This window comes from Cetorhinus maximus, chromosome 17 (genome assembly GCF_964194155.1).
Source record: "Cetorhinus maximus chromosome 17, sCetMax3.hap1.1, whole genome shotgun sequence".
Classification (NCBI taxonomy): Eukaryota; Metazoa; Chordata; class Chondrichthyes; order Lamniformes; family Cetorhinidae; genus Cetorhinus; species Cetorhinus maximus.
Window position 1 is genome coordinate 56,717,596 of NC_135895.1, and position 65,658 is coordinate 56,783,253.

Below are 65,658 nucleotides of genomic sequence, written 5' to 3' on the forward strand. Positions count from 1 at the left end.
AGAGGCTACATTTATTCACACACAGGGCCCTGTCCCTTGCAAACAGAAAGAACACACCCATGCATTGCGCCTTTTTCAACTAAGCAAAAGCTAGGGGGACAGCCATTCCTTTGTTTCATTCCCTATGGCAATGCCTTAACTAATCAGAGTCAGCCTGCCTGGATTGAATTTAAACAAAGCTTGGCAGTTAACTGTTCCTTGGTACATCTTCTATGGGAATGCCTCTACCAATCAGAATCCACTTGCCAACCAATCAGCACCCTCTTCCCATGCAGTATAAATTGTTGTTCCTCTTGAGATTTGGTATTCTTATGAATCTGTCCTGATGAGTACAAGACAAAAAGTTTTGACTGCATGTCTTTTTCTTCAGCACTAACCATTTCTTGATTAGAGATGGTTAACTGAGAGACTTAACACAGCTTTGAAGTGTGGTTATCTGTTGTTTCAGATATACCATGGCCTTGAGAATTCTGTTCCATGTCACAGTCCAATGGTTCTTGCTTACTCATGAAAAAGCAGCCCATAACGTTTTAAGTTTATTTTGAAAAGGTCTTTTGGCCTTGCAAGACATGCTGGTATAAAATTCAGTCAAACTTTTAAATTTGGTCAAGTTATATCAAACCTGTATTCTTACACTGCCTCCCCCCCATACTATCACTGCCACCCACCTACCACCACCACCTCCACCCCCGCAGCGTGCTCTCCTCACCTCTGAGTTAATATTAAGCTCATTGTTTGATGATGCTGTATCAGACTTGATGGATCACCTGGTCTTTTATATTTGTCATTTTCATATGTTCATGTCAGTGTTGGGTGGTTGAGGGATTCTCCACCTGTAACTTAGAAGATGTGTAGCCTGCTCACCTAACAACAATAAGTTCCTTCACTCCAACAGGTGCTACTGACCTATCTATCAGGGTAGATTTTCAACTTATTTTCAACTTTCAATTATAGAAACTGACCAATTTCCATCTTCATTCATTTGGAAATTAGAGTGGGCAATGTCTATAACTGGTGACAGTTCCACAACCTCAAATTCAACAGGTTAAAAATCTAATATAAGAGCAAAATGCTGCAGATGCTGGAAATCTGAAATAAATCAGAAAATGCTAGAAATACTCTGTGGGTTTGGCAACATCTGTGGAGGGGAAAACAGAGTTAACATTCAGGTCAATGACTTTTCCTCAGAAATGTTGAAAATCTACCCAATTAGCTGGGTGGAAGGGCTCTTACCTGATTCCATTCTTAACTATCTAATCATAGCCAGAGAATCATTTGCAATGGCTTCTCTTCCTGCTCCCGCACAGTTACCCCCAGGATCTATCCTTAGCCCCCTCCTATTTCTCATCTACCTGCTGCCCCTTGGTGACATCATCTGAAGGCACAGTGTTAGCTTTCACATGTGTACTGATGACACCCAACTCTATCTCACCATCACCTCTTTTAACTCCTCCACTGTTGATAAATTTCACTCTGTTTATCTATAGTACCTGATGAGCAGAATATTCTCCCAATTAAATAGCAGCTAGATTGCTGAAGCCATTGTTTTTGGACCCGCCCCAAACTTTGTTCCCTAGCTACCAACTCCATCCCTCTCCCTGGCGACTGTCTGAAATTAAGCCCGTCTGTTTGCGACTTTGATGTCGCATTTGATCCCTACATGAGCTTCCAATCTCATATTCAAGCCATTAAGGCCTTATATCCACCTCCATTACAATGTCTAACTTCATCCCTGTCTCAGCTCATCTGTTGATGAAATCCTTTTCCATGCCTTTGTTACCCCTAGACTTGATTATTCCAATGCACCCTGGTTGGTTTCCCACATTCTACCCTCCTTTAAACCTGAGTCATCAAAATCTCTGATGGCTTGTATTGCAACATGTCCCACTCACCTATTACCCCTGTACTTGCTAAACTACATTGGCTTTTTGTAAAGCAGTGTCTTGACTTTAAAATTCTCATTCTTGTTTTCAAATCCTTCTGTGGCTTTGCCCCTCTGTATATCTGTAATCTCCTCCAGCCCAAGAACCCTCCGAGATACCTGGGCTCCTTTGACCCTGGCCTCCTGTGCATCCCCAATTTTAACCATGCCATCACTGGTTGGCTATATTGCCTTCAGTTGCCTGGGCCTCAAGATCTGGAATTCCTTCCCTCCACTTCTCCACCTCTCTACCTCATTTTCCTCTTTTAAAACACTACTTAAAATCTACCACTGTGACCAAGTTTCTGTCCACCTGTCCTACATAGCTTGGTGTACTTCATTTTGTAATGCTCTTGTGAAGCGCCTTGGGATGATTCATTACATTAAAGGTGCTATATAAATGTAAGTTGTTGTTATGTCAGGTGGCTGATACCACTATCACTTTAACCTAATTAACTCAACATTGTTACAAGTGAAACTTATACAGACGGCCCAGGCAGAAGGCAGAGAGATATCGATATCAGACTTTTCCTGGGTCTAAGATGCCACCCTCATGAGCCATTTGGACCTGTTGATCAGCTCACCACCTATTGCAAAAGCAGCCATCAGGCTACAAACATGAGCAGCACTAGAATAAGAATGCTCTTATCTGTTTAATAGTCTCCCTTTATCATTATTGTTGTCATCCCATTTCACCAATTTTCAGACAAATAATACCTGCTTCAATGCAAAAGACATTAGAGAAACTCAGCACCTGAGATCTGTCTGCTCCTACCTAGTCTACAATCATAATCTCCATGAATATCTGAACATAAAATGTCCTTTTTTTATAATTACAGCTCCATGAATACTTGAGCATAAGTACAGCTTCTCTTTTATCACAGTTATTTCTAGAAGGAGCATTAGACTTCCTACTCCTTCCCACCATACTTTGCCTGGGTTATCTATCTGTAGTTATAAAAGAAAGAAGACACATGTTATGTTCATATTTTTGTGGAGATTATGATTGTAGACCAGGTAGGAGCAGACAGATCTGAGGTGCTGAGTTTCTCTAATGTCTTTTGCATTGAAGCAGTTGTTATTTGTCTGAAAATTGGTGAAATGAGATGACAATAATAACGACAAAGGAAGACTATTAAACAGATAAGAACATGCCATTAATAAGTTTATTTCAGATAGCCCTGAAAACTGTCATTGAGGAATCCTCCAAAACAGTGCAAGCAGCACTTTCATTTTTGTGGTGTGGGGTCCAGAACTCCACACAATACTACCGCGCTGTCACTTCTAAATAAATGTAACATAATCTCACTAATTTTGTATTCTATTCCTCTAGAAATGAACCCCTGTACTTTGTTCACACTCTATTTGGCCTTATAAACTTATGGTGCTAGAAACAGCAGTGAGGGGTTTAATTCTGCCATGTGAAATTTAGGATATATGACTTTTAAACAGAATGGGAGTTGTTGCATTAATCCTGCAGTTAAATTTATAAACATTCTCTAACAAAATGTGAAAAGAATAAGAAAAAAATAAATGGTTGAAAAGAATTATATTTTGTGACAATAAGCCAAAGTTTTATTGGAACAATCAACAGATAGTTTTTAGGGATATTTATTGTAAAAGATGTGTTTCAGCGGCAAACCAATTTTGCAGATGAGCTTTAGTATTGTTCTAGAATTTAGCTTGTACACAAGTAAGCAAACTTCTCCAGGGTTGACTGATTAAAGATACTTTAATACTCCCTTGAAAAAATATTTGAATAGCTTTCAAACACAGGCAAGACCAAGAAGTTCAAAGTCTTATGAACTTTGCATTCAACTTTCAAAAAAAAACTTTTTATTCGTATACGGAAAACATGTTGCCCATTTTGATAAATGCAAGGCTGAGCAGCTTCCTGTAAGAAACCCTGTCTCTTTGAACACTGGAGTTCAAGCTGGAGTGGCCTGTGGCTGGCCCAGCCAATCAAACCCTGGTAGCTGAGGTCTTCCAGTATCCCGGGAGGCTGTGCGGGCTGTAGACACTAGGCCCAGCTCAGTGCAGACGCTTGTGGAAGCTGAAAATCGGCGACTGTTTGTAACAAAAAAAAACACCGCGGCGCTAAAATCGGGGAGGACGGCGAGAGCAGTGTGGTGCTCGGACTCGGAGCTCCTGGAGGAAGTTGTTTTTTTGTCTTTGTCTGAGTGAGCAAGAAGGAGCCGTCCGCAGCTTCTCCCCACCGCCCCCCTCCTCTCGCTCTCTCTCTCCCTCCATCCCCAGCCTTTTCAATGGAAGCGGAAAAGATGTCGGCGAAAAGCTTTCGCGTCAGCGACGGGGACTGGATTTGTCCCGATAAAAAGTAAGAGAACTAAAGTAATGATAATGCTGATAAATGCCGAGGGCGCGGTGAGTGGGAGCCGAGCGCTTGTCTGGACTGAGCCACAGGCCGAGTGAAGAACGTGGACATCAGGCCCAGTCCAGTCAGTCAACACAATCATTCCCCGTCCAGCTGATGTGTTCGCATTTATTATAATCGATGATACAATTTTACAAGAACCTATATAATTTGTATTTTCAGCGCTATTTATTTTACATCTTGTGCCCGAAAGTATGCACCGATTCACGTCATTCTGACCCTTTGCCCTGCTATCCAGAGTGCTCCGATGTAATTGAGTTATTTTGTTTTTATTCTGCTGCTAGCCTTGGCGATGTCAGCAAATCCGAGCTGTGCTTTTTGCCCCAACCACGGCGTTGTTTCCATTCGTCGCGTTTGATATAGTTTGAACTGTGGCATTAATGCTGCGCCTGACTCTTGCACCTCATTTACAATTAGCTTACAATTTTACTGGGTCTTTAAAAGTTAGTGACGAGAGGTATAATTTTTACTCCTTTCTTGCTATGAATTGACGTCAAAATTGAAAGTAATAATAACAAAGGAAACGTTGGCACCAATGGCGTTTTGGACGTCTTGATGTAGCATATTTTTTTAGCGAAATCGTGTACATGAACACATGGCATCCATACAATACTTAATAGTTTTAGCCATTTTTCTTCTGGAAAAGTTGAATTCTTAAAGTACTACTGGTTTTGGCACCATGTAGTCCCCCCTCTATTTGTTTTGGCTTTGATAGTGAGTGTTTTAATCGGGGGGAATCACTACAAGTGAAATCAGTGTGATCTTCACTCAATGTCCACACACCTGCACCTTCTAGATTTCTAGCAGGACCCCCAACTTTCTAACCTAGTGATTTAAAGCTAATTGTAATGTCCCTGTCATTGGTCATGACTCAAATGGTAGCATTTGCTCCACTGAGTCAAAAGGTTATGGATTCAGGCCCCACTTTGGGACTTGAGCTCAAAAAATCCAGGCCAATACTCCAGTGCAGTACTGAACGACTGCACTGTTGGAGGTGCCAACTTTCAGGTGAGAGGTTAAATCGAGGCCCCATCTACCCCTTCAGGTGCTCTATTTCAGAGGAGAGCCAGGGAGCTTTCTGTAATGTCCTGTCAATCTTTATCCCTCAACCAACACAAAAACAGATTATTTAGTCATTTTCACGTTGCTGTTTTTGGGAGCTTGCTCTGTGCAAATTGGGTGCTGCATTCCAAAATAGTGTAATTGAACATGGACAAAAAATCAAAACTTGAGAGGTGAGGTGAGAGGGGCTGGCCTTGACATCAAGGCAGCATTTGACCAAGTGTGGTAGTAAGGAACTCTAGCAAAAATGAAGTCAATGAGAATCGGGGGACAAACTCTCCACTGGTCGGAGTGGTACCTAGGTCAAAGGAAATTGATTATGGTAGTTGGAGGTCACTCATCTCAATCCCAGGTCATCACTACACGGTAGTGTCCCAGACCCCAACCGTCTTCAGTTGCTTTATTAATGATATTTCTTCGAGCATAATATCAAAGTCAGAAGTGAGAATGGTAGCAGATGACCAAAAGCTTGGTCAAAGAGAGGTTTTCAGGGTGTCTTTTCAAAAGAAGAGCAGTGAGGTTTACAGAGGGAAGTCTAGAGATTTTGGCTTTGGCAGCCTGAAGGCCTGGTCTCCAGTGATTGCACAGCGTTCAGTACCATTCCTGACTCCTCAGATACTGAAGCAGTCCGTCCCTGCATGCAGCAAGACCTGGACAACATTCAGACTTGGACTGGAGTGGCAAGTAACATTCACACCACACAAGTGCCAGGTAATGACCATCTTCAACTAGAGAGAATCTAACTATCTCTCCTTGACATTCAACAGCATTACTGTCACTGAATCCCCAACCATCAACATCCTTGGGGTTACTATTGGCCAGAAACTTAACTGGACCAGCCATATAAATAATGTGGCTACAGGAGCAGATCAGAGGCTGGGAATTCTGCGGTGGGCAACTCGCCTGACTTCACAAAGCCTGTCTGCCTCATACAAGGCTCAAGTCAGGAGTCTGATGGAATACTCTCGATTGCCTGGGTGAGTGCAGTTCCAACAACACTCGAAGCTCAATCATCCAGGTGCTTGATTGGCACCTAGTCCGCCAACTTAAACATTCAGTTTCTCCACGACTGAAGCACAGTGGCAGCAGTGTGTGCTATCTAGAAGATGCACTGCAGCAACTCTTCAAGGGTCCTTCAACAGCACCGTCCAAACCTGTGACCCCTACCAGCTAGAACAACAAGGGCAGCAGATGCATGGAACGCAATCACCTTCAAGGTCCCCTCTAAGCCATGCATCATCCTGACTTGGGAATATACTGTTGTTTCTTCATTGTAGCTGGGTCAAATTCCTGGCTTAATACTACCTCGAGGGCAAATGGGAATGAACAATAAATGCTGGCCTTACCTCAAACTAAGATCGAATAAAAAAAGTGCTGAGTTTCAAAGTATGTATGAAGTTAACTATTCAAAATTTACTATCTGAACTTGTAATTTGGAGTTTGTGTGTATGTTTTATATGTATGTATGTGTGTGTGTGATAGTTGAGAAGCTCTGTTTTGTTACAGACTGATACTATAGCAAGAAGCTCTTATATAGTGCCTTTAATGTAAAAAAATGTCCCAAGATGCTTTGCAGTAGCAATATAAGAACAGAATTGAGATATTGGGGTAGATGACCAAAGGCTTGGTCAAAGAGAAGTTTTCAGGATGCCTTTCCAAAAGGGAGGCAGAGAGGGCTATGAAGGGAATTCTAGAACTTTTGGCTTTGGCATCCTGAAGGCGGGAGAGCCATTGTAATCAAGGATATTCAAAAGGCTAGAATTGGTGGAGCGCTTGGAGGGTTGTAAAGATGGAGGAGATTTGAGCTAGGGAGTGGCAAAGCAACGGAGGGGTCTGAATCCAAGGATGAGAACTTATTTAAAGTGAGGCATTGGCTCCCAGTTAACCAGTGTAGATCAATGCAGTACGGTGGTGGCAGGTGAACAGGACTTGGTGTGGATTAGAAAACGTGCAACAGATCTTTGGATGACCTCAAGTTTAGAGCGTAGAATGTAGGCCGGCTAGGGGTATGTTGCAGTAGGAAAATATAACGGTAACAAATGCATAGTTGAGGGTTTTAGCCGCAGATGAGCTGAGGCAGGACTGGGAGTAATTATATAGGTTTGGGAAGTGAGGAGTTGTTGGTGTGACTATGGGAAAGGAAAATATTTTTGGGAGATATTTGGGATAGTTGTAAAGGGAGGAAATTTAGTAATGAGGTAAGTAATAGGGTAATGAGCAGTTGGGTGAATTGAAACGAGAGTGGATACTAAGCATTTGTGTTGATGGGTGAAGGAAAAGGAATGTAATATTCATACATAGATTTGCCCTAATGTAGGACACTGAAGTAATATTTGTGTTTTTTTAAAATAAGTCAGCTTGTGTGTCAAAAATTAGAATAGAATAGCTTTTGCTTATGTCCTAACAATTGTAGAAAGCATATTAAGTTGAACACTGCATGGTCTGGAAGATTGTATGTCTGCAGTTAATGTTAAACTTTTTTTGAGAGAGAAATTACATTTTTGAAGGTAATCATCTCCATGTTTTGTTGACAGATTAATGTTAATTGTGTACACCTGTGAGAGACAGAAAAGACAGATTGGCAGACGCAGTTTATTTGGCTTAATTTGATTATTTAAGAATTTTTAAAGCAAGTAATGCCTCTGAGGCAAGGAGAGAAACCGGTTGAGGTTGAGAGGATCCTTCACCTTTTGGAATATTAAAGAGTAAATGGAAGTGAATACAGGGATTTGGTGAGGTGAGTGGAAGCTTAATGATGGGGAAAAGCAGACAGAGGTGAATAGAGGAAGAGGGAGGAAGAGTAGGGGGAATGCGAGGAAGTAGGGAAGCTTAATGGTATGTTGTAAGATGTGATGGGAGCCAGAGGGTTGTGGTTGCATTGCAGAGGGATGGGAGGTGGAGAATGGGAAGGAAAGACTGTTTCTTTCACCTAATCACCTAGCTCCAAATACCCTTCCCTCTAAAGGCCGCCTGCATTTGTTGGTGGCTCCATTCTTTGTTATGTGTCCCATTTTAGAACATGGGATTTTACCTAAAGTTACATGGCAGCTTGTTTTGCACAGCTGCTCCATCCCTCCAAAGTCATTTTGGAATTTTCAGGAATGACCACCTGAAACTTATTAAATGCATAAATATTGCATTTGCAGCCAGCAGTGGACTTGTTTTTTAATGGCCTGCCCTTTGTGTACCTTATTACACTGTGTAAGTTGATCTTTTGAGTTTGACTTCTAAAATTAGCAAGTACCTTTTCAGCATTTATTTCTGTTCATTTTGCCAAAAACCAACTACTCACCCAATTGACTTTCAACAATGGAATCGGCAACGAACCATGGAAAACAGACAGGTGTGCTAGCATGTTTCAATGCCCTGTGAAGAGAAGAATTAAGTAAATGCTTCATCTTACTGATGCATGAGCACAACTGTTCATCTGTATCCCAATAACTGTCACCTTTTAGCCGCCCCACCTTCATAAGAAGAAGCTAAGGCCCCGTCCACCCACCATGCGATGAGACTTGGCTCTCTTCACAACAGAGTAAAAAATGACCTCCCTAGGTTATTTTTCATTGCAGTTTTTTATTACTTTTTTTATGAAAACACACTTTTGTTCAAGCTGTAATGGTGAGGAGTGACCATGAGCTGTCTTAAAGGCTTGAGAACCTGAGGCTAACCAAGGGGTTAATAAGAGCGAGGAAATTAAGTAATTAAAATTAAAGAAATTTAAGTAATTAATATTAGCAGAGAAAAAAATAGAGAAACTTAAGGGACTAAAAGCTATCAAATCCCTAGTACCTGATGGCCTACATCCTAGGATTATAAAGCGGTAGCTGCAGAGACAGTGGATGTACTGGTTGTGATTTCCCAAAATTGCCCTGACCCTGGAACTGTCCCAGAAGATTGGTGTTAGCAAATGTAATACTTCTATTCAGGAAAGAAGGGAGATGGAAAACTAAGAACTACAAGCTAGTTAGTCTGACATCAGTTGCTGGCAAAATGCTAGAATCTATTATTAAGGAAGACTTAACAATGCACTTAGGAAATCACAGTATGATCAGGCAGAGTCAGCATGGTTTTACAAAAGGGCAGTTATGTTTGATAAATCAAAATTATCTGAGACTATAATTAGTAAGGCGGATAAAAGAGAGCTAGTAAATGTGGTATACTTGAATTTCCAAAAGGCATTTGATAATGTACCACATTAAAGATTAATGCACAAGAGAAGGGCTCATAGAGTTGGGGGTAATATATTAGCATGGATTAAGGATTGATTAATAGCCAGGAAGTGCAGAGTAGGGATAAATGGGGCATTTTCAAATTGCAGTCTATAACTAGTGGAGTGCCATAAAGATCAGAACTGGGACCTCAGCTATTTACAATCCTAATAGGGGTTTTTTGTCTGGCCTCGCTGTTCTGATTGATTGGCAGACTGATTGATATGTGGAGGACTGGATTGCAGCACGCACATAACAGCTGTCAAGGGTTGGTGGAGACAATGGTGTTGGGGCGGGACAGCAGTTACTGCAAAGAAAAACAGAAGGCAAAGGGAGCATAACAACGAAGTTACTCTAGCTGGAGGGATTAGGGATGGGGCAGCATGGGAGGGGATGGCAGACAGCAGCAAGCGGAGTATGTGGACCCGCAAGAATGGCAGTGGAAGAATTTTAGTTATGAGGAAAGATTGGGTCGGCTAGGGTTGTTTTCTTCGGAACAGAGGAGGCTGAGGGAAGACTGAATTGAGGGGTCTAGATAGAGTGAATAGGAAGGCCTTATTTCCCTCGATTAAGGGGTCCATAATCGGGGGGACATAGATAAGAGGTAGGAGGTTTAGGGGGGATTCGAGGGATTTTATACTCAGGGTGGTGGAGATTTGGAACTCTCAGAATAGGTGGTAGAAGCAGAAACCTTCATAATATTTTTTTTTCAAAGTACTTGGTAGATCTCACAAGGCAGAGCTGGAAAGTGGGATGGCTACTTCTCAGCTGGTGTGTACACGATGGACCAAAAAGCCTCTACCGTGCTGTAAATTTCCATGGTGGTTCTTATCTCTTGGTTTCTTATGATTCAGCATTTATTAAGGCCGTCCCTGCTTAACTGTGTTACAATCTCAGAAGGGATTGATAACTGGAAGTTCAAATCTCTTTTAAAATGTTACTAGCTGAAAGAATGACCTGACAACATTTCATGTTTTAAAACTTTTACGGTAACAAATGACTGAACACAAGTGACTAAACACTTCTTTTTGTAGGTGAGTCATACTTTAACTGCAGAAAGTGACAGTTCCGTTGTATACTTTTCACCCATTGCACTCTCCTTTTAGTAAACAGGCCACATCTACTCCCAGCTTCCCGTGGGTTCCCGTATCTCCATTTTGCCGAGTGGTAACTTTGAATGACCGTCTCAGGCACTGTCCTCAATTTTTGGAGAGTTTCTTATAACCACCAGCAGCAGGAAAGTTTGTTTCGATGATTCTTGCCCCAGCCATGCCAGAACAAGTCTTCCAGAATCCATAAAATGCTGCAGGATGCACCTCTTCAACTAGAGACGTCTCCCTTCCACATACAGCTGTGATAGCTTGCAAAGTCAAGCAGCCCTTTCTCTCTGCTGACTACGTGGAGCCTCTGCTGTCTGTCTGATAGTTATTGATTTGTAGGGAAGCCTGTAACCTGATCTCAAAAATGGCTTCCTCTGTCCTCTTCCATATGGCATTACATTAAGCTTGCATCCAGGTAGAAATGTTAATTAGCTATCCTTGATCCCAATTCCCTTTCATCCTAGAAGTAAATGGTCAGTTTACAGCACAACTCTTTGCAACCTGATAACTATAACCCCTTTCTGGGATTTTGGGAGAGTCAGAATCTACTCATTGTAAATGCTGAGACTGCTGCCATTGTTTCCATGCATAAGTACTTTGTACCTTCTCAGTATAACAATCTAAACCTTCCTTTGATCTGTAACAATGAAACCACTCAGTCTTACTGTCAGGCAGATTTCAGAGCAAGTCACATAACCACCTTCATTGAGCCTAAATTTAAAGCTACAGTCCCAAACTATAATAATCTTGTAGACCTCGATTGTAACAGCTGGAACTTTGGGCACAAGGAAACGTGTAGCTTGAGAGAGAAAACTAAGTGGAGAAAAGCAGGGGAGAAGATCACATTCTGACAATCATGTTCATTCATTAGAATGAGCCTAAAGTCACCCCTTCCAGTAAAGTGCAGAATCCAGTTGATTCTTAAATCATTCTGTGGGATTTTACCTTAAGTACTCTATTGATCACTGACGAATAACTGATACCTGTCCAAAATTTACCTTTTTACTTGTTTCGAATGTGTGGCCCTTTGGTTCTACTCTTTCAGGTGGTGCTTCCATTTGCATTTTCTATATTGTTTACTGTCTTGCATGCTTCTGTACGATCACCACTTAGACACCTCTTTCAAAGCTGATAAGTTCTTCTGCCGTTCCTAGTTCAGAGCTCTAACAATAGAAATTAGCCTTGTGACTTTTTTCTGCACTGCTTCCATTAATGCAGTGCCTTGGCACCCAGAACTGAATGCAGTATCAAAGATTGTGACGTCTTTTGAGTTGTATTCTACTGTTTCGACTGTGCAGTTTAACATTTCCTTTTTTTAACATCCTCTGCATGGTTGCACACATTGAATGTCCTAGATTTCTTTCAGCTTCATATATATATATATATATATATATATATATAACTTGTACTAAGTTTTGTCTGTCATTGTTCTGCCCACTTGTGTTTTATCCAACTCTGCTGTAATTTTTTTGACCTGCCTTCTCTGATTTCACTGTCCTCCTAGTTTAATATATCTGCAAACCTGAGCAATTTGCTTTTGATTTCTGTGCCTTAAGTTATAATGCATTAATGGTCTCAAAATCTGGGGCACCTTACTCGATATGATCTAGATGAAGGAACTGAGGGCATCCTGGCTAAGTTTGCAGATGATACAAAGATAGATGGAGGGACAGGTAGTATTGAGGAGGTGGGGAGGCTGCAGAAGGATTTGGACAGGTTAGGAGAATGGGCAAAGAAGTGGCAGATGGAATACAACGTGGGGAAGTGTGAGGTCATGCACTTTGGTAGGAAGATTAGAGGCATAGACTATTTTCTAAATGGGGAGAGAATTCAGAAATCTGGAGTGCAAAGGGACTTGGGAGTCCTGGTCCAGGATTCTCTTAAGGTTAACTTGCAGGTTGAGTCAGTAGTTAGGAAGGCAAATGCAATGTTGGCATTTATTTCGAGAGGACTAGAATATAAAAGCAGGGATGTGCTGCTGAGGCTTTATAAGGCTCTGGTCAGACCACATTTAGAATATTGTGAGCAATTTTGGTCCCCGTATCTCAGGAAGGATGCGCTGGCCCTGGAGAGGGTCCAGAGGAGGTTCACGAGAACGATCCCAGGAATGAAAGGCTTAACATATGAGGAACGTTTGAGGACTCTGGGTCTATACTCGATGGAGTTTAGAAGGATGATTGAAACTTACAGAATACTGAAAGGCCTGGATAGAGTGGACGTGGGGAAGATGTTTCCATTAGTAGGAGAGACTAGGACCCGAGGGCACAGCCTCAGAGTAAAGGGAAGACCTTTTAGAAAAGAGATGAGGAGAAACTTCTTTAGCCAGAGAGTGGTGAATCTATGGAATTCATTGCCACAGAAGGCTGTGGAGGCCAAGTCATTGAGTGTATCTAAGACCGAGATAGATAGGTTCTTGATTGGTAAGGGGATCAAAGGTTACGGGGAGAGGACGGGAGAATGGGGTTGAGAAACTTATCAGCCATGATTGAATGGCGGAGCAGACTCGATGGGCCAAATGGCCTAATTTCTGCTCCTATGTCTTATGGTCTCATGATACCAACCCCTCCCCCGGCACACAGAGGTGCAATCCCTCCAATGAGTATCCATCATTTTCTGTCCATACCCAACATTTGTCCTGAATTGTCACAGCTTTGAGGTTAACTAGAATGACAAACTCCATTTGTATGATGCCTTTAATGTTTAGAAAAAAATCCTGAAATGCTTCACAGGTACATAAGAAAGATAGAAGTGGATACAGAAGAGGAGTGGTGCAAAGTGTGGTCGGAGGTGGATTTTAAGGAGGCAGAGAGGGGTTTGAAGAGGGGATTCCAGAGCTTGCAGCTGAGACAGCTGAAAGCACAGCTGCCAATGGTGAAACGAAGAGAGTAGCGAATGCACAAAAAGTCAAAGTTGGGAGCTGAGAGTTTTAAGATATTGTAGCACTAGGGATGTTAGAGATGGGGTAGGATGAGGCTATAGAGAGAATTAAGCATGATTTAAACTATCGTCCTGTTACTGTGGAAGTACAGAAAGAGTTTGGCTTCTGTTGCTGTGTATTTTTAACTCCTCTGATCGCTGTTTTAATGTGTTTTTGTAAGTTCTGTTCTTTCAAGTCAACCCCCTTTCTCCTTGCAAAATCTGTGGAAGTAATTTTTGAATGGTTTGCTAATCAATTTAGGATCCTGCCATGATTAATTTGTTTGCTGGTATTATGTATGTATTTATCTTTGTGTTTTTAAATGCGTTCCCCTTTCCTCTAGTGTTATACAATGTTACCCTCTCCTCCTGCCAATCAATTTGTTTCCTATTCTCTCATTTTTCACATTAGCCCTTTTTTAAGTTCTATACTCAGTTCCTGTTCTTCAATTTTTCTTAAAATACCCACATTCCAAAAATAATTGTTTGAAAATTGACTAATTCGGAATAATGATGTTTCTTACTAATATTGCATTGCTGCAGTGTGACTGAGCCAGGGAGATTTATTCAACTGCTTCAGCACCAGTACAAAATAAAATTTTTAACTGTTCTATATATATTAAATGCTCCTGGATTGGAGATCAATTGCTGTTTTATATGCTGCTGAGTGCTATAGGAGATTTTTATTTATTACGGTTGAATAATGTACAGACATTAATAATTGGAAATATTAAAGGTAGTAAGTTGGATTGATTTACTTTTAGTGAGCATTTATTTACTTTTTTAAAAAATAAATCTTCATATTTCTGTCAGCAGGGTTGTCCTGAAATATATTTATTAATTGTTTAGTTATGTTACCTTTTACCTAAAAAAAATATATTTGCTCTTTATACATGGAGTTACAGTTCCACAAACTTTTTAATCACACTGTTTATCAATATTAAAATACTGTCAATTCCAGCACTAGTTCATTTGAGTTTATCTGCACAGTAAAATGAATGAAAATGCATGTGTTATTTGTTTAGAGTCACTGTTGTGGAGAGACAAATAATGTCTTTTTCAAAGACAGTGTCATTGGGAATTAATGGCTTTAATTTCAAAATGTAAAACTCTTGTTTACTGGAGGAAGTAGTTAATTGTTGCCACTTATCATTTCCTTGCATATTAAGAGAAAATACTGTAACCATAGCCCATAAGTTCCAAGCTCCTCAGCATCAATGAGGATGCTCGGGGGAATCCCCCAAAGATGCTCGGGGGAATCCCCCAGGAAGTTCCCAAGTGAGGGTTTGCACAGCGATTACCCAGAAGTGCAAAACTTCCCCTGGACAATTATGCTGCGTTGGGAACCAATAGTTACTCAGAAAAAGTTAGAAGAATTAAAACTTTCTCTAACTTCTGAGTAACTATTGCAAAGACCCAGACTGACCCCACGGGACTCTTTTTCTCTCTCTTCTACCCGCCCCCCCTCCGAACTACAACACCTCCGGACGTCCAACTCTCACCTCAACTCTCCCAACCTCTGCCCCCGACATCAGACTTCCCCTGACCTCAGAACCAGCCCCCCCCCCCCCCCAAACAATACCCTTGGACCCCACGCGGACCGCCCCTGGATACCCCCAAATCATATGCACTTACCTTAGACAGTTACCTTCTCCCAGCCTGTCAATTTCCCTGGCCCTTTAAACTTAGCTGCTTTGCAGCAATAAGTGCCATAAAAAAAGAGGGCATGGCCTCCTTGAGTCCTCTGGAGCAAGACTTGGCTGGGACCTGCGAGGAGCCTTTCGATGCAGGCCCCAAGCAGCTCCAGCGAATGGAATTGGCATGTACTTTTCAAGACGAGGTAAGTAGGTATTTATTGTTTCTAATTTCTGCGGGCCAGCGCTTTCCAATGCTAGTCAGAAGCTACGGCCTATTATAATGCAAAACTGCTTACCGTATCTCCAGATCATTGCATGTTACTGGAAAATATGTACTTTTAAACATTTTTTTTTTGTGCAGCTGAAACCATCAAAAATAGATATGGAGCAGTATTCTGCTTACTGCTCATGAGCAGTCTGTGGAAGAAATGTAATAAGGTACTTCCAAAAAAAATAGTGACTTCTAAATAGAAACCACCTAAAGTCTGATTGAAATGAATAGTATTGACATCTGAATTAACATATATCTTTGGGAGCAAGCTGTTCATCCATAGTTTTTACATTTCTTCCTTTAGATGCGGAAATGTTAACTTTGCAAGAAGGACAAATTGTAACAGATGTGGAAAAGGTAAATGTTGTTGGATTTTATTCAGGCGACTGCCTTAAATCCAGTCATATTATCATATCTTGTACATTTTTTTGGACAGATTTTCGTGTGATAGTTTAGGTAAAATATTCTTTGCAAATTTCTTCCCTCCCCTTCTTAAAGTATTGATTGCTTTTCAGGACACAGTACCTTGGGCACCTTGCAGTGCTTTGCTTAGGTGGTCAGTATTGATGTAGGGCCTTAATGGCAAGTTTCAGCTGGCTATTCTCCAATGGGACGTGATGGCCAAACTTGATTCCATACTTGCAAGGAAAGAGCATTTTCAGACTTCATGAGCATAAGTGTTCTATCATAGCAGTCCATGTCCAAATGCAGCAAGACCTGGACAAGATCCAGGCTTGGGTTGACAAGTGGCAAGTGACATACGCGCCATACAAGTGTCAGGCAATAACCGTCTCCAACAAGAGAAAATCCAACCATTGCCCATTGACATTCAATGGCATTACCATCACTGAATCCCCCACTATCAACATCCATGGGGATTACCATTGACCAGAAACTGAACTGGACTAGCCATATAAATACTGTGGCTACAAGAGCAGGTCAGAGGCTAGGAACCCTGTGACAAATAACTCACCCCCTGATTCCCCAAAGCTTGTCCACCATCTACAAGGCACAAGTCAGGAGTGTGCTGGAATACACCCCACTTGTCTGGATGAGTGCAGCTCCCACAACACTCAAGAAGCTTGATACCATCCAGGATAAAGCAGCCCACTTGATTGGCACCACATCCACCAACATTCACTCCCTCCACCACCGACACGCAGCAGCAGTGTGTACCATCGACGAGATGCACTGTGGGAATTCACCAGTGCTCCTGAGACAGCACCTTCCAAATCCACGACTACTGCCATCTAGAAGGACAAGGGCAGCAAATAGATGGAAACACCACCACCTGGAATTTCCCCTCCAAGTCACTCACCATCCTGACTTGGAAATATATCGCTGTTCCTTCACTGTTGCTGGGTCAAAATCCTGGAACTCCCTTCCTTACAGCACTGTGGGTGTACTGACACCACATGGACTGCAGCAGTTCAAGAAGGCAGCTCAACATCACCTTCTCAAGGGCAACTAGGGATGGGCAATAAATGCTGGTCCAATCAGCGATGCGCATATCCTGTGAATGAATAATAAAAAAAAAAATCTCTCCCATCCTAATTTTGATCCCCTGATTTAGGTAATGCTAACACCCATGGAAATACGTAAGTTAAGGTGAGCGAAATTAAATGGTGCTATTTTGTTACAAACCTCAATCCTGCTTCTCAACTTTTTAAAGGTGCAAGTTGGATTTAAGTCATTTATCTTTGGGACCCTGTTCCCCATGTCCATTATCTAGTGACATTTTCTAACTGCTTTAGCGTGGACATTTTGTAAATGTGATCTCTAGTTCCTTGCTCATTCTTCCGGTAAATAGTTTGTTCATCTAAACCTTTTCATTATTTAGGCCTCTGATCAGTTTTTATGTATAATGAAAATAGGTTTAGTTATTTCAGTTTTTCTTGACTCTATCTACAAGTGTACAGTTCTAGCAAAGATAACAATTCTTTTCTATCTAACATGGGAATGATGAGTTTAGAAAGAAGGAAGGTATTAAAACCTTTATAAAACACTGACTAAGCCTCAGCTGGTATATTCTGTTCATTTCTGGACACCACATTTTAAGAAAGATGTCAAAGACAGAGAGAGTGCAAACAAGATTTACGAGAATAATGCCAAGGTTGAGCGATTTATGTTAGATAGAGAAGCTGGGGTTGTTCTCCTTAAGAGCAGAGATGGTTAAGAGAAGATTTGATACGAGCTTTTCAAGATTTTGAACAACTATGATAGAATAAATAAAGAACAACTGTTTCCTGTGACTGAAAGTTTGGTAACCACAGGACACCGATTTAAGATGATGGGAGACACAGATTTAAGTTAAGTATTTGAAAGGAACAAATCTACAGGGACATGGGGAAGGAGCAGTGGACGGGAAATTAATTGGATATCTCTACCGAAGAGCCGATATAAGCATGAAGGGCTGAATGGCCTCCATCTGTGCTATAAAGTGCTTTGGAATCTGAATCCATTGCGACAAGAGCCCTGAATCAGGTGTTAACTTTTGCAGCTAGGTGAGCCAATTTTCAAAAGGGAACTGAGTTCAAATGTTAGCCTTTTTCTTCTCTCCAGAGACTAAGTCTAGAACATTCTGTGCCTGGAGCAGCCAGGCACAATGCCCCTTTCTCCATTGAGTGAGAGAGGCTACAAGGAAGTTGCAGCGTGAATGCATGTAGCCTGTGAGGAGGAAAAAGGATGCTGATGATTAGTTTAGGAACTACTAACTTGTAAAGTGAGTTCCTTCCATAATGACAAAAGTGTGTATTTTATTCTGCAAGTAGTAAAGAATGGGTTATTGTATTGTAAAACTGTTCTCTTCAGATAGATTATATGTGAAATAAGTTAGTTTGGTTTACAAATAACCTCGCCTTGCTAGAGTGCATATCAGCTCTTCTGAAAAGGTGATTGCATACCAATACATGTGTGATCGTAGTATTCTGTGCACACATTGAGAAAGCTCATTGTTACAAGCACCAGTTCATACTGTTGTTCAACTAGAAAGTGATAGCTGGACCCTGAGCTCGAGAGATGATTTACTACAGGTATGTAAATTTGTAACTCCAACCCAGCTGAGAATCAGTTAACCTGATCGTACCTTTACATGGCTCATCATCTCTGGGTACTTGCCGTTGGGAGAATCCATATTTTTCTCTTCACCCTTATCCAGCAGATGTAAATGGTACAAATTGTAAATTTGTAAATAAATTATACAAATGGCCCTGATTAAACGTCAAATCATACTTACATTTTGTCTAATTTAATTTTCCAAGCACATCTCTTGTCACAGCATGTGACAGAATGCTAGACTGGAAATCATCGTTAAAACTTGATTTTAAAACATGAGAATGTCACAATTTTATGAGAATTTTGATTGTAGTATTTTTGTACTTTTTTTTTAGAAAGAACATGTGAAGCAAAACTCATGAAGGCTGGAGGAACAGAAATTGGAAAGACTCTTGCAGAAAAGAGCCGTGGCCTTTTCAGTGCCAATGACTGGCAATGTAAAACGTAAGGTTATCATCTGTAATACAGTATTAAATCTTGTATTGACAGTGTGTATCTTAAATAGTAAGTTAGTCAAAGTAAACTGAGAAGACTGCAGTATTTCTAATTATGTGTAAATATGTTGGACGGCCAGGGTAAGTTAGAGCACAAGACCATAAAGAACTTTGCAGGCCTTGCTTAAGCATTCAATTTAACTGTAAAAGATAAGTTCTGTATTGAAACTTAAATTCAGGTTTAGGAAAAAGCTTGTATTCTTAGTTGTGTGCTAGGTTTTTTCCTATTCAAATTCACTTTGTGAAAATAGTCATAGAATCCAGGGTTGTTTATATATTTTGATATAACTGATACTAATGATTTAAGTTTTAATTTTTAGCTGTGGTAATGTGAATTGGGCGCGAAGATCAGAATGCAACATGTGCAACACTCCAAAGTATGCCAAATTAGAAGAAAGGACTGGTAAGATTCGAAAATACAGTATTAGAATGCACTGTTATTAAAAGCCACTTTAAGGATCTTTCAGTTGATATGACTATTTTCAAAAATATAAATGAGTTCAATTGATATCTCCATGTTCAGTCTGACTTTTTTTTTAAATTGTAAATCGGTCTAACTTGCAATGGCAAAAGTCATTTTTTAAAAAATAGTCCAATATCTAGATTTAACCACAAAAGAAATCTTGGAGACCTTGTTCTGAATACTGCTGGCCACGCAGATTTTCCACACCCTTCCACAAAGCCAAGCAGGGCTGATTCATTGATGCTAAAATCTGTGTTTCAACAAAGGGTTCATTTCTAGAGGAGTAGAATTCAAAAGCAGAGAATTTGTGTCCAGGATTTTCTAGTCCCACTCACCGCTAGGATCTTCCGGTCCCACTGTAAGCCAATGGACTTTTGGCTAGCCCACCGTATTCCCTGCGGCGGGTCCTGCCACGGCAGGGCTGGAAAATCCTGGCCTATGTTAAAGTGGCATAGATTTTTGGTTAAATTCTACTCAGAAAATTGTGCACAGTTCTGTCTCCATATTACAAGAGGGATATAGGAGCACTGAAGAAAGTACAAAAATGATTTGCGACAATGATGCCAGAACATGTACTGGGAAATATTAAGTAAGCTGTCGCCTTCTCCAGAAGAAAAAACTGAGAAGAGGCCTGATCAAAATCTTTAAAGCTGTAAAGAGGTTTGATAGAACAGGGATGGAGAAGATATTTCCACTTGTAGGCCAGTCAAACTAGAGGTCATAAATAGAAAATGGTCACTAATAGATCCAAAAGGAATTCAGGAGAAACTTCTTTATGGAGAGATTGATGAGAATGTGCAACTCACTATCTGAGTTGATGAGACAAATAACATAGATGCATTCAAGAGGAAGCTTGATAAATGCATGAGGGAGAAAGAAATAGAAGGATATGTTGATAAGATGAGATGAAGTAAGGTGGGAGGCGGCTTGCATGGAGCATAAATCAGTTGGACCACATGGCTTGTTTCTGTGTTAATTCTATGTAACTTCTGCACTATGTAGAATATTTCACATGCAGTGTAGCAATGTGTGAAGCCCTGTTGATATTCTTTGTGGATGTGTAGAATGTGGATCTTGTGTTTCCAGTGCGAATGTGGAAGTTTGGCTTAAGTGCTATTGACTTGATTTGCTTCTGATGTTGTGATGCTGCAGAAAGTGTCTAAATAGCCTACAGTGCAGATGTGATCATCTAGTCTGTGATGACCTAGTGGCATATTTTCTCATGTTTTATAAGCTGTTAACTTATCCTTATGAATTTAGTAGGCCTTATGGTTTGGAAAGGGTTTGAGTGCTGCTTTCTTATTAAAAATAAGTGAACAGCACTGACAAGATTTTTTCTCCAGTTTACTGGTTGAAAAACAGAAGAACGAGGTAATAACAGAGTAAGAAATACAAATTAGTGCAAATTGGGAAGAGCAGGAGCAAGAGTAGTTTATGGGGAATGAATCAGGACAGAAGGAATGGTGCATTGAAGAACAGATCAGAGGGGGACTTTTGTTGGAGTGAATGTAGTAAGAGCAGGTGGGAACAGTCCAAGCAGAAAAAGAGAACAGATATGGGGCTAGTGAGAGAAAACACATGCACGTTATGTGCTTGGTTTTGGTGTGGAGGGAGGGAACAAGAGACGGACTGTCCTGGTATGTTTCAGTCTTGTACAACCAGCGTTAACTTGTATTTGGAAAATTTTTGCACTGATCAGTATTTTGGTACTTGGGTCTGGAATACTCTCTCCTGTAGGTACTGTGTTTCAATACTGGATATTCCATTAAGATGCATAGCACTGCCAGGGTGCAGAGTTAAGCTCCCTGTCCTGCTCTAACATCAGAAAAGCTCTCCTTACTAGATTGGTGCAAACCTTTTTCTTTTTCTCATCAAATTCATTTTAACTGTCCTTAACCCTGACTGTGAATTCAGTGTTTTGCTTTGGGTATGTACTTATTGAGAACTGGGTTGAACTCCTCGAAATTAGTTTCAAGTAGGATGCTTACAGATACAGAAAAAGGAAACTTCCATTCCCATCAGTCCTTTATTGCATTGGAACCTACTGTGCTGTGTAGTGCTCCTTCCTAATCGAAGACACTATACAAAGGCACTTAAGTGCACAAGTCCTGCAGTGGGGCTTAAATGTTTTGTTGGATGTGAGCGGCCTTATGGCCACTGATGTTAAGGAGGCCTGGATGGGAGGGGTGAAAGGGACTTTTTAAAAATAAAATTCAAATATTTTCATCCCTGGACAATTAGATCCACCTCTGTCCACTAGGGGTAATTTATGCAATATTGATGTCAAATGTTGGTGTGTGGTGTAATACTTCTAATTCTGGGCCAGTTAGCATGTTTGCTTTGTAGCAGCTATGCCTTTGTTTACTTCGCAATGGCTGTAATTAGTTACTAAGTATTGTAAGTATTATTGAAAATGCAATGTAAAAGTAATCAAAATTAGATTTACACTGAAAAATTTTATCTTGTAACTTGATCTGTATTTGTCACATGATTTTATATAGAAACATATGACCTAGGAGCAGGAGTAGGCCATTCAGCCCTTCGAGCCTGCTCCACCATTCAATAAGATCATAACTGATCTGGCTGTGGCCTCGACTCGACTTTGCCGTCTGAAAATTTAAACAATTTAGAATTTGATTCTTGTGTTAACGCATAGTTGATTCATAAATTTCATGGTTACATTTTCTAAAAATAGGCAGGATATGCATAATCTAATAAACCACGCAATATTTGGAGTGCAGTTCTTGTGATATTTTCTTAATCCGTGAACTACATTGATCAGAATTTTTTTAAATGATTGCATTATCATTTCACTTCTGGCAGGATATGGAGGTGGATTTAATGAAAGAGAAAATGTAGAATACATTGAGCGTGAAGAATCTGATGATGAATATGATGAGGTAAGATTTTAAAAGTTTAAATAAGGGAGACATTTAGGAAACAATATTATGTAAAACATAAATTGATGTAATGCCCTTGTTCTTGTGCAGTAATGTTGCTTGCAGACCAAGAGTGGGCCTCTTTCTAAAGGAAAATCTTGTTTAGAATTAGCAATAGGGTGCCTTTATTTTAATATGAGACAGTGATAGTCGATTTGGAGGAATTTTGCATGTTTATATATCAGAAGTTTTGAGCTCTATTAAGAATCGCCGTTCTGCTTTAACGGAGCAATCCGCAAACTAGTGGGGCTGAGGTTGTCTGCGTGGGGGTACAGTTGTGCGGGAGGATACTGGCCCATGATGAGAGCCACTGGTGCAGCCTTGAATAGCTTTGAGGTGGTGAATTATGGAAGTAACCTCAGCACAGATTTTCCCACTCCCAGAAATGGGTGGGGGACTTATTGGAGCTGTTTCTGATGCATAGTATATGATTAGTGTTTAATCAGAAAGAATCCTTAAGTCCAAATCGCTGCTTAGGCCTCAGTTGAAGTATTGTGGAGAATTCTGGACAGCTCGCTTAAGGAATGATGTAAAGGCCTTGGGTGCAGAGCAGATTTACCAGGATTTTACCAAGTGAGGAGAGAGTGAAAAAATTAGGACTGTTTTCCTTTGAGCAGAGAAGGTTAAAAAGTGACTGAATGCAGATTTTCAAGATAATGAGAGGTTTTGATAGGATAATTAGAGGAAAATTATCCCTCCTGGCAAGTGGGTCAATAAGTAGAGGTCATAGATCTAATAAACTATTAGCAAAATACCTAGAAGATAACTGAGTGGAAAAAAAATTATCAGGATGGGAAGCAGTGTATCTGAAAAGGTGGTGGTAGTTGATTCCATAAATTTTAAACGGGATTTGAACAGGTATTTGAGGATGAGGAACTTAAAGGGTTAATGCAAAAAAAAATGAGGATGTGAAACTAAGGACTACCTTTCAAAGAGCCAGCGCAGTCACAGCAGGCTGAATCGTTGTCTGCTGTGCAGTGAGTTCCCACACCTTCTAATGCATCTCCATCTAGTTATGCAAGGCCGATCAGTTAGTTAAAAGCATTTATATTGCCATCTGATTTAATTAACAAAAGTCAAGATCTTTGAGGCATGCAATTCATACATGACTGAAGGCATGTTGACCATTTTGAACTTCTGTCAATTTCTTTTCCCCAGTTTGTGAAACCAATGGAATTTAACACTTCTAATCTACTGGGGTTTACAGAAGACTGCTCCATTTTTAAAAAAAAGGGGGATCTGAATGGAATTAAATCTCCAATGGGGGACTTGGCAAAAAAAATTTGGTAACCTCTGCACTAATGCAAGAGTTCGCAGCTATAGTGGTGTTTAACCACTGAGCTGTTTCTGAAGACACTGCAGACAAATTGAAGCATTGTCAATATACTCTTCAATTTTGCTTAAATGTAAATATATTGGTTTATAACATTTGAAAGAAGTTTTACAAGAAAAGTGCACCCTGTAGTACCCAATAATGCTGCCTGTGAATAAATTTATATTGATGTATGTTGCTGTTCCTTAAGAATGGTTTTGATCCAAACAGTACCATCTTATTTGTGACTGGACAATATTGTACAAATATGTTTTCAATCTGCTTGTTTTTAAAAAGGAAGAAAAATGATGAATTCATAATATAAATAGCCAGCTCCTTCATCCCTGTTCCCCCTTAATTTCCCTATCTCCTGGCCTTATTGTCTCTGATGGCTCAAGCACTGAATTAGCTACTTCAATCTTTTACTCATCTCACTTGCGACCGATATCACTCTGCCTTTCTCCAACCTCATTGTTAAGTTTGAAAGCATTATACTCCAGCCCCAAACAAGAATCTTAAAAGCCAGTTACATAGGTATGAGGGAGAGCTGGCTAAGGTTGATTAGGTAAATAAAATGTATGGCAATAATTAAACTGTGGGAAACATTTAAAGAAACAATTCAAATTGGTCAACAGAAATATATTCCATTAAAAAAACAAAAACTCAGCAAGTATGATCCATTCCTGGCTTACTAAGGAATTAAGGATAGCATTGTATGTAAGAAGAGACATGTAATGATCCAAAGAATAGTAGTAAGCCTGAAAATTGGGAGTGCTATAGAAATTAGCAAAGGGCCACCAAAATGTCGATTAAAAAGGGAAAGACGGAATAGGAGAGTAAGGTAGACAGGGATATGAAAACAAATCGTAAAAGTTTTTACAAGCATAGAAAATAGACAGTAGCAAAAATAATTTTGTCTCTTAGCTTTAGAAGTAAAGACAGGAGAAATTATCATGGGGGAAATGAGGAAATGGTGGAGACATTGAAAAATTATGTGTCCGCCTTCACAGTAGAAGATACAAATTACATACCGCTAATAAGAGTGAGGAAACTGAGGTAATTAATATCAGTGGAGAAAAACTATTGGAGAAAACCGAGGGACTAAAATTCAAAGAAATCCCCAGGACATGGTGGCCTACCTCCCAGATAGTAGATGCATTGGTTATGATTTTCCAAAATTCCCCCTTCTAGAATAGACCAGCATATTGGAATCCAGTAAATGTAACAGTTATTCAAGAAAGGATGGGGAGGATTTGCAGGCCAATTAGCCTGCCAGAGGTCTTTGGGGAAAATGCTGAAATCTATTAGGGACGTCTTAATGCACTTCGCAGATCATACTATGATCAAACAAAGTCAATACGAAAGAGGAATCATTTTTGGCAAATTTATTAGTTTTTTTTTGAGGATGTAACTAGTGGGACAGATAAAAGGATCCAAAAGGCATTCAAAATATGCCACACAAAAGCTTAATATGCAAGAAAAGGGCTTATGGAGTCTGGGTAATATATTAGCAAGGATAGAGAATTGATTAATAGACAGGAAGTAAATTGTAAGGATAAATGGAACATTATGAATTCGGCATGCTGTAACTGGTGGAGTGTTGCAAGGATCTGTGCTGAGGCCTTAGCTATTTATAATCTACATTAATAACTGAGACGAAGAGACAGGTAACTGTGAAAGCTGGTTAACTATCATGACAACCAACTGGTTCATACCTGCATCTCTAAGAAAGAGAACCTGCCACTATCACTCAGTCTGGGCTACGTGCAAGTAGCCTAGACTGCGTGGTTGACTCTGCAGACTCTCTAAAGTAATCCAGTAGCTATAAACAATATGTTCAGGGCAAACAAGGATCGTCAATCAAAGTTGCCTTGCCAGTGTACTCATCCAAAAATAATTTAAAAGAATATTGCTTGCCTGACAATGTAATCAATTTGGGAGAGGCCATTGGCAAGGTGAGCTTTGAGTTTGGATATTACATACCCTAAAGACCTATTGCAAGGGAGTCATTAACAATGTCAAAAAGTATTGAAGCCAGGAAGATAATTGAATCGTTGGAAGGATCAAGGAGGCAGGATGAAAAAAAAACAGAAAATGCTGGAAAAACTCAGGTCTAACAGCATCTGTGGAGAGAAAAACAGCGTTAACATTCCGAGTCCGGATGACGACACTTCAGAGCTAAAGAGAAGTAAAAATGTGATGAAATTTATACTGTTTAAGGCGGGGTGGAGCAGGTGAAGCTGGATAGAAGGCCAGCGATAGGTGGGGGCAAAGGAGAGATTACCAGAGATGTCATGGACAAAAGGGTTGTGGTACAGGCTGAAAGAGGTGCTGATAGTGACATTAAGGTCAGAAAGCAGAATGTGATAATAGCAGGACAAGGGTAATCACTCTGGAAAGAACAACATGAACAAGTGACAGATGGCCCTTGTGGGGGTGGGGTGGGGGGGAGGGGACGGTAGTGGGGAAAAAAGATTGAAAATAGGATAAAAGGTGGGGATAAAACAATGAATAAAAATAAGTGGATAAAAAATAAAAATTTAAAAATGAAAATGAATATTCAAAAAGGTGGTTAAAAAAGGGGTGAGGATGGTCTGAAGTTGTTGAACTCAATGTTAGGTCCGGATGGCTGTAAAGTGCCTAATCGTAAGATGAGGTGTTCTTCCAGTTTGTGTTGGGCTTCATTGGAACATTGTAGCAGGCCAAGGACGGACGTGTGGACATGAGAGCAGGATGGTGTGTTGAAATAGCAAGCAACAGGCAGGTCCGGATCAAGCTTGCGGACAGACTGAAGGTGTTCCAAAAAGCAGTCACCCAGTTTGCATTTGGTGTCTCCAATGTAGAGGAGACCGCATTGCGAGCAGCGAATGCAGTAGATCAAATTGAGGGAAGTGCAAGTGAAGTGCTGCTTCACCTGAAAGGAGTGTTTGGACCCTTGGACGGTGAGGAGGGAGGAGGTAAAGGGGCAGGTGTTGCACCTCCTGCAATTGCATGAGAAGGTGCCGTGGGAGGGGGATGAGGTGTTGGGAGTGACGGAGGAGTGGACCAGGGTGTCCTGGAGGGAATGGTCCCTGCGGAATGCTGACGGGAGGTGAAGGGAAGACGTGTTTGGTGGTGGCATCATGCTGGAGTTGGTGGAAACAGTGGAGGACGATCCTTTGAATGCAGAAGCTTGGTGGGGTGAAAAGTGAGAACAAGAATGAAGGAGGCATGATGTTGGTCTCAGAAGAGCTGTCAGGAGGTGGGGAGGGGGTGTTGTAGGGAAGAAAGATTAAAGAGAAGTTGCAGTGACATGAAGGACAGGTGGAGGCAGTGCTTAAAGAAGCACCAGAGATCTTTTGAGATGAATAAACCCCTGAGTTTCATACGTTTGCTATTTGAAACAAGATGGGAAGAAAGTGTTGGAAAAGGGAGTTTAAGGGGATGTGTATCATAGAAGAAAAAATGGATTTTCTTGCATTCTAAAATGACATTGAAATTAGAGAAGGATTTGGCTATGGAGAGTAAAGTGGCAACTTTAAGCCTCTTCCTTTGATCCAATACAATCTTTAACTTCTCTTGTTATTCATGGTTGGATCACCTTTCCTGTTGGGGTTTTATGCCTCAAAAGAATGTAAATTAGCTGTAAACTATGAATTCTTTAAATACTAGCCATTGCCTAGACACTGTCATACCCTTTAATGTACTTTCCCAATCTACCCAGCCAATTTGCCTTTCATACCGTCATAGTTTCTGTTCAGACTTAAGACCCTAGTTTTGGTTTGAACTACATCACTTTCAAACTTAATGTAAAATTCCATCATATTATGGTCATTCTTCTCTAGAGGCTCCTTTACAAGATTAGTAATTGGCCCATTCTCATTGCACAATACCAGATCTAAAATAGCCTGTCCTCTAGATTGTTACTCAACCTATTGTTCTAGAAAAACATTTTATAAGCATTCCAGGAATTTGTTCTCCACAGCATTAGTGCTAATTAGGTTTACCCAGTCTATATGTGGATTGAAGTTCGCCATGATTACTGTATTACTCTTGTTATATTTCCTTGTTATATTTCTTGTTATAATTTCCTGATTTATACTGCGCCCTACATTACCATTACTGTTTAGTGTCATATAAACAACAACTACCAATGTTTATTATTTCTTAGCTCCACCCAAACTGATTCTACATCCTGATCTTCTGGCCTAAGATCCTCTCTCAGTAATGCACTGATCACATCCTTTATTAACAGTGCAACCCCACCTCCTGTTCCTTTCTGTCTATCCTTCCTAAATGTCGAATACCCTTGAACATTCAGTTCCTAACCGTGCTCACTCTGCAGCCACATCTCCATAATGGCAATTAAATCATACCTGTTTACTTGTGCCGTCAATTCATCTATCTTGTTGGGAATGTTGTTTGCATTCAGATAGTGCCTTTTTTATTTAATTTCACAACCTCTAGCCTTATCCGCTGGCGTAGTCTTAAGTTTGTATGCTTGGCCCCTTCCTGCCTCACTCAAGTTACCAATTCCCTTATTGCTATCTTGCTGTCTTGCCTTGTCCTCTCTCTTAATTTATCGCATCTTTTCTTGCCTGATCCGTCACTTCCACTATTTCGTTTAAAGCCCTCTATACTGCCCCAGTTTTACGACTCACCAGAACACTGGTCCCAGCACGGTTTAGGTGATGACCATCCCATTGGTACAGCTCCCACTTTCCCCAGTACTGGCCACACTACCCCATGAATCAAAACCCATTTTTCACTCACCAATCTTTGAGATATGCATTTAACTCTCATCTTATTTACCCTATTCCAATTTTCTCATGGCTCAGCTAATAATCCGGAGGTGATTACCTTTGAGGTTGCTTTTTAATTTAACCCCTAGCTACTCATATTCTCCAAGCAAAATTTTGCACACTCTGCACAGTTTCAAAATAGTTTTTAATTGATCCAGTTGTAATGTACTGGAAAATTCAAATTAAATGCCACGTTTGGAAAAGTTAAAAATATTATCCTTTTTTTTCAAAACTAGTTTGGAAGGAAAAAGAAAAAATTCCGTGGAAAGCCAGTTGGACCCAAAACTATCCTACAAGAAGAGATTGAAAGTGAAAAAGATGAAGAGGATGATGATGAGGATGGAGATCTCTCCAAATACAAACTGGACGTGAGCCCTATTCTGTTTTTAAGCTAATAACTGTACATATTTCTCATTGCATAACAGTTGCATTAAGAAAATGGTTTTTGCTTTGACAATGTCCTTAATCTTGAGTATTAGTGCAAAAAAGATACTGCTACATTTAAACTTTAAGGTAGGGCTGAATCTTACCTATGTTGGGCAGGCTGGGTGGGGGCGGGCACAGGACCGATCGCCGTCCACGATCGGCTGGGCGCCGCCATTTTACGCGGGCGGGCCAATTAAGGCCCGCCCAGCGTAACGTGTGGCTGGTGCTACCTGTGCAGGTTGGGGGAGGAGGGAGAGCCGGGGCCTGCGCTCTTTTACGCATGCGCGCGAAAGAGTGCAGCAACCTCCCTGAGGCACGGAGCTGCCTTGGAGATTAAGGTGGTGATAAAACATTTTAATAAAGGACGTGAAAAATTATTTAATTATGCCCCATCATGTGACAGTGTCACAGGAACTGCGACATGTTTGTGAATTTTGCAAAATTTAATTAATTATTTTATAAAACCTTCAGGAAACCTCATCCGTGGATGAGGTTTCCTGAAAAATGCAAAGGCCTCTTGGGCTCTTGGCTTGCCCGATAACCTTAAGGTTAGATGAGCAGCGTTGTTAACAGCTATAATTGCTTTTTCAATGGCCTTAATAGGCCGTTGACAGTTTGGTGGGTGCGCAGCCCGCCTCCAGCGCGCGCCTGCCAATCAAAATATCGAAATGACACCCGGTGACGTTGGGGCACACGCCTGACATCATCGCGCATAATTTTACAAATCAGTGTCTTGAGCCTGCCCCCGCACGTTGACGGCAATATTCTGCCCATAGTTATAATCTTATAAACATTGCTGGCCTTTTTGTCTGAAACAGTTTGGGATGAAGGGGGAAGGGAGAAGATCTGAGGTTTGATGAATGTTCATCTTTGGAAATATAATAAAAGTCAGTATTTCAGTCAGGGTAATAAAGTTGCAATAAGTTAAAAGGGAACTTTTGGGATCAGGAAAAAAGTCATGGTGGATATTAACTACTGCATTTTTAGTTTTATTCCTGTTGGTCTTCTAAAACTCATTTGGCAGCTACATAAGGAACCATATGTTCAATGCACTGGAGTTATGTAAGGCAAAGGATATTTTCATGTCATGTTCATTCCATGGATAACCCTTGATCCATAATGTTTGGTCTGCAACAGATTAATTCCAGGCTGTTCAGCCCGTTCTAAGTATTCTGTTTTTGCAAATGTTAGTCAGTCTGCAGAGTTGTTTTCTTTCTCCTATGTTATGCTTTCAGGCCTGTTTCTTTCAAATGGATGTACTTAATACTGCTTATAAATATCACTTTAGAGTTTGAGGGGAAAAAAATAAATGAATTGTATAGGGTTTTATATTTGAACAGAGGCACTGTTCCTTGTACTCGCATTTAAATTCCTCTTAGAGAATCGCTTACAGTGACTTCTCTTCCTGCTCTTGAGCTCTTGCCCTCTGCTGTCCCTCTCCTATTTCTCATCTACATGCATTCCTTTGGCAGCATCATTGGAAAGCTCAGTGTTAGATAACCCAACTCTACCTCATCACCACCTCTCTCAATTTCTCCAATGTTGCTAAATTATCAGACTGCTTATCCAACATCCAGTGCTGGATGAATAGGAATTTCCTTCAGTTAAATATTGTAAAGCCTGAAGCCATTGTTTTCAGTTCCTTCTGCAAACTGTTCCCCAACTACTGGCTCCATCCCTCTCCCTGGCAGTACTTTGAGATTAAGCCAGTCTGTTTGCAATTTTGGTGTTGCAATTGATCCTGAGATGAACTTCCGACCTCATACTCATACAAAAGACCGCCTATTTCCACCTCTGAAACATCATTCGACCTCGCCCGTCTTAGCTCATTTGTTGTTCATCTACACCTTTGTTACCTCTAGACTCCACTATTCCAATGCATTCCTGACTGGATTCCCACATTTTAGCCTCTGTAAATTTGAGGTCATCCAAAATTCTATTGCCCATGTCTGCAAGTTCCATTCCACTATCGCCCCTATGCTCGCTGGCCTATATTACCTCCCAGTCAAGCAATGTCTTGACTTTAAAATCCTATCCTTATTTTCAAATCCCTCCATGACCTTGCCCCTCCCTATCTCTCTCATCTCCTCCAGCCCTACAACCCTCCAAGATATTTACACTCCTCTAATTCTGGCCTTTTGTGCATTCCCAATTATAATTGCTCCACAATCGGCAGTCATGCCTTCAGTTGCCTAAGCCCCAAGCTCCAGAGTTCCCTCCCTGCACCTCTATACCTCACTGTCCTCCTTTAAAACACTTAAAACCAAGCTTTCGGTCATCTGACCTCATATCTCCTTATGTGACTCGACACAATGCTTTGATTTATAATGCTCCTGTGAAGTGCCTTGGGACATTTCATTACATTAAAGGTGCCATATAAATATGAGTTGTTGTTAAAGTGGAAGTTTTGTTCAGTTAGTGTCTGGAAAGCCAAGATAATGAAAATTTCCCTTGATGCAGCACTGATGCTGTAGTAATAGGGATCTAGAGCTAAAATGGGTCATGCCCCATTTTCAGGTATATGGGTCATGGTTCGTGCTTGCAGTGCCCGCAGTTGAGGTAGGTAGCATGCAAACTTAATGGCGCCTTATCATTCAGATACTCTACCTTACCCTCATATACAATCAATAATGCAAACTTCGGTCCCACCTAATGCTGCTTCCACACACCTCCAGCTATCCAGCTATGGCTGGCACATTACCCAAATACAGTGCAACAGAATCTAACATTCTGAGCGCTCTCATGTAAAGATTGCACATAATAGAAGGGAGCAGAACAGACCTGGTGGGGTACAAGGATGCCTACACCTCCTGGGCTGTATGGAGGTGATGGTACTTTGCATCCTGGGATGGCAGTATGTTTGTGCCTTATCCTTTCTCAACTCTCTCTCTCTCTCTCTCTCTCTCTCCCTCTCCCCCCCCACCAACCCCCACCTGATCACCCTCCTATTGCTATCTGGCATGATGTTCAAGTTGCTGATGCTGTGACCATCACCCCACCGCACCCTGACCTACCCAATTCTGATTCTGTGCTTTTAGACTTCCCAGAACAGCTGCCTGCTGAGCCCTGTCACTCCCAGGAGGAAGAGTGAGAGAGAGACCAACCCCACAGCACTGAAGAAGCACCATCACTTGATTTAATATGCACAGCCACCATCTCAGATACTGGCACTACACATATCTTAAGAATCTGGTATAGAATTAGGACCTACACAAGTTGAATAATGGGGCACAAGTGGGCTGCAACAGTCCAAGGGGCGAGGATGTTCTGTGTGCCAGCTTCCGAGAGGATGACGTCATAGACAGCTTCTGCTACAAGGGGTACAAATGATGACTTTTATGGGACAGCATACAGGAGAATATTTATGAGGATACTTGATACATTGGGTGGCCTACCAGACAGCCGTCTGTCACTGTCAGAGAGCATTGAGGAGTCTGGCTGCAACTTGGTAGAGTGCATCATGCAACGTTCCCTCTCTCCACGTCCTTTGCTCATTGTGCATTCTGGGCTGAGACCCCAGAAATCCATTAGTGTACTGAAGCATCTTAACCCCAGGGAAAATATTGTTTGATCGACAGCTCTGGCTCTCTGATCTTTTCTGTCAATTGCACAATGTTTATTTATGCAAGATGAGGAGGTTTTAAATGCTTGCAGTTTCAGCTATTGATACTTTAAAGGGTCTGGATGATACTTTTATTGGCCTGTAGTTTTTTTTAAAAAAAAGTTTTTTTTAAGTAAGTGGCAATTTATCAATGAATGACTGGTGTTATGCATCCTATTGTCACTATAGGTTTCATTGGTTCTATTTAGTGTGTAATGGGTGAATAACTTCCTTGCCCATAGCTTGACATGAGGGTGACCATAGGGGGTGGGTGGGGGGCATAATTTGGCATGAGGAGCCACAGAGGGCGAATGGGGGCATACCTTGGCATGGATGAGGCATATGGGGTTAGAGGGCCTTACTTTTTTCATTATAACTGGGACCAAGTTGGGCCTTTTAAATAGCCTGCTTTAGCAACTGGCAGCCCTTGGCTGCCTCCAGGCCCTTTCCCAAGCCAGCTGACCCGAATGCAGCCTGCACCCACGCCCCCACAATGCAAATCCTGTCCTTGTGGACACTTTCCCTCAAGGCAGCCAGCCCGAGTGGGGAATTTTCCCGATTCCCGTTACCCGCCTCAAAGATAAAAATCCAGCCCACCATTTGGGAATGTCCCTGTGTATAAAGATTGAGATGAGAGGGGCATTTCATTCATGAAGTAAACCCTGAAATTAAGTTTTTAAAAAACCACAACTACTGTTAATAATTTGGCATGTGCTATCCTTTGTGACCTTTTTTTAAAAAATCTTACTTTACCACAGAGGTTCTGCTTTTTACATGGTATCTTCACACAGTCAAAGTTAAGTTTGCATAGTAGTTGTAAACTAAATGTTTTTTGTGTTTTTACTCTAGCTGTTGTTTTGGGGTTTTACTTCCTGAGATCACTCAAGTTAGTCTTACTCCTTATGACCAAGACCTACCTAGTTTCTTGGTAATTTGCAGGGAGTTCAGGAATCTAACAAAACTTTGTTACTGTATTTTAGCTGTTGTTTACAACACATGTCCTAGACTTCCCCTCACCCTATTTTTTTTTCTTTGTTGGCAAATTCATTAAAACAAGGCATAATTGCATGGTTGTACATAAATATTATTACATTGCCAGGAAGGTGGACATAATATAGTTAAATTTAGAGATCGAAACGGTTATTGGGCCCGACTTGCCATTTATTATTAGAAGTTGGGGGTCAATTCTGCTGTACTAAACAATATCAACTGAGGTCCCTGAATGTTAACATTTATCTACCTTTCTGTCTGGCTTCAGGCAGACTTCTAAATTTGACAACTGGCTGAGAAATGTGTAGCAAAATTGACTAGCACAATTTAGTCTGAATTTAAATGTGCCTCTTAAACTCAGCAGTTAATCAATTCTAATCAAATATTTGGGTGTTTTAAAGCACATCTGGGCATTTTACTACAGTAAAGGCATAATATAGTACAAGTTGTTACACATTATGTAAACCACAATTATTTGAATTAAATGGATGCTCCCTCAGGCACGTGGTCAGATGCGTCTATATCCTGACAACAAAAGAGTTAGTGTTTCAACAAAAGTAGTTAGTAACATTAGTTACTGGTGCTTTAAGGGCTCCTGAGTGTAAAAGATGTTACAAAATTCAAAGATAAAAGCAAAATACTGCATGCTGGAAATCTGAAACAAAAACAGAAAATGCTGGAAAAAGTCAGGTCTAGCAGCATCTGTGGAGAGAGAAACAGAGTTAACGTTTCGAGTCCATATGACCCTCCTTCAGAGCTCTGTTTCTCTGTTTCTCTCTCCACAGATGCTGCCAGACCTGCAAAGCTTCTCCATCATTTTCTGTTTTTGTTGCAAAATTCAAGCTCTTTTCCATTTTAGATCAAAACAAATAGAACCAATTTTCTGTCATGATTCCTGAATTACTACAGAAGACATCTGGGAGTAAACCATGTTTTAAATCTCACCTGCAGCGGAAAAAGACAATGCCACCATGCTTTAAACAAACAAGATTAATTTGTCACACTGATATATTGTGTTGCTTTCAAAATAACTTACTCAACCCAGTTTGTGAATTTTGTCTCCTGAAACTAACCACTGAACCAGTTGGTTTCCAGTTTGGGTCATGCCAAGAAAAGCTGATTCTCCTTGATTGAGTCTCAAATATTGGCTGACCATGATGCTACACTGATTATCAGAAGCCTGTCCCAGGCTAATGTGCCCAGGGAGCTGCTTTTTTGGGAGGAGAAACTAAGAAAAAACCTGATGTCCTGAACATGTAATAGGCCTATATGTGTTTCTTCATTGCAACTTCTGTTAAATTGAGAGGTGAAGAACATCCAACTCTGTGCTAGATGTAACTTTACAACACTTTCCAGGATGATGATGATGATGAAGATGATGAAGAAGAAGAAGATGGGGATCTCTCAAAGTACAATCTGGATGCAAGTGAAGATGAAAAGAAACCTCCCAAAAGCAGGAGTCGCTCCAAGTCACGCTCATCTCGATCTTCATCTTCTTCCACTGCTCATTCCAGTTCAAGGTCCAGGTAAACGGGTACAGGTCAAGGGTGACACCGGGCAAAATGTCAGTATCAGTTTAACTTCTTTCTTTTAAATGTTTATTCATGTGATATGAAGTTTTGAGTCAAGTTTGCACCTGAAGTTACATTCCTTCCTTTAGGAGATGACTTTTAGATGGCTTCTATTGAATCATCTAAAACATTGCAATATCAAATGTATTCTGTAGTTGTCTTAAGGTCAAAAATTATAATCATAAGATCTTTAATCATTTGGCTTTAACAATTTATTGTTTTTAGGTACCAAAATGTATATTTGTTTCCAAATTTCAGAGACTTATTTTATACAGTCAGTCCTCACTTAAAATTATGGTTGCATTCCTGAAAATCATGACTTTGAGGGAAACAATAAGTGAATCATGGGTTCCCATAGGAATCAATGTTAAAGCCAGAGTTAGGTTCCTTTGGTTTTTCCAGGTGAGAAATGTCTGATGTACAGTTGAAATACTGTACCATGCATGCGCAGACTGTGCATTCCTTGCAAAATAAAATGCATCAATAAATATAAAACAAATACGATAATGGTATTAAATTTAAAAAATACACTCCCCAAACAGGTACCTGTATAGATAAAAACAAAAAACTGCGGATGCTGGAAATCCAAAACAGAAACAGAAATACCTGGAAAAACTCAACAGGTCTGGCAGCATCGGCGGAGAAGAGCACAGTTGATGTTTCGAGTCCTCATGACCCCCCAACAGAACAGTCATGAGGACTCGAAACGTCAACTGTGCTCTTCTCCGCCGATGCTGCCAGACCTGCTGAGTTTTTCCAGGTATTTCTGTTTCTGTTTTTGTTTTTGTTTAGGTACCTGTATAGTATTTTTAGATTTACCAGTCTCCAACTAGTGACAGAAGTTGGTCAGTGCAGTTATCAGCTGAAGCCCCAGAACCGCTTGTACTGACCAGCATCTGCCACTAGATGGAGCACAGGACTTTAATGGGAGTTCAGCACCAGGGGAGGCAACAGCAGAGTAAGCAGCCAGAATAGACATTGGGGCCTAAGGCAGAACAGAAGGTGGGAGGCAAGGCCGGCAGCAGGAAGGAAAGAGACATTGAGGTTAGGGGCAGAAGTGTTGGGGGGAAGGTTTTAGAAGTAGGCAGGCTACAGAAGAGGAAATCTGTGGCAAATGACATTAAAGTGAAACTGGCAAAGTTAAATGGGACATACTGACCACTTCAGTTACAGCATTAAAGCGAAATGATATTAAGTGAGGCAATGTTAAGCGAGGACTTACTGTATTTTAGAAATTGTTGGGTGTGGGGACATGGAGGTATGGGAAGGCCCTAAGAAACAGTCCTCTTCTAACATAATCACAGCCTTTGTCATATTCCTCAATCATTGTTTCTCTTTAGGCTTATAGAAGGAAGACTTCCTCTGCATATTTTATCAAGAACCTGTTAATAATTGTTAAAAATAGGAAAGTGAGCAAATGTGACCCATTGGTTTTGAATCTATTTATATTCATTTCAGTGGCCCTCTTTTTTGTTAACTTATTCTTTGTTATCTTTACTCAATTTTAAAGTTATGCCCACTTTTTTTGAAATCTTTTGACTGGATCAGCAATGTTAAACTCTCCATTCATTGAGAACTTCAGCAGGATCACTTGAAAGTTTCCCCTTTTTCATAATACATAAGTGCAACTTTTTTTCCATTGTTATTTAAATTTTTGACATTTGAATTATCTTCTTTGCTTGCCTGTGTATTCTTGGGTAATAATTCCCCACTTTAATTAGGGATCAGAACTGTGTACCTGTGCAGTATCCTTGGATGCCTCGCATCCAGTCTTGGTGCCTAATCAACTTTTTAAGTACAGGCAGCTTATCTAGTACCATCTCCGTATCAATTTTAAATCCTTCAAGGGTATTAATTACCTCCCCTTTCACTATGACTTGGGCAGCAGCACCTTCCTTGGTAAAGACAGATGCAAAGTATTCATTTAATACCTCAGCTATGCCCTCTTCCTCCATGTGTGAAACCCCTTTTTGGCCCCTAGTCACATATAAAATTATCCAGAAAAATAAAGATATAATCTTGAAGTTTGGCCATATAAATATTAATGTGAAACTGGCAATTTTAATGTTAATTTTGTTGTTAAAGCTTAAATCCAGAAATAATTTGTACTGGGACCAATGTAAGTTGGTGGGAACAGTGGTGGATGAGAAATTAAAGTCAATGTTGCCTGTTTCTTCTTCATATATTTTTCTAAACTCATGAACAAATTGTTCTTGGTTGAGTATGCATGTCCCCATATGGTTGAAGAAATGACTTCTGTTTTCCTTTTCTTTGAAAAGCAAGCAAGTTTTAATTGATGAATTTAACTATGCTTCCGGTTTATAGGAAGTATTGCATTAAGAATAGTTTTCTAAATAACCATTCTAGAATTGTTCATGTAGTATAGACCTTTAGATGGATGTTCATCTCATGTTTTATAGTGACCCTTGGTTTAACATTGTTTATTTTTTTTAAATTCTATATTCACTAACTACCCATAATAAAAGAATACAAATGGTCTTCTGCGACCAGTGATCCAAAAATGGGAAGTGATGAGGCTTTTTTGTGATGAATCTGAGGGTTTGTTTTACCTAGACTTTGATTATGTAAAGAGCCACAAGGAATTCTGACTTAATTTGCATTGTTGTGTCAGCTTGGCTACTAGGCTGATTTGTTTTCTTTTGTGCATGGTAGTTAGTAAACAACGATAAGTAGTTTTGTGGATTTTTGTGAAATTGCAGAAGTGCTTCTAGTTTCTGTTTTTATGCAGTTTAAAATGTAAACTTAGTATTGGAAAATATTTGCCATTTTATTGCAGGTCCCGGACCAGAAGTTCTACCACTTCCAGATCCAGGTCACGTTCCAGCTCCAGAGGTCAATCTAGATCACCCCGGTCGAAGTCAAGGTGAATGGGGTAACATTCTCTCCTTCTAGGAGAGCTTAAAAAGTACTTCTAGGGCAAGGACACCTAAGCTCCTTTTGATATTGACATTTTCATTCCATCACTATTACCATTGCCATTCAAATAGGACCACAGTTGACTTCATTCCTGGATTTGCATCAACCTGAAAGGATATTTTATAACCTGAAAGGGTCAGTGTATTATTCAATCATTTTAGTTTCCTGCCTGCAGTAATGCCTCAAGCTTAATAACAATTTGGGATAAAAAATTCTGCTTCTGCATTCACCAACATATGATTTTTCTGCCCAGTTACTTTAATATAAAACTGGCCTGGTGAGCACAGAAGTGAAATAATCACCTCATTATCTTTGGTTGTCCACATTTATTGTTAATTGTCTGTGATAGATTTAGCATAGACTTAAAAATTAAACTTAATAGGTATGTGTATTGGACCATGTGAAACTGTGTTTATATTAGCGTAGATGGCCTTTGGTTTAATCCACGTACTATATAATCTTCGATAAATAATCTTGACCAGCCTGGCAATAGGGTTGCTAAAATTGATTTTGGTCACTAAGTTAAGAGGGAAAAGAAATGCACCAATGTAACTAATTACTGTGTATTCATCCCCTGCTGTAAAGTGTGTGGGTTTCTCAGGTGTGTAAGTGCACTGCACTCAGTGAAGTCTCTCTCCTTGGACACCTGAGCTCCATGTTGAATTAGCTAAGAATCACTTCTTGGGCAAGTTTTCAGAGAACAGCTGACACCTTCAGTACCATAGTCTCAGTGAGTAGTCTTTTAGAGGGAAATTGAGACAAAATTACAGAATCTCTCTTTACATGAATGGGCAGAACATTCTCAAATCTAATCTTTGTGTTGCTAGGATACTAGGAAGCTATAATATAATTGTTGAAGGGTTGGGGTGCAGTTAATTTTCTTCAATATTCAGTGTTTGGCAGTGGAGTAAAGTGACAAGAGATGCCTGACAACAATTGATAACCTTCAACACCAGTATGAAAGATTCTGCTGTTTGAAGCAAAAAGTATTATGCAATGTAATCTTGTTCTGACCCAGATCATTTGCATGTTTAAATTATTATTTTTTTCTAAGTTTTAATAATTGACTGAAGTCTGCGAATTTTACCTCCTGTTGAGAACAAACATCCTCTATCTGTATAGCAAAATAATATTAATTGTTGTTTGGAACATTATAATGTATTACAGGACCAAGCCTGCTCTGTGCAATGTTGAGTAGATTTGCATTAATAAGAGTACTAGCACTAAAATGGCAATTACATTGTAACAAATGAACAGGTCAGTCAATAAATTTCAGCAATCCAGAAGATTTGTTTGATTTCAGGTGCCAATTACAATATGCATTTACATATTCAGTAATTAGTAATTGAGGATAGATTTAAACACTAATATAGCATAATGGAACAATATAGGAACAAGAATAAGCAATTCAGTGTACCCCCCACCCTCCTGAGCCTTTTCTGTCATTCAGTGAGACCATGACGGGTGGGTAAACAAACTCCATCCACCTGCTTTGGTTCCATATTCCTCAATTATCTTGGCTAACAAAAATCTGTCAATCTCTGATTTAAAATTGAGCTCACATCTTCAGCTTTTAGTGGGATAGAGTTCCACACTTCTTCCACCCTTTGTGTGAAGAAGTGTTTCCTAACCCCTCTCTCCTGAATGACCCGGCTCTGATTTTAAGGTTATGTCCCCTGTCTTATACTCCCCATCAGCAGAAAAGGTTTCTTTGTATCTACGCTATCAATTCCTTTTGAAGTTCTAAAAACCTTGGTTCAAATCATCCCATAGCCTTTTATATTCTAAGAAATATATGTCCAATTGAAGTAACCTCTCCTCATAACTTAACTCTTGGAGCCCTGTTAACATTCCACTGAATCTGTGCTGCACTCCTTTTGAGGCCACTATAGCCTCACTAGGATTCGTTGCCTGGAACAGTGTTATGACCACAGCACACATTAATTGCTGCGCAAACCAAATCCCAGAGAGAAACCTGGCTTACGGGCCATGCCATTTTTTTGTATTCTGAAAATGAGAAGATGATGTCCTGATCTCAGCAGCAAGAAGTCGGGTAACACTTTTGGGATTTTAAAAATTAAAAGTTTAATTAGCAAGAATAAAAAACTTAAGCACACAAGATTACAGTTACATAGTTAAACCTAATCTTACTATACATTCCCCCAAAAAGATTCTCTACTTGGTCAGACCCACAAGTAAACACTTTCCAGGCAGCACTCCCTTATAGATGTTTAACTATAAAAAATACAGTAATATTATCCAAGACAAACTGCTGTAGCTTTATTAGAGGCATACCACTTGACCTGTAACTCTCTTCCACTCTGCTGTGAAAAATCCAAACTTCAGAATGAAACTGCTTTTTGCAGTCCAAGATTTTCCTGGCTTAACTGGATGGCTGATTTAAACTGCATCTTCTCCCAGCCGAGCCACAGCCCAGCAGCTACATCTCACAGCTCCTTTAAGCTCTTCCCCTTTCATCTCAGGTTCCATTGTTTTCACACCTCTTTGAAACTCAAATCCTTCCAAATATAAGATCTTTTATGTTTCCATCTTGTCTTTGCTTTTGGGCCAATAAAATATAATACCCCCACTTCTGTTTACCTGTGGAACTCCTGCAAGATGCAGACATGTTTCTTGGCACCTCTGACTTCCCTTTGATATTCAGACAAACCCTCAACCTATCTAAAAATGCAAATGTTAGATTCACTTGTACCTCAAACCTAACACCTCTATCCTTTACATGTTTTAAACCCCCAAGACAACTTGTCTCCTATTGATCTCTGCCCAGCTTAATTAAATCTCTCTCACCCTCACCCACACAGTCTTCTTCACAGAGTAACATAATATTCCCCAAAAATATTTTTTAAAAAACACCCATTTCTCACAAACAGTACCCTCAAGTATAGTCTGACCGGGGCTTTATATAGCTTTTGAAAAGCTTCCTCCCCTTTATGTCCCAGCCCTCTAAATGTGAAAGTTAACATTCCATTGGTCTCTTAAACAATCTTTTGTATCTGACTGCTGCATTTTAATGATCTGTGAACGTGACCCCTAAATTTCTTTGGATCCCCACTAGCTTTCAACATTAAAAAAAATACTCTGATCCTATGATCCAAAACAGATGATCTCGCATTTAATTATCTTAAAGAAATGATTAACAAACTGTTCCTGTATATAGAATCCAAGATTATGAAAGCCTTTGTGATGGAAGGCTGCCTTCCTTTAACTTTGCTCTCATGCGCTATAATTTACTTTGCTTTAAAGTCAATTTACCCTCGGCCAACTTTCCACCAGTTTGTAGCTTATCAAGTAGTTTCCCCAGCATTTTTTCTCTATTAGCATATCTTTCTCAGAATTATTTAAATACTTTGTAAAATTATTCAAATTCTGTACTTTACCTCTTCCTTTGCTTATAGAGGACTTGTTCTCCATGAAATAAGACCAAATACATGTGGCCATCTTTGAGTCTAATTAGTTGAGTCTCAACCTTACATGAGTCAGTTCTGCAGTGGTCTTTCATACTTGATTATTAAACTAGGCAGGGGTTTGCTTGATCTCCAACACTTGATAAAGTAAACTACCAGGTAATTGTTAAATATCTTGTACCTTTTCAGTGAACTTCTGAACATCACTCCATTCCCTTCCAAACATTTATAAGTTGTGGCCAGAACATGATAACTGGGGTAATAATACAAGGAATGTAATTTCTCTTTTAATGCGAGAAAATTTATACTTTATCTCGGTTTTTAACATAATAGCTCTGTATCTATATACATTTATTGGCAACCTGCTATGCAGCCTTTAATGAATTAGCTTGTTTGAACGTTTTTCATTTTATTAAAAGTGCAAAATTCAACTTCAAATGTGGAAATAATATTTTTCACAAGTGACATACAAGTTTGTATATTTTAAATCTGGATCAGTTTAGTTTTTGAACATTTGGAACAGCAGTTAGCGTATATTCAGAAACTTTGCCAGTTTCCAAACATTGCAAGTTATATTGTTGTTTTGCAAGTTTTGTTTAATTAAATATGCAATGTGGAGAACTGTTTTGGTTTGTACATATGTTCATACCTCAGGATATTCTCAACTACACAAGGGATCAAGCTGAATTGAATTGTGTATGTAACATTGGACCTAGACAAAACGGTGTTTAAAATCAAGAAAAAAACATGTTTTGGCTAGTCATGATTATGCACACAATATTCTGCAATACCTGACCTAAGGAGAATGCAGTCATGTTAACAAAGTGAAAATTAAAGCTGTTGTAGTGCATTCCAGAGTATGTGCTTTTTTTTTGCTAAAAGTATGGAGTCATTTTTAAAGTTTTGAAATGTGAAAATATCTCACATTTTGTTATGTCTTTTGATGTATAATGTGATTTATTTACATTATTCCAACCTGATACAGACTGTTCTTCATTTGTTATCCTACACAAACGCTAGCATTTCCCAGTATTGAAGGACATTTTTTTCAATCTACAGCAAGAAAATGTGCTTTTTCTAAATCTCTCAATTGTTTTCCATTCCTTTCTATTGGTATCAGTTTCTGTTCAGTTGAACTGGTGAGCTGCATGTGCCAAACGGTCATACTGATATAGCTCACCATTCTGACCCACTTCAAACAACTAGCTGATTTACAGTTAGATTTTGAAAGGGGGAGTGGGACTAGCTAGTATTTTGAAAAGCTGAGAGGAGCGGTACTGTTCCTTCTGGCTCCAAGTTTTTTTTGTGTCACTGATTTTTGAATGGGCTCTAGTGGTCTCTTAATGATTGTTGGTTAGGCCATTCAAGATCAGGTACAATTAGTGTAACTTGTGCAGTGTGAGCTCTACCCATTTGTGCCTGGGTTTTCTATTGGGGTTTTACAACTAGCACACGACTGAATTTGCATATGCCTGTTTCAGGGAAGAAGTCTACTTGGCGATTTACGGGCCTTTCTGAATATAGGATCGAGGGTCATCAAGCTACCATTTTTGAAGTGCAAAATAGATGCCTGAGAGAGTTGAATTTCTTGCTCCAGGAATAAAAAATCCACTTTGTTTCAGAAGAACAACAGATTAGAGTGATTGAGATTGGGTGTGGGGTTGGTGAAGTTGTGATTTGGAGGTGGAGATTTTCACAGGGTGGGGTGGGAACTGAGACAAAGACTGGGTTTGAGAATGGGGAGAGAGGAGTTTTAAGGATTGGAGGATGGGAGATTTAAGCTTGTTTGGGGAGGAAAAGAACTAGAGAATGTAGTGTGGTTGTGTGGGAATGGTACCCAGTGGAAGCAACAGCAACATGATGAGTGAGTGGTGCCAAAAGAGAAGCAGCCAGTGACTAGTGAGTGAAACCTGGGAACTTTATGTGCATAAATAGTGGAATTTTTTACCACTGGTATGTGAATGGGGAACAAGGGAACAGAGATTGAGTTCTCACTGTGCTGAAGAAATTGTGTGCCCTCATTTTTATATATCACGAGCTCCATGTGTCACTGTTCACAGAGGGCTAGGGATAGAGGGGTTCAGTGTTTGGCACTGCTCGAAGATAACACCACCTCCCCCAGCTCCTCGTTGGCAGCAACCAGAGGCTGACTCCCCATCTCAACTTTTGGTTCCTCACTCAATCTCATCGCTGTTCAGCCTACAGTGGAACTGAAAAATTTATTTGGAGCTTGGTCAGCAAGTGCTCTGCCTAGGTTTTCAAAGGTTTTACAAAATAGTCATGAAACAGCCACTAAACCCTCTGCATATTTAAATTAAACAGATACTGATTTCAGGCAACTGTCAGGATTGCCTCAAAGCAGTGAGGGCCGATATGGATGGAACCATGCTGCCTCTGCAGATTAGGTTGAAGACCTCGTGCCCTTGAAATAGTACACACTAAACTCAGTTTAGATCTAAGAAACAGCAAATGCATACTATCCCAGTGTCTTCAAAGAACTTTTGCTGAGTGCCTCAGCCAGTTTGCCAGGATGTCACATCAGGCCTGCCGCGTAAATTGAGTTTGATCCTGTCTTAACTCCTAGATCATTTCCCTTTTTTCTGATTTTAGTGTCCAAGTTGTATTACATTTTGCATTTCGTGTCTTCCTAATTTTAAAGCACGCTCTGCATGTGAGAAGAACAATAAAGATGCATGTTATGTATGTGCCTGCTGCTGACTTTGAATAGTTTTTATAAGGACCTGGTTGGAGTCGAGTACAGGCTGTGTAAGTAGCTTGTGGCCCTCTGTACCATTCTGAACACAGTATGTCAAGATATAGCAGAAGACTACTGTGCTAACTTTTGCTAGAAATGGTGCCTGAGCAGTTCTGGCACTTCAGCTCTAGTGAAAGAATTTGTACAATGATGATTAGGATGATTATTATTAGATCAATTAGTGCATCTTTCGACCACTAAACCATTGAGAGAAGAGCTAATCAGGTACCCCTGAAGCCAAACAAACTGAAAAGAAAGATGGTCTAACAGAGGGAAGTGACTATAAATGGGACAGTGTGAAATTGAAACAAGGAAGACGCTGAAAGAGAAGTTGGAGAAAAGTATTTTAAGAAAAAGCCATCACGTATCTTGCATTGCACCTTGAACATAGTAAAATATCTCAAGAAGTGTATTCAGACAAAATCTGTTATATATTCCCTAATGCATACACGCTGTACCCCATATACCTTCCCAGTTTAAAAGAAAGCCAATTAATTTGCTTAACTATTTGGCTGTGCTGCTTGCAGCTAGAATAACTTATGATTGGCTCATTCTCTCTCCATTGTGAGGAGCAGAGTTTTGTTTGCCTGTCCAAATTTAAGATTACAAACTTTTGAAAGATGATATTTAGTTTCTTACTGAATGATGAACAATAGGTCAGAATGGAATTTCACTTTGGCAATATAAAAGTAAATACCAGATTTAATCTGTTACTGTATTATGAGCAAGTGGAGAGAAAAACAGGGTTGGTGTTTCAGGTGACCTTTCAAACAGAATAGTGCTATTGTATACTTCAAAAACAAATTTGATTACCCTGTTCTTAAAATCCACTGTGAAACATGATCTTAAAGCCTGGCTGAACAAGGTACTTTAAAAGACCGAAGGAAGGAAAGATAAAACCCATTCAGAAGCATATGGTACTCCTTTTTATATTGTATGCTCAAAACTTGATGTGCTGTTGTTTCCCTGATTACCTAAAACATATGTTCAGTAGGGGGGCTCTGCTGGGCTTCCTGTGACGGTGACTAATTCAGTATCTGTTTCAAAGACTTTTGAAATTTCTATACTGTTCCATTTTATTCATTGTGTCAGTAAATGAGTTGTCGCAAAGGTTGATATCATTAGTTTTTAAAATAGTTTTAAGTATTTAAAACCTTGTTCTTATAGTTGCTGGTGTAACTGCTACTACCTGAAATCAGTCATTATGTAACCACTGGATGTTTACTGTGTTGATATGCTATATCAAAAGGCCGAAATTTCCAAAATACTGTATAACTCTCATTTATATTCTGGGTAGTAGAGTGGATTAGAACAGGGTTGTCCAACATTTTGCCTTCATAAACAATGTAAGTATGCACCATGAAAGCTCAGCGTTAAAGTTCAAGTTCCATTAATTAGTTTGCATGTATCTCCAATTATTGACACTAACATATCTTGGTTATTCCTGATTTAGTTCTTCCAGAAATGAGGCATCAGTGCTAAAAGCAGGCCTCCCAGACTTGTAAAGTTCACCAAAAGGAGAAAGCAGCAAATCGGGGAGGAAAAAAAGCCTATGTGGAAATTGGGTTTTGAGTGCTGAGTTACGAAGGGAAATAGGTTGGGCATCTCTGGATTAGAAAGCACTTGTGTTTTTTATGATTTGAGCACTCATTTATTGTACCCCCATCCTGTAACCTAACTGATCACTCTTGCTATTTAAATGAAAGTTGATGTATTAATAGCTTTATTAGTCACAGTGGCATCTCTGCAGATATACTTCTGAGTTTCTAAGACAATTTTTGGGTCTCTAGAATAAGAATCTATAAATATTTGGCTTTCAGTACTGCAGGTATCTTAATGAAGTTAAAGTATTTGCTTGTTGAGATATCCTCATGCTGCAGTGATCACCTTGCACTTAACCATCAAGTTAAAATTGAACCAACTAAAAACAGTCAAATGTAACCTTGAATCTGTTGGAATTGTAATTAGCATAAATCTAATTTTCTCCCAATCAATCAAAATCCAGCTCCAGATCACACCGGGGGTCTTCATCTCCAAGGAAGAGGTCTCGCTCAAGTTCTCGATCATCATCTTCCTCTGAAAGAGGCAAAAAACGAAGCCGTTCCAGGTCATCATCCTCAAGTGGCCGCAAAAAAACTAGACGTTCTGACTCAAGATCTTGGTCTGCAGAAAGGTTTGGGCTTCTGTAGAATAAGATTAATAATTTAACAGGACTGCAGAAACCGTCCCATTTAAAATGAAACTTGCTTTTTTAGTTAATGAGATTATTGGAATTAAAAAGCCAGAGATGCTTCTTTACAAAGGTTGTGGGCTTTATAATAGAAGCAATGCAATTTTCCATATCTTAATTTAGAACAGTTACTTATAAGATGTAACTGCAGTTTCCCAAATTTCAGCTTTGCACACCTTGTTGATTTTTTTTGTCTTTTGCAGGCGCAGTGGATCGTCCTCTGGATCCTCTCACTCGGGCTCCCGTTCAAGTTCTAAACAGAAATAGCCTTTTAACAACTGCAGTTTTTAAAAGTTCAGTAATTTCTGGAAAAATGCATGAAACTTATTTTGAAGTTATTAGTGTCTTGAGCAAATCCACCTGAGATGTTGTGAAAACATTTTTAAAAATTGGGCATATGTTGTGATGAAATCTTGCTGATGTAATCTTAAACCTATTGTTGCTTTAAGAGTGTGTTAGAATTGTACTCCAGTCTATTAAATTAGTATATTAAGCCATAATAGTTTTTTCCTCATGGGAAACTGATGCATTTTTGTTACAAGAGCTATAAAGACTAGTGAGTTTCAAAATGTACATTATGTATGCATCTGTACGTCTACAGCATTGTAGTGCAGAGGGTCTGTATAAGCACAGGTGGTCTTTAAAGGAAGAGAAACTTTAAAGAGATAGTAAATTCTAGGTGAGTATTTGTTCAAATTACTTTGCCATATCATGAATCAGGATACAGTATTGGACACAACAGAGTTATGTTTGACATTTCTGTTAAATATCAGTTTTTCTTGCAAGAATTCAGGCCCTCAAGTCAGGACTCCCTCTGTGTTGTGTTTTTTTTTTAAGTGATTGTTGTGCTTTCCATAGGAAACTGAAGAGGAAGCAACTTCAAACCAGTCTGGGAGGTGCACACTAGATTTCCAGCACCCTGGAAAACCATGCTTTTTTAGGAAATTTGCATCTTGGTGTGGTTTTCCAGAGACCTAGAGCTCTAGCCAGTTAGAGTTGCTGTTCCCTAGAGAAAAACTGATATTCCATTCTTAGAATGCTTTGAATGAAAATTAAGATTTGTTTGCCCTCCCCGAATTTCTCCTATAAATATTTCCACTCCTTTCACCTTTATGATGTGCCTCGTGCTGATTTCAAAGTAGCTTTGCAGCTCCTTATTTATATTGTGGATGGGGAAATTGCAGAAATCTACATCCTTATGACCCTTCATTTTTAGGTTGTGTTCAGTTATTTTTTTTTAATGTGCTTGGAAATAGAAATTTTGATTTAAATTTTCAGAAGTTGAAAGAAAATTGTATGGAATAGCATTGAATGGTTCACTTTTACATAGGCATCCCTGAGTCCAGGGGGTTGTTTTTCAGCCTGTCCTGGACTGGATTTAAACATAGGTGCCAAAGTGAAAAGAGCTTGAGCAGTTTTGATGCAGTTTTTTGTGGGTACCACAGCAAAAATTACCTACTCGTGATCAGTCTGCCACAGAAGCCACAACAACTGGTGTTCAGAAATGGATATAATACATTGGTATTAGAGGAAGAGTTTTCTAAGACAAAATTTCAGATTTGCTTTTGGGACTAAATGGAGATAGCTAACAGCTTTACGTGTTCCAGGGCTGCTGACACTAATATAAAAATGGGAAATGTTCCACATTTGAGCATTAATCGATTAAGGGGAAAATGTGAAGAAAAATATGGAATATTTACAACACTTTGACCATTCTCTTTTTTGAATGGCATTTCAATCTGCAACCCTTTTTAAATATTTAAAACATTGGGTATACCAATTACAAATTGTGGACTTTTTTTATCTTCAAAATAAATAATTCATTAATTGCCTTCCATCTTGATGACTTGTTATGGCTTAATATACCCCTCTAATCTTAAACTTGGTTAGAAGGAAAATAGTATTTGTATCATCAAACAGAAGCTCTGATTTTCAGAACTCCAAAGGTGGTTTCAGGTACATTAAATGGTAGAGGAAGGTAAGTATACAGCAAAAATTTTAACTTTGTAAATTGAACTTGGCAGTGCTAATTGCATACTTGGTGCAAATGTGGACATTGTTTTTAATGGGTCTTTTTTTCTTCAGTTTTTGTTTTCTTTGATTATCATACAGGCACCAAAAGTGTTAGGAAGTAAGGGTTGGCTTTTTTTTATTTCAGAGCACACACCTTATTGCTTAAGTGGTCTAGTTTCTTGTGATTTTACAGTTTTAATCTCTTTAACACCTTCTTTCAGAACCAACAAGTCTACACGTCCATTTGTATTTGTAGCTCGTATAAAATCAACTTGAGGAGCATGTGACCAATATCTATTGCAGTGTTTTGGGATTCAGCTCTGGAAATATTGGAAGATCTGATTTGTGCAGGATTCCTCTGAGCGTAGACTTTCAGTGTAACTTTCATGCGTTACAAGGTTTTCACAGTGACATTCATGTGCGTAATAGTTAAATTTACAGGATTACATGAAGTAAGGAGTGTGAATTAATAATGTGACTTTCATTTGCATTTTCAAGACTAGTTTTATCAAAACCAGTTATATTCAAAATTCTACAGAATTTTGTCTGCCTTTAAACTTTGCCTATAATCTCTTTCTGTATTTAAAGAAAAAAATAGTTAAGGCCACTTAATTAGATTGCTAATAAATGGGTGGGGTTTTGGTAATTTCATCAGTCATAAGTTTTGGATATTTGTAAATGGTAAAAGTGGCAATTAACTTGCTTAAGGTCATCAGCTTGTTCATCTAGCCCTGCGTAACAGTTTTCATCAGAAAAAAAAACAATTTGTAGACCATGTGTGTGTACATAAATCTTCCAATGGTATGTTATCCAATGTCATGTTCAAGCACCAATAAAGAAAAAAAATAAGTGGTTTGAATTACGTTTGTCTAATTGTATTTGTTCTGATTTGAGCTAAGTGATTTGATTTGACAAAAATGTTTTGGGGAGTGGGTTCTATGTGATTTAATAAAGTATGTTCCCTCACTGCTGTCTTGAAGAAACTTAGTGTGCTTCAGATATGCACTCAGTTTGATCAATATGCTTCTATATTTGCAAAGTATTTTTAAAAATAGTTAAATTACATCAAACACGGTTGATAGTGGCAGTTGTCAGCTCAAACAGCCTGAGCCCCAACCAATGTGTGCTGTGGACCCTGTAGGTGACATTTTTAAATGGTTTTAAGAAAACAAGTCCCGGGGACCTTGTTACCAGTAGAAGTGAGGGTGGGGAAAATCGATGGCTTGTGGTTAAACTTGTTGCTCAGCGTTGACTCTCCTCTCTGACAGCAGGAGAGAGGGGAGCAGGCCAAGGGCAGAGCCTGGTGCCACCTGGACTTAGGTAGTAATGTGGAGTACACAAACCCATTTGCTGTTTCAGCAACCCCAATTTGGCTTGTGACCTGCAGTTTGAGAACCGCTGGACTATAAGTTCCCAGATATCACAATTCAGTCTGTGTTGCAAATAGATGATTGCCAAAGGGCTGGAGGAAATTTTCCATCTGTGGAAGGGTCTATCCATGGTGCCCTTTAGAGTGGGAGGCCTGTTGTACAGCGGGCCATTGCCTGGTTGTAATCATCGAGCAAGCCAGCATTAATTGTGGACAAGGCCCTGCTGCAACTTTTCATCCACCTTCACAGCCAGCAGCTGATGGACCATTGAAGAATTTTGTTGTGGTAGGGACTTAGTAAATGGTAGCCCTTGCTCACCATATCAGAGTGCTGTAAAGTCAGTTTATGATACTTTTACTGTCACAATACCACCTTCTACATCATGTTGGAGCAAGCTGCAGCTGCCAACCACATCCGCAAGTGACGATAGCCAGATCAACCTCCAGATGGAGGCTAGCTGCAAAATAAGCTGGACATGTGACAAATAAGCAGTTTGGGACTGCAGCAGTGAGGTGTTTAGGCAGAGGATGCAAAAGCAAAGTTATGTTGAACTTTAATAAATCACTGGTTAGGTGTCAACTGGGGTATTATGTCCCAATTTTGGACATCATACTTTAGAAAGGATGTCAGGCCTGTGGAGAGGGTGCAATGGAGATCTATCATAATATTACTAAGGTTGAGAGTATAAGAGAATTGAGATTGTTCTTCAAGTAGAAAAGGCTATGGGGTGATTTAAGAAAGGTGTTTAAAATAATGAAGGGATTTGATAGCATAGATAGGGAGAAGCTCCCCTTGATTAGAAGTAGCCATGTCTCTATCAAGCTGATTTGTTTGCATCTACCTGACAGTGAAAAATTGCTCGGGTATATTTTGGCTACAAAAAAGCAGGACAAATTCATTCTGTCCAATTACTGCCCCATCAACCATCAAAGTATTGGGAACTGTTGTCAATAGTACTGTCAAATGACACTTGCTCACTGATGCTCAGTTTGGGTTCTTCCTGAACCACTTGGCTCCAGTCCTCATTCCAGGCTTGGCCCAAGCATGGACAACTGAATTCCAGAGTTGAGTGACTACCCTGGACGTCAAAGCATCAACCAAGTGTGGCAGCAAGGAGCCCTTGTAACATTGAAATCAATGGAAATCGGTGGGGGAAACTCTCCACTGGCTAGAGATATATCTAGCATAAAGGAAGAGGTTGTGATTGTTGCAGGCCAATCATCTCAGCCCTGGGACATGCTGCAAGAGTTTTTCAGGGCAGTGTCCTGGGCCCAACCATCTTCAGTTGCTACAATAATGACCACCTTCCATTGTAAGGTTAGGCATGGGGATGTTTGCTGATGATTAGTGTTCAGTTCCATTTGCAACTCCTCATGATGAAGCAGTCCGTGCTTCCATGCAACAAAACCTGGACAACATTCAGGTTGTAACATTCATGTCAGGCAATAACCATCTTACCACTTTCAACAAAATTTGAAACTTTTGGGGGGGAAAAAAGAATTTGGTCAATACTTGAAATGATATTTTGTTCAATATAACCATTTAAAACCTTTTAGCTGAGACTTTCTCAATAATCCTATATTAAGTTTGTAGTTGCAACATATGACAATTAAAATTTTAAGCATTGACATCTCTTCTGAATGTCATTCAGGTCATTGAGCAATTGGGTAATGCTATTATTCTTAGTGGTTTTCCTGTAGTTCAATCTCTTAAACTAAGCAATACATCTATTTGCTTCCAGTTGTAATACCATACATGATAAATATAGAATGAATCATACAATTTAACAGCACTATATATTTAACTAACGATATAGGTAACTGGATATCCTGATAATTGGAATTCATCAAAATAATGCAAATGGTTTTAAATAGAATTATAGTCACTAGGTCAGCTTTATGTGGACAACCAGCTAGTGATTCCCCTGTGGAGTGGATACCAGGTCAGATATAAATGCCATCTCTGCAAGGGAGATCCCTCCAAGATAATAAGAGTGATGATGGAATATGTGAACCAAATCACCCACTGGTACATTTTGCTCCAAAAATCATCCAAGCCATTGGTCCAATAGACAAAGCAGTCCAAAATAGAAACTTACAAGTGCTTTGTACTGAAAATTATGTTCTTAGTTGGTTACGCTGAATTCAGCAGTATCCTGCACGAACTTGAAGGTTACAATGCCTTGATACCGCTACCTTGTGCCTAAGTTCTCTGTACTTGAATAACTGGGATGTGTCTCATATTCAGCAAACAGAATCACACTGCAGAAGAGGCCCTTCGGCCCATCGGGTCTGCACTGACATGTGAGAAACATCTGACCTACCTACCTAATCCCATTTACCAGCACTTGGCCCATAGCCTTGAATGTTATGACGTGCCAAGTGCTCATCCAGGTACTTTTTAAAGGATGTGAGGCAACCCGCCTCCACACCACCCCCCCCACCCCCCCAAAGGCAGCGCATTCCAGACCGTCACCACCCTCCGGGTAAAAAAGTTTTTCCTCACATCCCCCCTAAACCTCCTACCCCTCACCTTGAAATTGTGTCCCCTCATGACTGACCTTTCAACAAAGGGGAACAGCTGCTCCCTATCCACCTTGTCCATGCCCCTCATAATCTTGTACACCTCGATCAGGTCGCCCCTCAGTCTTCTCTGCTCCAACGAAAACAATCCAAGTCTATCCAACCTCTCTTCATAACTTAAATGTTTCATCCCAGGCAACATCCTGGTGAATCTCCTCTGCACCCCCTCCAGTGCAATCACATCCTTCCTATAATGTGGTGACCAGAACTGCACACAGTTGTCCAGCTGTGGCCTCACCAAGGTTCTATACAACTCCAACATGACCTCCCTACTTTTGTAATCTACGCCTTGATTAATAAAAGCAAGTGTCACATATGCCTTTTTCACCACCCCACTAACATGCCCCTCCGCCTTCAGAGATCTATGGACACACGCACCAAGGTTCCTTTGTTCCTCAGAACTTCCTAGTGTCATTCCATTCATTAAATATTTCCTTGTCAAATTACTCCTTCCAAAGTGTATCACACCTCACTTTTCAGGGTTAAATTCCATCTGCCACTTAGCTGACCATCCTGTCGATATCTTCCTGTAGCCCAAGGCACTCAACCTCACTGTTAATCACCTGGCCAATCTTTGTGTCATCCGCAAACTTACTAATCCTACCCCCCACATAGTCATCTATGTCATTTATATAAATGACAAATAATAGGGGACCCAGCACAGATCCCTGTGGTATGCTACTGGACACAGGATTCCAGTCACTAAAGCAGTCTTCTGTCATCACCCTCTGTCTCCTACAACTAAGCCAATTTTGAGTCCACCCTATCAAATTACCCTGTATCCCATGTGCATTTCCCTTCTTTATAAGTCTCCCATGTGGGACCTTGTCAAAAGCTTTGCTGAAATCCATATAAACTACATCAACTGCACTACCCTCATCTACACACCTGGTCACCTCAACAAATTCAATCAAATTTGTTAGGCATAACCTCCCTCTGACAAAGCCATGCTGACTATCCCTGATCAAACCTTGCCTCTCCCAGTGGAGATAGATTCTCTCCTTCAGAATTTTCTCCAGCAGTTTCCCTACCACTGACATGAGACTCACTGGTCTGTAGTTCCCTGGCTTATCTCTACAACCCTTCTAAAATAGCAGAACCACATTAGCTGTTCTCCAGTCCTCTGGCACCTCCCCTGTGGCCAGAGAGGAATTAAAGACTTGGGTCAGAGCCCTTGCGATCTCCTCCCTTGCATCCCGCTCGCTAGCATGTAGCACTGGGAGTAATCCAGAGATTACAACCCGATAGGTCCTGCTTTTTAGTCTACTGCCTAACTCCCTGAATTCTTGATGCAAGACCTCATCCCTCGTTCTACCTGTGTCATTGGTACCAACATGTATCATGACCTTGTAGTGTGGACAGGAGCCGCTGGAGGCCTCAGATGGGCCACTGTGGTCGGGGTGCGGCGTGCGCGTGCAGAGAACATGAGCGATCAGCCCCAGTAAATCCTCTTCTCTGTTTTGCAGGCAAGAAGTCACCACAATGCCCGGGAGCACCAGAGGACTCGAGGTGGGTGCGCCCTTGTCCAACGCCTCACACCCTTTGAAGAGCAGGCCATGGAGCTAGGCAGGAGGCAGGAGGCCAGGGCGACCGGGGGCAGTGAGGCTGGGGTCCAGCGGCCAGGTATTTGAGGTCCACAGTCCCATCCACTCTGTCTGCCCACCATCCAAACCACTGATGGTTGCTGCAATCGTTAATGCTGAAACAATGCTCATTCACTGACTGAGACATTCTGACGTGTGGGTCATACAGAAGGGACCCTCGTCCCCTTGAGGAATCGCCTCTCCACCACCTTCCACAGTCACCTTATCCCATTTGTAACCCCTATCACCATGGTCTAACATGCCATTGGATCACTGCTGCACAGCCAAAGACTTATTTCATCTGAGGGGGTTTGGGACCTCCAGCACCCTTTCAGCCAGTGCACCCCACATTACTTTGTCCAAAAGGTCCTCAGCACCTCAGCTGTGAACATCATGGCACTCAACTTAGATGAATGCCACCACGTTACTCATCCCTGCGCCAAGGGCAAATGTTGCCTTATGCCCACCCGGTCTATACCCCTCCCTACGGAATGAAGGCCAGTAATGTGACACTCAATCTCCTGTGATTGACGGCAAATGTCACAACTGTTTGCCATGTTTCCTCAGCCCCGCAACTATCCAGGCCAGCATGCATCCAGGTCAGGTACCTCTGCACTCTCCCCACTCCTATGGTTCATAACATGCCATGTGGCATTCCTGAGGCCATCTAACCAGCCTGTCTGCATGTGCGTTTAATGGTTGGGGCTCCTCTTGACTCTTTTCCACCTCACCAATGTTCTTCTCCTTAGGGTCTTGAAGGGTGAACGAATTATGCGGTTGGGGGGGAAAGGGATGAAAGGTTAAACTGAATGTACGCTAACTGATGCACTGTCCTTGTTGTTAATTTCAGCATCACCACCAGTGCAGCCCCTCCTCCACACCTGAGGGCCAACATGTGCAACTTGCGGCACATCATTTCAGCCAGCCAAGCACCAGCGCAGACACACAAACCTCGGTGGGGACTTTACCGTCGGCTAGTGTCCCAGGTCACAGTGGAGAGGGCACATCACAGTCGCTGGAGGATATGGTAGGGGCAGAGAGTGCCGATGGTGCCAGCAGCCGGAGGGCTGCAAGGGACGAGGCACATGCTGAGTCCGGCACTGATGACTTGCCTCTGGAGTTGCCCCCATTGCGGCAGCTGCAGGACAGGCGGCAAGAAGTGTGTTTGCATCTGGTAGGGTTGCATGAGGGAATGCTTCAGTTGCTCTCTGTGAGGGAGGAGTCCAGGCAGAGTGCACATGAAGGTTTGGCCCTCAGGGCAGAGCTTCAGGCTTCCTCCAATGAGATTGGCGACTCTCATAGAGAGGGGTTTCAATCGAATGGAACATTTTATGATTGGGTTACGCTCTGACCTGCAAGCCCTCACAGTGGTTCTGGCCATGGGTGGTCATTCCCAATGTGGGAGCTGTTGTGGACACCAAGCGTCGGCACTCGGTGCCCATGCATTTGTGGTGAGCAGGGAGGTCAAAAGGGACCTCGCGTCGGTGCAGTAGCTGCCTGCCATCACTCCGAGCTCCTCTCAGGGCGCTCTGGATGAGGGCAGCAGCTCCTCCGCCCCTCTGCCAGTCAATGTTTCTTCCGTTGAGGCGGCGTTAACTGGGGAGGTGCCAGTTCAGGAACTGGCCACTCCCTCCCAGGCAGGGCCATCACAGGCTCCACGGGCCAGAGGACGCCTGCCATGGTCATCGAGCCCAATAGGACACCAGAGTCAGCAGGTTGTCTCTCAAGCCACTCCGAGCGATGGGGTGGCACATAGACGTAGTACCCAAAAACATAAGCATAAGGCACCTTAGGCACTACACAGGTATGTCACTGGTGATTTTGTGTTGGCCTTAGAATAGGGACCCATATTTTTCTGATCGCAAAAAAGTGCTGTGTGCTTTTCTTTTGGACACAATAAAGTCCACCTTTGTTACCATGGCTGAGGGTCTTATGTTTGTGGTGCATTTTTCTTTTTCACATCTTTATCATGAGTGTTTGAGTGGACATTGATGTTTCTGTACTAAGCCCTTATTTGCAGCTGAACAGGTGGAAGATGTAGCACCCAAGTGCCACATGTGGAAGTGCCAGGCAATGCTGTTCATGCTGATCCATGTGTGTGGAGCTAGCTGAAGGTTCTTTGGATTAAATTGTCATGGGTGTCCCTGCTCCTTGGTGTAAATGCGGGTCATCGTTCTGCCCCTCATCATCACCCTGTGCTTCCTCATCCTCTGCTGGATTCATCATGTGCAGCCTCATCCAGGGTGTCAAGGTCTTCATCGTCAACTGCATCCCCCCTTTCCAGCGCAAGATTGTGCAGGGCCCAGCAGACTACCACCATCAGAGAGACACGAACTGGGGGGTACTGGAGTGCGCTCCCTGAGCGGTCCAGGCAACGGAAGCGCATCTTGAGAAGACCGATGGCTCTCTCCACCACAGCCGTGGCTCCTATTGTAGCGCTGCTCAGCTTCTGTTCTTTGACGGCGTAGTCGCGTCATGAGCCACCTTCTGAGGGGATGGCCCTTGTCACCCAGCAGCCAACCATCCAGCCGAGCTAGAGCACTGAAGACACCTGGGAGTGTCTGAGGATGTAGGCGTCGTGGGAGCTGTCTCCCTTGAGAGTCGGAGCCTCCTTCGGCACTACACCTCAGTCATGTTGAGGTAGCTGCTTTGCCGCCTGTATACCCTGGCAGCAGGATAGTGGCGTCTTCTGCGGCCCCTTGCACCTTGGACAACCTCTTGGCCCTGCGCCCCTTGTGCCTGCGCCTAGCCTCCCAAAGGTGGCTCCCCTGGAGGCTGATTGTCCAGTCCTGGCCTCCTCCTTATTCTATCCCTCCCTTCCTCCTCAGGGGGGCTGCCTCCAGTGGAGAGGTCAGAACCCATACCCCCAGGCTAAATGGAGGACTCTGCTCAGTAGCCTCTGTGTTTAAGAACACTTATGCATGGCACTGTTTCCATGAGTAGGCAATATGACTCTGTACAGTGGTTGCACTGTTCTAAAAATATCAATATCCTTCTGGTACCAACTGTACAGCAAGCGTGTACAGAGGCCAAACAGCATGTCACAGGCCCTTCCTATCAGCCAGTGAATTCTATATTTAGCATGAAGGATCACAAAGAAGGTGAGGAAGTACAAATTGTGTGCATTCATTTTATATTTAACCCTGAATAGTTAAAATGTTATTTCTTGAAATTAAGAGCAGATTTTGTGTTTTCTTCAATGGCCACAATGGGGTTGGACAGCTTTGTTTGCTTTCCTTCCAATTTTAAAACTGTGTTGATTAATCCTCAGATCTTCATTTATTTTCAAAGCAGAGATTGGCTAACTCCATTATTACTGGAAAAATCAATAGTGATACATATTGTGGCTATCACAAGGAAGGAAATCAGCTCATCAGTATATGTTTCAGACAGGGAGAACCTTAAGTAATGGCTCAATCTCATCAAAATGTTGTAAGATTTCCAAGTAAAGAAGTTTTTAAATTACCATTAAAAAAAATCAAAATTATTAACCACTTTGCTTTTGAGACATGCTGAAAATATTTGTTTTTTCCTCTTTTTATTTACTTTTCCATCTTGTTAAAATGAAATTCTGCCTTATATGATGATCTGATTTTACTCTGTGTCTTGTAACATGGCCAAGTTATACACTAGGGGGCACAACTTAACAAAATATTTATTTTTGAAAAATAAATCACAGTTTTAAAATCTTGGTTGTCTTTTAGTCATTTGTTAAATATACTGCACACCCTTTTTAATATATTTACTGTGTTGGGATATATTTTGAGTTATATACAGTTAAAAGTAATGATTTTTGCAGATGTGATATCTTTTTTAGCTGTGTTGTCCAAACATCAGTCACTACCCAGATTTGGTTAAATGGGAACATAGAAGTGGCTAATTCTTTGATTAGTAAATAAAAAGAGTATTAGACTTTGGCATTGGGCATGTGATCGCAACTCATATTTGCACATCGTTTGAATGAATAGATTAACCTTTTTGTGAATGGTAGGACAAAAAGCAGCGTGTGTGATTTTTGATTGTTGTGTGTGTTATACATCCTTATCCTACTTGTTAGTTACCTATGTTGCATAATTTGAGTTAAAGTGCCAGACTTCAGCTCCATGGAAACACGAGTTGTCATCAAGGTCAACTCAACCAATCGCAGCGGCTGCTCAAATATTGTGATTGAGGTATTTTCATTGAACTGTTTGGCATTACCATCATTCAGGCCTTAGGGCCAGACTTTAACTCTTTCAAGATCCATTTACTAACACAGAGTTAAAACCGGTCCCAAGTTGTGTCTGCTGCTGTAGTCATTTTTGGAAATTGAAGCCTCCACATGCACTAATCTTCTGATACATTGAATTATGTACTTCTGTTCAGATGTCAGGATACTGGCAAGTGAGTGCAAAAATCTTTAGTACATCCCCAACTGGTTGGCATCCCTCCACTGGCCCTTCAGCTTTTCTAGGAACTCAGATATTGGAAGAAGGAATCCCCATTTGGAAATCCACTGTGACATTGTTGACAGCAGACCAGCAGTCTCAAATTTCTTTAAAACTGAAAAAAGAACAATAAAAGCAAGATGACATGTTACCTGAAGCTTTTTGTCTTGCACTCATCAGGAAAAATGAGAGAATGCCAAATTTCAAGCGATCACAACTGTCTATGCTACAGGAGAAAAGGACGCTGATTGGGTGCGAGTCAATTCTGAATGGCAGAGGAGTAAACAATGTGGAACTATAGGCTCCCCAAGCTTCTAGGTAATTCATAAAAGGCACAGGTCTTGAACATATTCCTTTTGTTGGCAGAGAACAGGTCCCTGCATATGACCGTATGTCACTTCTAGCAAGCTTAAATGAGCCACGTTACGAGCTTGACTGATTACCTTAAATTGATTGTTAGTGTAGCTATTAGCTACAGTTCAACCAGTGCTTCCCGATCACTATATCCTATCTAACAGCAGATGTTTTGTTTTAAGTTTTGCAAGTGTGGGCTGGTTAAGGACGTTCTGTATTCTGCCTACTACGAACAACCAACGAAGCAAGCTGTTTGATTCAATCAGCCAATCGTTGGGACATACGGCTTACATAGCTGGCATCGCACTGGTACTGAAATTCCTACACGACATTGCTCAATTATGTGGTAGGCAAAATGTCTTTTTGTAATGACAGCACTGTCCTATTAGTGGAAAATTCTGCCTGCATAGTGACTGCATAGTAGGAGCATGAAATGGCTTGCTTAACATGTTGTTCAAATTTTTTGAGATACTTTGTCTTTCCAGGATATTTAAGGTAGACTGGGTAACCTTCTGGTCTGGAAGTGGTGTCCTGTGGCCCATTTGCGAGTTTGTACAATGCACAGCAATCAGTGATCTGATCAGGATAACCATTGTCCCATGGGATAGCTTTGTGCTCTATTTCCGCATCAAGCATGCAAAGTTTTTTTTATTATTCATTCACGGGATGTGAACTTTGCTGGCTGGGCCAGCATTTATCGCCCATCCCTAGTTGCCCTTGTGAAGGTGGTGTTGAGCTGCCTTCTTGAACCGCTGCAGTCCATGTGGTGTAGGTACACCCACAGTGCTGTTAGGAAGGGAGTTCCAGGATTTTGACCCAGCAACAGTGAAGGAACGGCGATATATTTCCAAGTGAGGATGGTAATGACTTGGAGGGGAACTTCCAGCTGGCGGTGTTCCTATATATCTGCTGCCCTTGTCCTTCTAGATAGTGGTAGTCATGGGTTTGGAAGGTGCTGTCGAAGGAGCATTGGTGAATTCCTGCAGTGCAACTTGTAGATGGTACACACTGCTGCTACTGTGCTTTGGTGGTGGAGGGATTGAATGTGGTTGTGGTGCCAATCAAGTGGGCTGCTTTGTCCTGGATGGTCAAGCTTCTTGAGTGTTGTGGGAGCTGCACTCATCCAGGCAAGTGGAGAGTATTCCATCACACTCCTGACTTGTACCTTGTAGATGGTGGACAGGCTTTGGGGAGTCAGGAGGTGAGTTACTCGTCACAGGATTCTTAGCCTCTGACCTGCTGTTGTAGCCATAGTATTTATGTAGCTAGTCCAGCTCAGTTTCTGGTCAATGGTAACCCCCAGGATGTTGATAGGGGATTCAGTGCTGGTAATGCCATTGAACATCGAGGGGCAATGGTTGGATTCTCTCTTGTTGGAGATGGTCATTGCCTGGCACTTGTGTGGCACGAATATTACTTGCCACTTGTCAGCCCAAATCTGGATATTGTCCAGGTCTTGCTGCATTTGGACATGGACTGCTTCAGTATCTGAGGAGTCACGAATGGTGCTGAACATTGTGCAACCATCAGTGACCATCCCCACTTCTGACCTTATGATGGAAGGAGGATCATTGATGAAGCAGCTATTAAGTACAGCCAACCTTTCTAATATCTCCTCTTTATCAATTGTTAGCCCATCCAATTTCTCAATTACCTCCTCTTTCACTGCAGCTTTGACAGCATCTTCTTCCTTGGTAAAGAAAGTCGACAAAGACTCATTTAATCACTCAACCATGCCCTCTTGCCTCCATGCATGAATCCCTTTTGGTCTCCAATCGGCCATACTCCCTTCACCACTCTTTTGCTTTTTATATGCCTAGAGAAGTCTTTGGATTTGATTTTATGTTAGCTGCCAATCTCTTCTTATACCCTCTCTAATTTCTTTTTACAATAAATTGATGAACTTTCTATATTCACCCTGGTTCTTACTTGTATTATCAACACAATGTCTGTCATATGCATCATTTTTCTGTTTCATCTTACTCTCTACCTCTTTTGTCATTCAGGGAGCTCCACACTTGCCTGTTCTACCTTTCCCCTCTTTGGCAATGTATCTTGTCTGTCCCCAATACCCCCTTTTTAAAGACAACCTATTATTCAATTAGTTTTGTCTGCCAATCTTTGATACCTAGGCCAGATACAATCTTACCCCATTGAAATTGGCCCTCCTCCAATTAATTATTGGATTGCTCCTGGTTCTTTTCCACAGCTAACCTAAACCTTTTGACACTATGATCACTGTCCTTTAGATATTCCCATACTGATACTTGATATACTTGTCCCGCCTCATTCTCCAGAACCAGATCCAGCAACACCTCCTTCTTCACAGGACTAAAAACATATTGATATAGAGAATTCTCCTGAAAACACTTTCAAAACTCTTTCCCCTCTCTGCCCTTTACACTATTATAACTGTGTTCAGATATTGTTCCTCAGAGAAGTTGAGGTAGGAGAGTTGCTCCCTGAAGACCCTCTGTGGGTATGGCTTCCTCGCAGTGCCCTACTTATCCCTATTTTCACAGTTCTCTTATTTTAGTTGCTCCGTCTCATCCCCCAGCCCCAAAGGCAGCCCTACTAGACCACCCACAACAGCAAGAAAACTCTTTTGAAGGCAGACACACTGCAACACCAGGAAAAATCTTGCTCACAGTTATATGGGTCAGAATATAGCCAAGAAAGGCCCAAAAGTTAACCAGCAGCATAAATTGACAAGCCAAAAACTAATTTGTGTGTAGGGGATGAGCCTTTTAAGTAGTGCTGCTTAAGAATGCATCCTGCTTGTTACACCATATGTTGCTAAGCAAGTTTATCACATGGTGAGTCAGGTGCTGGGTCAGACTAATTTCACATAAGGATCCTAGCAACAAGCACTGTGGCCTTATTTAAGTTTTTAAAAAAAAATAAAGCTTCCCTTGATGCCTACAGAGGAGCCAGCTCCAATATGGCGGGAAGCACACTTCTGACATAGAACATGTATGCATATGCCGCTCGCCGTATTGGACCCTTAATTACCTCATTTAAGCCCGTAAAATGCACACATCACAATTAGATTTTTTGGCCCGAGTGTTTTTTCTTTCAGTATGATTTTTCTTCACCAGCTGTAGAAAGGGCAGAGAATTGAAACCAATCTATTCATTATGGACGACTTCAAAGATTACATTACTACATCTCCCAAATGAACAGCTTTTTATCGTAATTTTAAGCAATTTCCTACAAATCCTGCTTTCCTTACTTATGGAAGAAGAATGTTTAAAATAATTAATAATTCATTAACATTTAATTAATATTAAAATATGAGTCAGGTAAAGATGTTAGTATTTCTCAGCCTAAATCCCTTTCTAAGTCGGATTTATATTTAAACCGAGTTTGTTATGTAGGTAAACAATGAATAATTTTAATTACATTTGAAATTACATTAAATCATTAGCAAAGCATTTATTAGTTACTTAGAAAGCTGTAGCATAGGCTTAACATGTATTTTTTTTTAATGGCTGTGTTTAGATTTTGACAGCACACTTTGGATCACAGAGCATTGGAGATTTTTGTGGTGTCATTTTTGAATTCAGCATAAGGGAAACGGAATCAAACTTGATTGACAGCTAGATATTTCAATCTTTGCTGAATTATATGAATCTCAGACACTTCTTGTCACCATGGGTTCAAACAATGTTTTGTTCCTGGTCCAATGTTTCTGTTTTATGGGACAAGAGGAGAATGCCAGTTTTTCCATGGTCATTAACTAACCTCTATTGAAATCACAAGCACGAGAACCTTTGAAAGAACCAAATTCTTTAGTGGGCTATTAACTAGGGAAGAAAGGCAGGTATTCTCCTCTTTGCTAGTCATTTCATCCCTAGCTTTCTGTAGCTATATATTTTTTTCAGTACAGATGTAGTCAGTGTATTTTTAGGTACAGTACTTTTGGACTGCAACCTTAGAAAAAAGTAAAAAGATCAGAGTGTCAGTAGATGGCAGCTAGATCATCATATTACTCTTTTTCTTAATATTTTCCACTTACATTTATTTAAATCTTTTCTCTTGTTTGAAAATCTTTTTGTATGTTTTGCACTGAAAGCTTGTCAGGGTGAGGTATAGTTTTGTTGTCTTTTGCCTTCAGTCACTTGTAATGACTGAGATGCGACAAGTTTTAATTGAAGCATCTACCATGGCAGAATGAGAAGCAGAGTGACTCCTTGTTCCAATGTATCTAAAAAAGGCCAAAACATGGAATAGTTCTGTGGTTGTTTCCTCCTCCCCAAACTTGGTGAAGAAATTGGGCCTTTTTCACTCTCCCTTTGGACAAGAACAGGGTATAATTTCTGTCAACCTGTGTTAATGCTTGAAGCTAAATGAAAAATGGAACATTGGATATTGATGTAAGTGGAGGCTTTACAGAATATCATAAGACCATAAGACATAGGAGCAGAAATTAGGCCATTCGGCCCATCGAGTCTGCTCCGCCATTCAATCATGGCTGATAAGTTTCTCAATCCCATTTTCCCGCCATCTCCCTGTAACCTTTGATCCCCTTACCAATCAAGAATCTATCTATCTTGGTCTTAAATACACTCAATGACCTGGCCTCCACAGCCTTCTGTGGCAATGAATTCCATAGATTAACCACTCTCTGGCTAAAGAAGTTTCTCCTCATCTCTGTTCTAAAAGGTCTTCCCTTTACTCTGAAGCTGTGCCCTCGGGTCCTAGTCTCTCCTACTAATGGAAACATCTTCCCCACATCGACTCTATCCAGGCCTTTCAGTATTCTGTAAGTTTCAATCAGATCCCCGATTCCAAATATACACTGATTTCTCTGACATATTTTGGATCAGTTACACAATGTGGGCAGATTTTTTAATTCATTCACAGGATGTGGGCTTCACTGGCTCGGCCAGTATTTATTGCCCATCCCTAGTTGTCGTTGAGAAGGTGATGGTGAACTGCCTTCTTGAACCGCTGCAATCAATGAAATGTAGGTACACCCACAGTGCTGTTAGGAATGGAGTTCGAAAATTTGACCCAGCGACAGTGAAGGATGGTGAGTGACTTGGGGGGGGAACTTCTAGGTGGTGGTGTTCCCATCTATCTGCTGCCCTTGTCCTTCTAGATGGTAGTGGTCGTGGGTTTGGAAGGTGCTGTCCAAGGAGCCTTGGCGAATTCCTGCATCTTGTAGACGGTACACACTGCTGCTACTGAGCATCGTGGTGGTGGGAGTGAATATTTGTGGTGCCAATCAAGTGGGCTGCTTTGTCCTAGACGGTGTCAAGCTTCTTGAGTGTTGTGGGAACTGCACTCATCCAGCCAAGTGGAAAGTATTCCATCACACTCTTGATGTGAGCCTTGTAGATGGTGGACAGGCTTTGGGGTGTCAGGAGGTGAGTTACTAGTTGCATGATTCCTAGCCTCTGACCTGCTGTTGTAGTCACAGTATTTATATGGCTATTCCACTTCAGTTTCTGGTCAATGGTAACCCCCAGGATGTTGATAGTAGGGGATTCAGTGATGGTAATGCCATTGAACATCAAAGAGCAATGGTTGGATTCTCTCTTGTTGGAGATGGAGCATTGAGGCCAGTTTTAACTGAGCTGAGATTAGCAAAATTAGCAGAGACAAGACAGTTAGATTCTCTCTTGTTGGAGATGGTCATTGCCTGGTACTTGTGTGGCGCGAATGTTACTTGCCACCTGTCAGCCCAAGCCTGGATATTATCCAGGTCTTGCTGCATTTGGTCATGGACTGTTTCAGTATCTGAGGAGTCCTGAATGGTGCTGAATATTGTGCAATCATCAGCAAATATCCCCACTTCTGACCTTATGATGGAAGGAAGGTCTTTGATGAGGCAGCTGAAGATGGTTGGGCCGAGGACACCCTGAGGAACTCCTGTAATGGTGTCCTGGAGCTGAGATGACTGACCTCCAACAATCACAACCATCTTCATTTGTGCTAGGTATGACTCCAACCAGCAGAGAGTTTTCCCCCTGATTCCCATTGACTCCAGTTTTGCTAGGGTTCCTTGATGCCACACTCGGCCAAATGCTGCCTTGGTGTCAAGCGCAGTCACTCTCACCTCACCTCTGGAGTTCAGCTCTTTTGTCCATGTTTGAACCAAGGCTGTAATGAGGTCAGGAGCTGAGTGGCCCTGGCGAAACCCAAACTGGGTGTCAGTGAGCAGGTTATTGCTAAGCAAGTGCTGGTTGATAGCACTGTTGTTGACCCCTACCACTACTTTATTAATGATCGAGATTAGACTGATAAGGCGGTAATTGGCCAGCTTGAATTTGTCCTGCAGTTTGCGTACAGGACATACTTGGGCAAATTTCCATATAGCCAGGTTGATGCCAGTGTTGTAGCTGTACTGGAACTGCTTGGCCAGGGGCGCGGCAAGTTCTGGTGCATAAGTCTTCAGTACTATTGCTGGAATATTGTCAGGGCCCATAGCCTTTGCAGTATCCATTGCTTTCAGCCGTTTCTTGATCTCACGTTGAGTGAATTGAATTGGCTGAAGACTAGCATCTGTGAAGTTGGGGACCTCCAGAGGAGGCCAAGATTGATCATCCACTTGCACTTCTGGCTGAAGATCGTAGCAAATTCTTCAGCCTTATCTTTTGCACTGATGTTGCTCGGCTCTTCCATCATTGAGGATGGGGGAATTTGTGGAACCTCCTCCCACATTGTCCACCACCATTCACAACTGGATGTGGCAAGGACTGCAGAGCTTAGATCTGATTCGTTGGTTGTGGGATCACTTAGCTCTGTCTATTACTTGCTGCTTATGCTGACTGGCACGCAAGTAGTCCTGTATTATAGCTTCAATAGGTTGTCACCTCATTTTTTTGGTATGCCTGGT

At 40.9% G+C, this 65,658-nt stretch overlaps 1 protein-coding gene across 2 annotated transcripts; it reads left to right on the forward strand.

The window, feature by feature from the left end:
* Positions 1–3,737: 3,737 nt before the first annotated feature.
* zranb2 (zinc finger, RAN-binding domain containing 2) lies at positions 3,738–49,357 on the forward strand. Of its 2 annotated transcripts, none has more exons than XM_078561249.1 (10): positions 3,738–4,256; positions 15,812–15,864; positions 18,897–19,005; positions 19,376–19,458; positions 22,342–22,418; positions 28,787–28,918; positions 34,924–35,093; positions 37,936–38,022; positions 46,261–46,428; positions 46,689–49,357. In XM_078561249.1, exons 1-10 carry the CDS (start codon positions 4,186–4,188, stop codon positions 46,750–46,752), a joined length of 1,014 nt encoding a protein of 337 aa, XP_078417375.1. In that variant the 5' UTR covers positions 3,738–4,185; the 3' UTR covers positions 46,753–49,357. The 2 variants fall into 2 exon arrangements, with proteins under 2 accessions (XP_078417375.1, XP_078417376.1); XM_078561250.1 differs by having other exon boundaries at positions 34,927–35,093.
* Positions 49,358–65,658: the final 16,301 nt, after the last annotated feature.

Bases quoted from the DNA above. Each gene is read 5' to 3' on its own strand.
- zranb2 (XM_078561249.1), top strand. From the start codon at position 4,186: ATGGAAGCGGAAAAGATGTCGGCGAAAAGCTTTCGCGTCAGCGACGGG. The intron at 19,006-19,375 runs GTAAGGTTATCA...TTTAATTTTTAG, and splicing joins AATGACTGGCAATGTAAAAC to CTGTGGTAATGTGAATTGGG. The intron at 35,094-37,935 runs GTAAACGGGTAC...ATTTTATTGCAG, and splicing joins CATTCCAGTTCAAGGTCCAG to GTCCCGGACCAGAAGTTCTA.